At 35.9% G+C, this 60,948-nt stretch overlaps 11 protein-coding genes and 2 long non-coding RNA genes across 18 annotated transcripts; 6 read left to right on the forward strand and 7 right to left on the reverse strand.

Moving 5' to 3' along the window:
• Window positions 1–1,116: 1,116 nt before the first annotated feature.
• Window positions 1,117–2,992, reverse strand: LOC17884016 (single-stranded DNA-binding protein, mitochondrial). Of its 2 annotated transcripts, XM_023781088.1 has the most exons (7): window positions 2,851–2,991; window positions 2,647–2,707; window positions 2,393–2,553; window positions 1,915–2,123; window positions 1,570–1,670; window positions 1,433–1,492; window positions 1,117–1,341 (listed from the first exon to the last, which is right to left on the reverse strand). In XM_023781088.1, exons 2-7 carry the CDS (start codon window positions 2,705–2,707, stop codon window positions 1,325–1,327), a joined length of 609 nt encoding a protein of 202 aa, XP_023636856.1. In that variant the 5' UTR covers window positions 2,851–2,991; the 3' UTR covers window positions 1,117–1,324. The 2 variants fall into 2 exon arrangements, with proteins under 2 accessions (XP_023636856.1, XP_006288685.1); XM_006288623.2 differs by having other exon boundaries at window positions 2,647–2,992.
• Window positions 2,993–10,597: 7,605 nt separating this feature from the next.
• On the forward strand, window positions 10,598–12,227 carry LOC17881850 (probable WRKY transcription factor 41). Its single transcript, XM_006288159.2, has 3 exons — window positions 10,598–11,131; window positions 11,262–11,390; window positions 11,722–12,227. Exons 1-3 carry the CDS (start codon window positions 10,773–10,775, stop codon window positions 12,203–12,205), a joined length of 972 nt encoding a protein of 323 aa, XP_006288221.1. The 5' UTR covers window positions 10,598–10,772; the 3' UTR covers window positions 12,206–12,227.
• Window positions 12,228–12,251: 24 nt separating this feature from the next.
• Window positions 12,252–14,807, reverse strand: LOC17882308 (high mobility group B protein 13). The gene is made up of 8 exons (XM_006287658.2): window positions 14,390–14,807; window positions 13,563–13,969; window positions 13,369–13,474; window positions 13,215–13,280; window positions 12,948–13,118; window positions 12,771–12,862; window positions 12,600–12,684; window positions 12,252–12,517 (listed from the first exon to the last, which is right to left on the reverse strand). Exons 1-8 carry the CDS (start codon window positions 14,723–14,725, stop codon window positions 12,410–12,412), a joined length of 1,371 nt encoding a protein of 456 aa, XP_006287720.1. The 5' UTR covers window positions 14,726–14,807; the 3' UTR covers window positions 12,252–12,409.
• A 266-nt stretch (window positions 14,808–15,073) lies between these two features.
• Window positions 15,074–17,069, reverse strand: LOC17883184 (protein trichome birefringence-like 23). The gene is made up of 3 exons (XM_023781385.1): window positions 16,762–17,069; window positions 16,176–16,468; window positions 15,074–16,080 (listed from the first exon to the last, which is right to left on the reverse strand). Exons 1-3 carry the CDS (start codon window positions 16,985–16,987, stop codon window positions 15,292–15,294), a joined length of 1,308 nt encoding a protein of 435 aa, XP_023637153.1. The 5' UTR covers window positions 16,988–17,069; the 3' UTR covers window positions 15,074–15,291.
• Window positions 17,070–18,977: 1,908 nt separating this feature from the next.
• Window positions 18,978–21,391, reverse strand: LOC17884273. Its single transcript, XR_002833444.1, has 9 exons — window positions 21,331–21,391; window positions 21,151–21,223; window positions 20,799–21,053; window positions 20,248–20,408; window positions 20,051–20,167; window positions 19,651–19,763; window positions 19,417–19,568; window positions 19,284–19,322; window positions 18,978–19,199 (listed from the first exon to the last, which is right to left on the reverse strand). It is a non-coding gene; the product is annotated as an uncharacterized LOC17884273 (long non-coding RNA).
• A 549-nt stretch (window positions 21,392–21,940) lies between these two features.
• On the reverse strand, window positions 21,941–24,252 carry LOC111830115. 3 transcript variants are annotated; one of them, XR_002833446.1, is made up of 9 exons: window positions 23,949–24,252; window positions 23,728–23,828; window positions 23,550–23,622; window positions 23,343–23,453; window positions 22,938–23,051; window positions 22,653–22,849; window positions 22,391–22,522; window positions 22,100–22,265; window positions 21,941–21,981 (listed from the first exon to the last, which is right to left on the reverse strand). It is a non-coding gene; the product is annotated as an uncharacterized LOC111830115 (long non-coding RNA). The 3 variants fall into 3 exon arrangements; XR_002833445.1 differs by having other exon boundaries at window positions 22,100–22,269; window positions 23,949–24,251; XR_002833447.1 differs by having other exon boundaries at window positions 22,100–22,269; window positions 24,191–24,201.
• A 2,364-nt stretch (window positions 24,253–26,616) lies between these two features.
• LOC17882382 lies at window positions 26,617–28,305 on the forward strand. Of its 2 annotated transcripts, none has more exons than XM_006288291.2 (3): window positions 26,617–26,705; window positions 27,070–27,665; window positions 27,764–28,305. In XM_006288291.2, exons 2-3 carry the CDS (start codon window positions 27,110–27,112, stop codon window positions 28,090–28,092), a joined length of 885 nt encoding a protein of 294 aa, XP_006288353.1. In that variant the 5' UTR covers window positions 26,617–26,705; window positions 27,070–27,109; the 3' UTR covers window positions 28,093–28,305. The 2 variants fall into 2 exon arrangements, with proteins under 2 accessions (XP_006288353.1, XP_023637161.1); XM_023781393.1 differs by having other exon boundaries at window positions 26,684–26,705; window positions 27,088–27,665.
• Window positions 28,306–29,201: 896 nt separating this feature from the next.
• Window positions 29,202–34,957, forward strand: LOC17881460 (protein SPA1-RELATED 2). Its single transcript, XM_006286290.2, has 8 exons — window positions 29,202–29,381; window positions 29,775–31,238; window positions 31,747–31,904; window positions 32,277–33,045; window positions 33,146–33,292; window positions 33,465–33,782; window positions 33,873–33,932; window positions 34,273–34,957. The coding sequence occupies exons 2-8, from the start codon at window positions 29,778–29,780 to the stop codon at window positions 34,462–34,464; spliced, it is 3,105 nt and encodes a 1,034-aa protein (XP_006286352.2). The 5' UTR covers window positions 29,202–29,381; window positions 29,775–29,777; the 3' UTR covers window positions 34,465–34,957.
• Window positions 34,958–35,187: 230 nt separating this feature from the next.
• On the forward strand, window positions 35,188–37,655 carry LOC17883329 (elongation factor Ts, mitochondrial). 2 transcript variants are annotated; one of them, XM_023780823.1, is made up of 9 exons: window positions 35,188–35,244; window positions 35,466–35,792; window positions 35,884–36,056; window positions 36,143–36,232; window positions 36,353–36,527; window positions 36,621–36,805; window positions 36,905–37,030; window positions 37,132–37,220; window positions 37,318–37,655. In XM_023780823.1, the coding sequence occupies exons 2-9, from the start codon at window positions 35,489–35,491 to the stop codon at window positions 37,355–37,357; spliced, it is 1,182 nt and encodes a 393-aa protein (XP_023636591.1). In that variant the 5' UTR covers window positions 35,188–35,244; window positions 35,466–35,488; the 3' UTR covers window positions 37,358–37,655. The 2 variants fall into 2 exon arrangements, with proteins under 2 accessions (XP_023636591.1, XP_023636590.1); XM_023780822.1 differs by lacking the exon at window positions 35,188–35,244 and adding an exon at window positions 35,251–35,356.
• Window positions 37,656–38,042: 387 nt separating this feature from the next.
• Window positions 38,043–42,177, forward strand: LOC17882313 (RNA-dependent RNA polymerase 2). Its single transcript, XM_006286871.2, has 4 exons — window positions 38,043–38,659; window positions 38,931–40,840; window positions 40,954–41,104; window positions 41,197–42,177. The coding sequence occupies exons 1-4, from the start codon at window positions 38,108–38,110 to the stop codon at window positions 41,986–41,988; spliced, it is 3,405 nt and encodes a 1,134-aa protein (XP_006286933.2). The 5' UTR covers window positions 38,043–38,107; the 3' UTR covers window positions 41,989–42,177.
• Window positions 42,178–44,596: 2,419 nt separating this feature from the next.
• LOC17884252 (ethylene-responsive transcription factor CRF1) lies at window positions 44,597–46,049 on the reverse strand. The gene has a single exon (XM_006288217.2). It carries the CDS (start codon window positions 45,709–45,711, stop codon window positions 44,788–44,790), a length of 924 nt encoding a protein of 307 aa, XP_006288279.1. The 5' UTR covers window positions 45,712–46,049; the 3' UTR covers window positions 44,597–44,787.
• Window positions 46,050–53,746: 7,697 nt separating this feature from the next.
• Window positions 53,747–55,321, reverse strand: LOC17882493 (UPF0725 protein EMB2204). The gene is made up of 4 exons (XM_006288121.2): window positions 55,095–55,321; window positions 54,643–54,967; window positions 54,424–54,551; window positions 53,747–54,339 (listed from the first exon to the last, which is right to left on the reverse strand). The coding sequence occupies exons 1-4, from the start codon at window positions 55,266–55,268 to the stop codon at window positions 53,977–53,979; spliced, it is 990 nt and encodes a 329-aa protein (XP_006288183.1). The 5' UTR covers window positions 55,269–55,321; the 3' UTR covers window positions 53,747–53,976.
• Window positions 55,322–57,911: 2,590 nt separating this feature from the next.
• LOC17881228 (V-type proton ATPase subunit E1) lies at window positions 57,912–59,841 on the forward strand. Its single transcript, XM_006288524.2, has 6 exons — window positions 57,912–58,127; window positions 58,263–58,363; window positions 58,679–58,835; window positions 59,061–59,257; window positions 59,385–59,484; window positions 59,569–59,841. The coding sequence occupies exons 1-6, from the start codon at window positions 58,026–58,028 to the stop codon at window positions 59,602–59,604; spliced, it is 693 nt and encodes a 230-aa protein (XP_006288586.1). The 5' UTR covers window positions 57,912–58,025; the 3' UTR covers window positions 59,605–59,841.
• Window positions 59,842–60,948: the final 1,107 nt, after the last annotated feature.

Genomic DNA, 60,948 nt, shown 5'->3' on the forward strand with positions numbered 1-60,948 from the left:
AAACACAATACAAACACCGTATATAAGCTAAAAAAACAAACACCAAACAATAAACTATGTTAAAAATTTTATATTCAAATTAAAATAAAATAAGCATAGTCTATATTGTATATAATATTGGATTTCATTTTGACATTACCAAATTCTTTAAGAAGGGAGTTTAGATGTACGCAAGTTATAATACTTTATTAAACATTTTATCATCATTCACATATTTGTTGTCATGTCCCCTCTGAACCAAAAACATGGAAGGGTGGAGTTACGAACTAAAAGTGCACTATTCATTTGCTTTCACAGTTAATTAATAATGTGTGCCAAGAAATTAAATAGACCAAAATTGAGAAAGGATCATTGCAATTGAAATGAACAAACATAGGTGAAGATGTTTGAAGGGATAAATGTCTAAGAACTTGCAAATTTGCTAACTCTTTCTTTGTGCGGGAGAACATATCACATCTCATAGCGTCGAGTCATTTGGTATTTAGTTTCCCACCAATTTTTTCTTCACATTGAGCAGGGAAGTGATTCTCCTTCTCACAAATGATGACCACAAATAGTACACCTAATATCATAGATGTTCAATCTCCTCAGAAAATATATATAAACACGTAATCAAATAAACATCAGACCCGTAAAAAGAAATCATTGAATAAGATAGAGAGAAACAAACCTTTTGGCAACTCTCTTAAGAGGAGACAACAAATTACAGAAAAAAAAAAAAAAAAAAAAAAAATCTCCAGTAATTGTTCAAGAAGGGGTTCAACGAAAACCTATTATTCGTGATAAGTGAGCTACGAATTTAGTCTAAATTAAATGTTAGTGTGGAGAAGAGTATATAGGTATGTTTAATTCAAGCTTAGGTAACGGGTATACTTGCAATCAAGCACCTAGTTTATATCAAGTGATCTTCGATGTACAACTCACTTCAAAAATCGAAACCCAACCCAAGTCCGTTAAGAACATCACTTGGTCACATTGCTTTGGGCCTTCTAGCCCAATTCGTAATGTTAACATTTTCGTTTCTCTCTTTTTTTTTTTTTTTCTTCTCTTTTTTTTTGGTTCTTCTAACTCTGTCTGCCATATAACAAAGAACCGTAGATTTGGTACATCGGAAGATTCAGTAAAACTAAACTAATGCATGGCATGGCTTACTTCATTTTGACCAGAAATTACATAAACACCCCCCAGACATCCATAAAAAGGAACTCAGTCCTCCTCACAAAGTCACAGAACAAACAAAACCAAACTGTTTTGTTGATTTTACTCAGTAAAACTTTGATTCAGTTTGCTCTCCTCTGGCCACCGGAATATTCTTGCTCCGACTCTAAATCAATCCTTCTTCTGCCAAATGTGGAACAAAAGATTAAACACATAACCAAATATCTCTTCTTTATTTGGTAATATTAGGTGAGCGAAAAATGGTATAACTTACTTAGCTCATCGAAAGAGATTTTGCTAATGCTTTCACCATATTTGATCAGCCGGATCTTCCCTGCAAAAACGCAAAAGAGTCGTAACTCAGCAACAAACTAATGGTCCGGTCCGGATCAACAATATGAACATCCATACCATCATGACGAACGCATATCTCAGGGATACTCTTCACTTCACCGCTGATGCTATCATTATACACTCTAGTCTCAATATCACCTTCCACATAAACCGATGAGCTGTGTGTAACAAAGCATCAGACAAAAGTTCAGATAAATACTTACACCTTTCACCTCCTATTTATTAACTAATACCATCATAGATCGAGACTGTCGAAGATATCATTCAACTTGAGAGTCTCTGCAAACGATATCTTAACCCACAAACTAACTAACAGACTTATCACTTAGATAATCTGAAATTAGAACACTTAGACTAATACAAGTCCTTCTTTAAGATACTTAAACATGTAATTAGGCTTACTTTTTAGCGATTTTTTGGACAGCGTAAGAACCAAGCACTTCGTTGTGCACTGCGATTCTATGCCACTGAGCTGGTTTCGGCTGATTAGTGGCTCCAACAAGCCTCTGATCAAACATGCCACCTGTTCCTACTGTGAAGATCGTTACTGTCCGCCCGTTCCTTAAGATCTTCTGTAACGGCGATTGCCCTACCTTCCCACAAATGATCGCCTGCTTGTGAACCAAACAAAATCAACAATGATATGAAACCGCAAGAACACAATCACCCAATCAAAAGAAGTCAACTAAATGAAATGATATTGCATCGAGATAACTCAAGTCAAGAACCATGATTCGAACATACGAAAAAGATAGTTCCTTTTCAACTTGGTTTATGAAACAGATTCAGCAATGGAAGACTTAGATAAGCCTAATCTGATTATAATAAACTTCAGCTACTAATGCTTAACAGTAAGTGTTCAAAGATTCAATCTTTTTACCCTATGGACACCGCGAAATCCCCAACCTTTACGGGGATCAACTCCTTGAGGTTGAAGCTCAGGTCTTTCTGAGATGGTTTCTTGAAAATCTTCTTCCACACCTTCATCAATCGGACCAGTCGAGAACCAAACCCTCGAGCCTCTCTCAATACTACTCATTGCTACATTCGCAAACCCAAATAAGAAACAGATGATTAATCAATACACGTTTCTGAGTCAAAACATTGAAGTGATTTGAAAGATGAGATTTTTACCTAGTGGAGATATTGAAGAGGATCTCAGAACCTTCGAGGCTCTGATGGCGAGTGAGTTCATCTGCGAATTGCAATGATCCTTTGAGATTAGGGTTTATACGTTACGGCGATGGAACAATTTTGAATTCAGACCAATTAAGATTAAATCAAAATTAAGCTGAGAAATGAGAAATCAGGATTTGAGGTAAGAAGGAAATGGCGTACCAGTGAATGTGAGAAGAGAAGGAGAGAACGCAACACAGAGAGGAGAAAGAGGAAGAAGAAGAAGAAGAACAAGAACAAAACGACGAAGAGATCTGATTCGTTAAACCCTGCGGTGAGCCGAGGTTAGAGTTAGAGGACGACGGGAAACTTTAGGTTGTGTTTTGATTTTACCAATTTAACCTTCGTTTTTTTTTTTTTCTGATGAATGAAAATGAGAAGAAATGGGACCACTTTACAAATTACAAGACCATAAAGATTTTAGATTGTCGACAAAAAAAAAAAAAAAAAACAAAAAAAAAAAAATTTTAGATTAGAGAGAAGAGAAGACAAATTACTGAATCTATAATTTAAAAATAAAGAAAATTAAAATAAAATAATATTTTTTTAAACGGCTTGATAATAACTTAATTAATAGAATATAGGGATATTCTGTTTATATTGTTTTATGTATCCCATATTATGTGGAAGATCCTTGTAACTAATTTGGCTATTTATGCCATGTAAATCAATGAATCCGCAAGGGAAAATATTCAGCTTTCATGGTATCAGAGCTCAAGAATCGCTCTTGATATTTTTCTTCCGCTTTCTAAACTCTTCTTCTTCTTCTTCTTCTCAACTCATTTTTTACAATTTTCTTTCATGGCTGCCCCTCCAGCTACATATGAGAGAGCATTTGGTGTCACAAACATCAAATCTCATATCTCTCTCATCCTTGATCTCAATGATCATAACTATGATGCCTGGAGAGAGTTGTTTCTGACACACTGCCTAACGTTTGATGTCCTTGGCCATCTAGATGGCTCTCTTCTCCCCACCGGTGCCAATGATGCTGCTTGGTACAAACGAGATGGATTGGTTAAACTCTGGCTCTATGGAACTCTTGCTCCTCCTCTGTTCCGATCATCCTTTCAAACAGGTGGGACATCAAGAAACATTTGGATACGAATTGAAAATCAATTTCGGAACAACAAAGAAGCCAGAGCCATACAACTCGACAACGAGCTCCGAACTCAAGAAATTGGAGATCGCACGATTCAGGAGTACTGTCAGAAAATCAAATCCCTCGCTGATTTACTCACCAACGTTGATGCTCCAGTCAATGAACGAACCTTGGTGATGTATCTGCTCAATGGTCTCAATGAAAAATTTGATTACATAATCAATGTAATCAAACACAAAGATCCATTTCCCACCTTTGAAGTCGCAAAGTCAATGCTTGAACTCGAGGAAAGTCGTCTCAAGAAGTCACGTCGCGTCACTGCAACTCACACTGATCACTCGTCCTCCACCACGGCATTAACGGCAGCTTCAACATCACCGGAACCTCGCCCTGCTCAACAAACAAATCAGCGACATCAATACAACAAGGGCAACAAACGCAGCAACAACAAATCCAGAGGAGGAGGTCGAAACAATTATCAGTCACAACCACAGTACACAAACTGGCCCTCCCCTCCATTCTGGCAAGGCCCGTTTCCTGCTTGGCCCAACTACTATGGAAATTGGCCCCAAAACTCCTACAGGCCTGCGTTTCCTACGACTCCGACCCAACAGTTCCAGCAAGCTCACCTCATGGAGCTCCAACCTGCAATTCCGATGACGCCGACTCTCACAGACCCAAACGCATATCCATGGGTCATGGATTCAGGATCAACAGCACATCTGGCATCAAATGCATGTATTCTTGACTCTAAAATTAATCATAACATCTCTCAATATGTCATAGTGGGCAATGGTTCCAAAATTCCAGTAACTTGTGTTGGATCTTCATCGGTAAAAAGCCTATCTCGTCCTCTTTCTCTCAAAAATGTCCTTGTCACACCTTAAATTGTCAAAAACTTAATCTCTGTTCGAAAATTTACAACAGACAATTGGTGTACTGTTGAATTTGATCCTTTTGGCTTTTCTGTGAAGGATCTCCAAACTCGGAATCTTCTGCTCCGATGTGATAGTCAGGGTGATTTGTACTCTCTTCCTGCCTCATTCAATAAAGCTCCTGCCACATCCACTGCTCTTTTGGCTTCAACTCCTTCTCTTTGGCATAAACGATTGGCTCATACAAATAATGCTAATCTTCGTTCTGTTTTTTCGAGTTCTTTGGGTTTATGTAATAAAGACAAGCTTCCTCTTTCTTGTGAACCTTGTTATTTGGGAAAGCAAATAAAACTTCCATTCCATTCCTCTCAATCGTTTGTCACAAAAGCTTTTGAACTTGTTCATTCGGATGTTTGGACCTCCCCGGTTCCAAGCATTAGTGGGATAAATTATTATGTGCTGTTTTTGGATGATTATTCTCATTATCTCTGGGTTTATCCACTTCGTAGGAAGAGTGATGTTTTTTCAAAATTTATTCACTTCACCTCAATGATAAAAACTCAGTTCAATAGCCATATTAAAGCTTTCCAATGTGACAATGGTGGTGAATATAAAAACAAACAATTCCATGAGTTCTTTGATACTAATGGAATAACAGTTCGATATTCTTGTCCTCACACCTCCCAACAAAATGGAAAATCAGAAAGAATGATTAGAACCATAAACAACACCATTCGTGCTCTCCTCTTTCAAGCTCGTCTTTCACCAAGTTTTTGGGTAGAAGCCTTAAATGTTGCTGTTCACATTCTAAACATTCTTCCTTCCTCTGCTATTCAAAATCAGATTCCTTCAAGCCTTCTTTTTCAGAAAAACCCAACATATGATCACCTTCGAGTTTTTGGGTGCTTATGTTTTCCAAGCTTAAATCATTCAAATCTTTCTAAACTCTCTCCAAGGACAACGCCTTGTCTGTTTCTTGGGTATCCATCTCAGCACAAAGGATATCGTTGTCTAGACCTCAAAACAAACAAAATAATTATCTCTCGACACGTCAATTTTGTCGAAGATAAATTCCCAGCAGCAGATCATAAACTTGATCAACCCACATCGTACAAATTCCTTGATGCTTATGACGATCCATCACCAGTTTTTAAAGAGATTCTCCAAACCCCAATTTCTCAAAACCAGCCAATGTTATCTCCTCATCATCCAGTCGTAAACACTATCCCAAACGTGCCTTCTATTCCACATCATCCTATGACAACAAGAACAAAATCGGGAGCCCTTAAACCAAAAAAAGTCACTTCCTTTCTCACCACAGCTAAATCTCCTCTCCCTAAAGGTCACAATCAAGCTCTATTGGATCCAAATTGGAATCCAGCTATGACTGATGAGTATGATGCTATGGTTAAAACTAAGAGTTGGAATTTGGTACCTAGACCTCCACATGTCAATATTGTTCGATCTATGTGGCTTTTCAGGCACAAATATGATGAAGAAGGTGTTCTAACACGACATAAAGCAAGACTGGTTGCTAATGGAAAATCTCAAGAACACGGCGTTGACTTTGATGAAACGTTTAGTCCGATCGTCAAAACAGCAACAATCCGAACAGTTCTAGATATTGGAGTCTCCTTGAACTGGCCAATGCATCAACTAGATGTGAAAAATGCGTTTCTACAAGGTGATTTGAATGAAACAGTGTATATGCATCAACCTCCTGGATTTGTCAACAAGGAGTATCCTAATCATGTTTGCAAGCTAAACAAAGCAATTTATGGCTTGAAACAAGCACCAAGGGCTTGGAACTCAAGATTCACAAAGTATTTGCTTCGCATTGGATTTGTGATGAGCAGAGCAGACAACTCCCTCTTTGTCTTCAAGCGTGGTTCACATATGGCATACATACTTCTCTATGTCGATGATATCTTGTTGACAGCTTCAACAACCCCTCTTTTGCAGAAAATAATAGAGCTACTCAAAGCAGAGTTTCCAATGACAGATATGGGAAAGCTTCATCATTTTCTGGGCATTAAGGTGGATTACAATAAGCAAGGCTTATTACTAAGTCAGCGTGTGTACGCCCAAGACATAATTCAAAGGGCTGGAATGGCTGAGTGTAAACCTTGTGCCACGCCGGTTGACCTGAAGTCGAAGTTGTCTCTAAAAGACGGTGAACCATTCCCGGATGCAACAGCTTATCGATCTCTTGCAGGTGCTTTGCAGTACCTCACATTCACTCGTCCGGACATTGCTTATGCGGTACACCAAATCTGCCTATATATGCATAATCCACGGGTACCACACATGAATGCTCTGAAACGAATTATCAGATACTTAAAAGGCACAGTGTCACATGGACTTCAGCTTGTAAGAGGCAACATTTCCACACTCACTGCCTATACTGACGCCGATTGGGCTGGATGTCCTGACACTCGTCGTTCGACTTCTGGATACTGCGTTTTTCTAGGCTCGAATCTAGTCTCGTGGTCTGCAAAACGCCAACCAACTGTTTCACGGTCAAGTTCTGAAGCAGAGTACAAAGGCGTTGCCAATGTAGTGGCTGAGCTCACATGGCTACGGAATCTCCTGTGTGAACTACATCTCCCATTGACGAAAGCGTCATTGGTATATTGTGACAACATCGGTTCAGTCTATTTGGCGACAAACCCGGTACAACATCAAAGAACAAAACACATTGAGCTTGACATCCATTTTGTACGGGAAAAAGTTGCTATAGGTGAAGTAAAGGTGATTCATGTTCCTTACTCGCTTCAATATGCAGACATTTTCACAAAGGGTCTACCAACAAGTCTCTTCAATGAGTTTCGAACCAGCTTAACCATCCGACCTCCAGATGCTTCAGCTGAGGGGGGGTAATAGAATATAGGGATATTCTGTTTATATTGTTTTATGTATCCCATATTATGTAGAAGATCCTTGTAACTAATTTGGCTATTTATGCCATGTAAATCAATGAATCCGCAAGGGAAAATATTCAGCTTTCATTAATAAGGTTTTAGTAAATATTTTAATTGATTTTTGTTTATTATCATGAGATAAATTTGTTATATTTTAAATTTGTTTATTATCATGATTTTTGTCTATTTAAATACATATAATTTTGTTAATTTATCCGTTTTGATATTAGCGATTCATGTAGGCAAAAAAAAATATTAGCGACTCACAAATAAAAGTTATAAAAAGGTGCAAATGATTTTTTATATGTATAAAATACGTAATTATAAAATATTAGCAACTCTAAAAAGATATTGAGAATTTTTGAGAAATGCCCCTTTTGGTGTGCCTCTTTTTAAAAATACCCCTCTTTTCTATCCATTTTCAAAAATATCCTTTTTCAAATATGAAAAATTATAAACTTCTATATGGTTGATAAGGTACATCAAGATCATTATTACTACTGTAAGACTAAATTCAAATATTTATAAGGTTTTAAAAGGTTTTAAACGGTATTTATAAAGTTTTTATAAGATTTTTAAAAGGTTTACACAGTTTTTATAAGGTTTTTAAATGATTTTTAAAAAGTTTTTAAAAGGTATTTATATGGTATTTATGAAATATATATATAAATTTACACACATATAAAGATAATTTTTGTCTATAAATATAAGGTTACACATATGTTTTTGATAAATTTCAAATTTTATAGTGACTTTTTGATAAAATTAGAAAAAGAGATATTTTTAAAAAGTGGTATTGGAAAAGAGATATTTTTAAAATTCCCCCTAAGATATTAACGACTCACAAAATAGGAGTTATAAAATATATATATATATATATATTTCTAAAAAAATAGCAAGAATCGATTTAGTGGGTTTTATTTCTACTTTTGAAAATTCGAAATAACTTTGCAAAATAAAAAGACTTCAATAAATTTAATACTTTAGAAAATGACGTCAATTTGATGACATCATAAAACAAGTGAAGCAAGTAAATAGCAACAATGAAAAAAAAAAGAAAAAAAAAGGGGCAGTTTCCACGCGTAATGAGGTTTGAAAAAGTCTTCGGTCAAATCGCTTGACTCATTCATAATATTATCGCTAATATTTGTTTTGTTTCCCTTCTAATTAAATAATGTATGTATTTAGCTTAGGTTCAAATCACTCATTGGAAAAAAAAAAAAAAATAATAGTGGTTTTAAGTTTATATATTACTCTTAATATTCGTGTTGTTGAATGACATCTGCATTTTGGTTATCCAACAAAGAAGTCACACACCCTCACCCAATAACAACAAACATTAAAAACACCTTAAGTGATTAAAAAATAAATCATGTTTTTGTTTTGTTCTGATTTTGGATTCTCTAATAACAATTTGGTACACATTTTGTATTGATTAGAACCAATGATCTTCATACTCTAACTTCATTAACGAGTTAATCAACATAGATACTATAACAACGTCAAATCAATATATTTATGTTAAGGTTAAACCTGAACTTATGAACATCGGCCATTACATAATAGATAAAAGTTAATGTAATTTTTTCTTTGTGTGTTTGCAAGTCCTTTGATGTAAGTATCCAACTATATAATATTTGTTTTGAAAAAAACTTAATATAATATTTTGATTACTAATAAGTAATAACAATGTTATCTCTATATTATTACAAAATAGTTAAACATGCATGTGTTCTAGACTTCTAGCCATATACTATAAGTTAACTCTTAAGTAAGTAGACTTTGACTCAAAATAAGTGTTCATGCAACACAAAGCAACAATAATTAATTAAACTTTACACAACACGTAAGTGGTGGACTTAGTTATTGTGGAAACGAATATTTTTCGATATGTTCTAAGTAAAATAATATTTTCAAATACATAGAAACAAAAATAAGTTAAATGGAAATAAAGTAAACATATCAATCATGAGATATGGAATCTTGAAGTTGGAAAACTTCTCTTTAATTTGAGAAGTGCTTTAACGATGGACTTGGTCAGCAGAAACCTTTTTCTACGTTCTTTTTCTTTTTTTCTACGTTCTTTCATTCTATGTATCAAAACTATACATGTTATAAGGATGAAACTTACATGTTAGTTCACAAATTTTAAAAGCACTATGAAATTTCCTCTACGTCCTTAAATGTTAGAAATTAGTATGGGTGAGACGTACGGTTTTACAGAAAATTAAGACGATTCGGTTTTTATGGTTTTTTTTGTTTACTGTTTGTTTTTTACGATTAAACTTATTATTAAATGTTTAATCAGCTTTGTTAAAAATATACGAAAAGAATAAGATAAGACTGTATGTAATGTATGACTGAAATTTGGTATAAAAAAATAAAAGTTTGTGCAATTGTGCTAATTGCTATACTTCATATTTAAATCGGTAGAACAGATAAAGAAGTTGCATACAAACAAAACAAATATAAATACAATACAAAAAAAAACTGTTGTTGTCTAAAATAAATAACCAAAATGGTTATACGTACAAGAAAATGGTTGTTCCTACAAAAATAGATATCAAATAATAATTTGTTTTTTTTTTTGTAAATAAATTATCTAAAACAAAAAAAAAAATTAATTACATCCACAAAAAGTTTGAAAAGGTCACACTGAAAAATACATTTTCTATGATTATATATGATATATATACTACTTATCAATAGTTATTAATTTAAACCACTGGATTTAAGTAATTAATAAATCTTAGTTAAACTAAAACAAATCCAATTTGAATTGGTCAGCATTTGACCTTCAGTAAACACCACCAGTTAATATATACACTCAAAAACTATATTCTTAATTAAAATTGAAGACCAAAGACTTTTCTCAACTTTGAATCTTATATCATCTTTATATATTAGTTTGGTCACTTGGTCAAATTTTCATACACATCCTTCTTCACTCAAATCATACTTTTTAAAGTCTTTTAAAAATTCCAAAACAACACGCTTTGTTTTAAAACAAAACCCCCACACAACCAAAACATTCTCTATCTTCAAACACCTTTCTCTTAAAACTCTCTCAGTCATATGTTTTTAATCTCATGTCCTACTAAACCTTACAAGCTCTTCCGATCACCGGGGAAACCGGAGTTTAAACCCGCGACCGGGACATTAAAAGTGAGGTAAACTACTACTAAGATGGCAATGATGAGTTGGGAACAGAGGGGTTTGCTAAACGAGCTTATTCATGGACTAAAAGCTGCAAAGCAACTCCAAGCTTCACCGTCGCCTTCGCCATCGCCATCGCCATCGTCATCTTCTTCTTCGTGTTTGACAAGAGAGATGAAGGATACCCTCTTGCATCAGGTGGTTTCTTCTTACGAGAACGCTATTATGATGCTAAACGGAACACACAATCCAACGACAGAGAGGGCAACGTATCCGATGGCTAACTCGGGTAAGGTTCCGGAATCTCCAGTGTCGATTACCGGAAGTCCGAAAAGCGAAGAGTTTCTTGATGATGGATCCAAAGATTACACCTTAAGTTCTAAAAAGAGGTAAACATATGTTTTAACTTTTGTTGGCAATTTTAACCTGTAAACAAGAAATATATTAAAACATTTTCTTTTAAATGAAATATATCAGATTTTTCAATTAGGGAACTGAAAAATAATGAAAATTTTGTAGGAAGATGTTGCCAAAGTGGACAGAGCAAGTGAGGATTAGTCCAGAGAGAGGCTTAGAAGGACCTCATGATGATCTCTATAGCTGGAGAAAATATGGCCAAAAAGACATTTTGGGCGCCAAATACCCAAGGTAATCATCATACATCATCATCATCATCGTCATCATCATCATATGATCATCATCAATATATCATCATCACCATCAGTTCATTTGTAACATATAATCTAAAATAGATCAAATGATATAGATATTTAGATATATCAAAGATAATTCGCGACACATGACACTATTCAAAAATACTATTCGAGTTCGTTATAAATAATGTGAAAATTATATATTTTGATATTTCGAATAACTTAGGGAATTATAAAATAATTTAAAAAATAGTTTTTCAAAATTTTACTTAATTATATGTTATGCAAAGGTCTAATTATGTTTTAATAAAATTTGGTCTATGCAGGAGTTATTACAGATGCACATTTCGTAACACACAACACTGTTGGGCAACGAAACAAGTTCAAAGATCGGACGGTGATCCAACGATCTTCGAAGTAACATACAGAGGAACACACACTTGCTCACAACAGGGGAACACACCTCAACTGAAACGAGAAACCAAACCAAATAACCCAATCATAAAAACAATAAATTACCAAACTACCCTCCTCGACAGTCTCAGGACCAATCTCACCGTACGTACCAACGGACTCGAAGGCGAAGCTTTCTCCTTCCCCGTTACTCCGCCGCCTTTTTACTCTCTCGACTCCATCCACGGTGGAGGAACGTTTCGCCACGTGGGAAACTCTTGTCCGTCGGATTTCACCGGGTTGATCTCTACTAATACCTCCACAGGAAGTTCTCCAATCTTCGACGTTGATTTTCATTTTGATCCTACGGCTGAGATAGACGCAGGCTTCCCCACGTTTTTACACGATTCTATTTAATTATTTATTCTTGAGATTAATTATATAGTCAGAGATACTCAGCATCTTAAACTAGTTTACTTTAAACAAACCTTAATTAAAAATCCTAAATGTTTTTAAACAGTCCTTTTTTGCATAGTAATGAGAGAGATGAGATGTTCAATATGAGCAAACTTGAACATTCTCAATTTTTTTATTTTCATACTGCTGAGTTAGTTTCTTCCTCTAGGACACAGTCTTGTTCTTGTTGTACTCTTCCACTTCTTTCTTGTAAGCTACCATTAACTCAGCAGCTTTTTGATTATAAACTTGTTTCTCCTCTTCACCAAGTTCCTACACAACAAGATGTTCTCAATCAGTTTCTTGACTAATGATTATAAAACAACACTCAGATTCGGATTTTGTAAATTTGTACCTTCCATTTCAATGAAATGTGGGCAGTAAGAGTTGAGTTGTTGATCCCAGGATGCTCTTCTGCTACACTCTTCCTTGCATCTTTGCTGTAGAAACAATGTTTACAAAACAGTTACAAAAGATATGAGATTGGATCTGATTCTTTTGTGGATTAAGGGATTTTGAAGTATACCAAAAGAGAAAGTATGAAGAAGCAGGCTTTTTTGGTTTGTTAGGATCGACAGTCTCGGTCTTCTTCTTGTTCTTGGTCGATTCTTTGGTCTTCTGCAAGAAGAAACATTTGTTCTGTTAGTGACCGTGTTCTAGCTCAAAAGAGCTAAATGCATTGTGTGATTAAGCTTAAGTTAACCTTTATGATATTGTCGGTTTTCTCCTTCTTCTTGAGAAGTTGGAGAGCTTCTTGTTTATGGAGTTTCATGAGTTCCTCTTCTTCTTTCTTCTGGCTCATGGCTTCTTCTTCCTTTGTTCTTTTATATCCTTCCATTTCTTGAAGATATACCTCCTTGTTTTTCTTTGCAATCTGTTACAATTGTTCCACAATATGCACACATACGTTAAAAAATTTCACTTATTAAACTTCACTTCTTAACACAGCAATGTCAATGATGAACTATACCTGATCGTAGGGAGCCTTTTGTTCTTCCGACAAGCTCTTCCACTCCTCTCCGGTCATCTTAGCGATCTATAATCACCATTCATTCACACAACTTAGCTTCAATAGTTTCAGATGACAAAATAGAGAAAAGACAAACTCCTGATTCTTTACTTACCTCCACAACGCTTTGGTTTTCTCCTTTTAAAGCAGCTCTCCTCTCGTTTGCATAGATCAGGTAAGCAGATACGGGTTGCTTTGGCTTCAGAGGATCCTTTATCTTCCTACAAAACGACAAATGTAGTCAGTTTCCTCACATATAATTCATATCAAATCAGTTCTTGATTGATACAGTGTAATCAGTATAATTACTTGGCCTTTTTCTTGTTGTCCTGTTCAGCTTCCTGAACAAAGTTGAGATATTGATCAAGCAATTCCATTGCAGTTCTCTGCTTCTGCTCATCATCAAGAAGCTTCATGGCTTCTTTTTCTCGCTTCTCCTTAGCAATAACCTGAAGGTAAGCTTCCTTATCCGCTTGGAACTTCTCCTCGTAAGGCTTCTTCTCTTCTGCACTCAGAGTCTTCCACTTAGCACCCATAACATTCGAAGTCTCCTTGAAATCAGCTTCTGGATTCTGCTTCTTGACTTCGTTCCAATTCTCCTTACACCACAAAATGTACGCTGTCAATGGTCTCTTTGTTTCAGCACAATCCTTCTTCTTCTTCTTTCCCTTCTTCTCCTCTTCAGTTTGTGCCAATGATTGACTGAATGCAAATGTCTGTCGAAGCACAACGCAAAAATCCCCAAATCAATCACCAATTAAACACAATCGTAGAACATCGAATCTCAAATCTCATACAGATTCATCAAACTGTAACACATACGATTTTACCAATCTCATACCATCAACGAGCTCTATAACACATACAATTTTACCAGATTCTCTGAATTTTTATCACAAAGATTATTGAACCAGAGCTAGATCTAGAGATCGTAACGGAGGATTCAAAGAACCAATCATATATCTAATTTTGTACTAATCTAACATCAGAGCCAGATCTAAACTGAAACTTCTATAAAGCAATTAGGACCAAGCGATTCAACCATCAACGAGCTCTATAACATATACGATTTTACCAGATTTTCTGAATTTTAATCACAAAGATTATTGAACCAGAGCTAGATCTAGAGATCGTACCATGTTAGGTTTGAATTCCTTCATCTTCTGAAGTTTCTTCAACTCCGTCTTTAGCTTCTCCTGTTCAACGTCCCTCGTCTCAAGTTCCTCTTCCTTCTTTCTCAGGATCTCGTCCTTCTCCTTCAGCAGATCCTCCGTCTTCTCCTTCTCGATCTTCATCTTCTCCAACATCGCTTGCATCTCCATCAGATCTTTCTCAAAAGATTTCGCCTCTTTCCCCTTGGCTGCTGAGACCGGTGACAACAACGGCGCCTCGACAATCTCGTTCTTCTGCTTCAACGCCTTTCTACTGTTTCTCGATTTCTTAGCCGGAGCAGGATCTGAAACTGTCGCCATAGTCACAAGAGAGATTTAAGCGAGAGCGTTGTGTAGAACGGTTAGAGAAGAAGAGAAATAGAGATTTTGGGATTTAGGGTTTCAGATTTTAGTGGAGCGTCTGGGTTTTATATAGAAAGAAGGCTGAACGGTCATAATTTTGAAATTCAAAACTGTTCCTTTTGTGGATATTAAGATACGTTCGGCGTCTTTTCGAATTTCTTAAATTTGACCGTTTCAAATTGCTCACCAAACCAACTTGTTAAACCGGTTTCTTTTAACAAAACCGGTTAAATGGTTTAGACTAAGCATTCGAGTTTTCGACTAAAGAAACCAAAATCAAGAACAGTAAACATTTGTAACGGAATCTAGAACTGCTTTACATAAATTTATATTCATAAGAATTGCTTTGATGAACCGAACCGGTTTACAATTCAGCTAAGGGGATCTATTTCCGGTTTCATCGGAATTTTTTGCTGTTAACCAAGTCTCTTCAGCTTTACCAATATACATGCCTATACCAAAACCTGTGTTTTTCAATTCAAGCCATTTGACTAAAGATACAATCATCGATCGGTTATGATCGGTTATTTACCGGTTCGACCATCCAATATGATCTCCAATATGACATCGTTCAAGTGATCAATTGGACCAGGCAAGCACCAATGCAGACAATCGTTCTGTACCTTTGCGTTCTTGTCCTTATCAAACGGCCTGAACTCTCGGTATGGACCTGGATGTCCATCGGGTCGAGTCAGCAACATTCCAGCAAAATCCAGAAGCTTGAAGTTCCCACTTTCCTGACCCATCTCTGCAACCACTCTCTCGAATTGATTGATCTCCACGTCTCTCAGTATCTTGTTCAGGACCTTCATCTCGACCTCCTCCTCGCTCACTGGTTCTGTTTTCTTACAGGTTCCTCCGTTATGCCATTCTCCATTTTCAAAGTGATCTGGTATCGAAGTGCGGAAGAAGACCATGCCTTTAGTGTTAGATTTTGCTATGAAGTCCATAACATGGCGCAACGATGTGTTGTAAGCGTAGTCAAATCCTAAATCCGTCATGTTTGAACTTTCTGGACAGCCATGACATCCAACGAGATTTGCATTCTCATGGTAGACTGCAGTTTTGAGGAACCACTCCCCGGAAGAGATGATTGCATAGTCAAGGCTTGGAAATAGATCGGTCCATGTCTTGTCGAGTTTGTCAAGGTGAAGCTGTACCGCAGCTGATGAGACACCGTTGGAGTCTTCAAAGATGGCGGCTTGTACAAGAAAAGGTGACCAGATGTTTGATACTGTGAAGTTATATGAAGGGAAATTCCAACGCTTTGATCTATAGTTCTCATCGTGATACACTTCTACCGGCTTTTCAATCTGAAACATGGAAACAAAACCAACACTTTCCAATTACAAATCTTACTTCTTCAAAAGTCTGCAAACAGATAGCAAGCAACAGTTAAAAACCTTACTGTAGATAGCATACAAAGCAAAGACTCGACATGATTACGAGCAATGGAGTCACCAATTATAGCCCAAGATTTATTCCTCATAAGTTGAAGAAATCTCTGAGCATCGAAACGAGGCAAAGAGCAGTCGTTAGGCTTCCATTTCCAGTAGAGATAACCCGAGTCAGGCCGACCATTGGTGATGCAGTTCTGGTGACTATCTACAACAATACCACATGACCCGTTTGTGTAGATTGGTCCCAAAGGATCTTTGATCCATTTCCCACTAAATAGATCACACTTCTCCACCTCAATATCTGATACATACAACAAAGCAAAAAAATATCTCTTAGCACACACCTAAAGGGTCTCACTTACAAGTAAGAACACAGCTATTCTCATCAGTAACTAAACCCATAAACACCAACACAGATAAGAGAATCATTAACTATTGATTAAACAATTTCACTAAAAAGCTCATGAATTATAAACTCAAAGCTGTAAACTTTCTTATAAATCCCTAGATCTCAGAACTTCCGGCAAATACAAAAGATTAGCAAAAAAATCACAGCGAAATCGTAATGTTCTTAAGCTAGAATATGAATCTTACCACCAGGGATTTGATCCTCGTTATCCGATAAGATAACCGACGGCGGAGGCGGAGGCGGAATCTGAGAATTTGAGTTTCCGTTCACCGACACATGAACTGGATAAAATTGGCCGAATTGGAAGACGAAGAAACGAAAAGCGAGAAAAGTGATGAGAGTAGCAGAGACGAGTTTTACGAGAAATGTGTTTTGCTTAACGTTAGAGATTGATTCCCATTTTAGCTTCATCTTCTTCTTCTTTAATCTCTCTGTGGGGGATTTGAAGAAGTAGAGAGATGGGTGATGATGTTACGGTTTATTTTTATTTTATTTTTTTTGGTCAAGAATTTGTAATGTTGACTACGTGGTTAATAAAGGAATAAAACTAATATTTTTTTAGTAAATAATAAAGTCCAAAAATGATTAAGAGAGAATTTAAGGCTTCTTTATTGCTTGCGCCTTGTGGCGTAGACGCTGCTACACATTTACTTTTTTTGCTTTGTATTTTTTTTTGGTAGGATACAAATTTGTACTACTTTGTAGTAGTGAGAGTTATTGAAATACACACTTAACCATGCGAGCTCGGTTAAATTGTAACCGAATCGAGCTTGGTTAAATTGTAACCGAATCAAGCTTGATTTGGTTTATTTTGGTTTCTTGGTTAAATTGAACTAGTTAGGCTGGAATGTATATCTTTGAAGAGAAAGAAACAGAAGACTATATGCCATCTTATTCCACTCCATGGCTCATGCCACTAGTTAAGTTAAATGGCTACGTTTTACATTTTGAAGTTTTTGGAGTTGAACAATACTTAGACCATTAATATTAAACAAATCTTAGACCATCATTATCATCTCTCAGTCATGGTCTAAGTATTGTCATGGAAACATCTTCTTCACAAAAACTAGGCTGTTACTTCGATCCGCGTAGTTTTCAAGGGAAATGTAAGAGGAAGCCTTCCAAGAGCTGGTTAGTAGCAGTTCTTCCTCGTTTGGGCCTGTGGCCTTTTAGGCCCGTTTTCAAGCCCTTGTATCTTTTTCAACTTTCTTTTCAATCTTTTTTTTTCTTTTTTTTTTCTTTTTATCGCCATGTTGACCGTTTTGGTATTGTAATCGGCATTTTCTACTTGGTATTGCTATAAAAGTTTTTTTTTTTTTTTAATGTAAGATTAACTCCAATTTTTTTCTAGTGTTATTTCCACTATGGATCTCTCTGTTTCGTTGTAACGGTGTCCAAAAACGAGCGGTTAGAATAACAGCAAAACAGAGCGTCTAGATTCTCTCTAATTGAATGAATCAATTTGGTTTTGGTAGTTTTAGAAAACGACAGATTTTTAATATACCATTTTTGGTGTATATTAGTATTGTTCAAGCTATTTTTAAAAAACATATCATATAATGATAAATTTTAGTTATAATTTACTTAAAATAGTATTTATAAAAAAAACTTTGAAGTGTATAATACGATACGCGAAAACATGTTGAACTTTTACACCAAACTTACGGACCACAAAGGGACTGGATGCTAGGTCCGGTTTATTTTCGACGTATTTAATTTAACACTTAGATACAACAAAATAATTATAAAAAAACATTTTGGTTAACTTAAAATTTAAAACTATTTACTTGAAAAATATTTGGTAAAAAGTAAAAACTTTGATATTTAGTTTTAAATCATAAAAATCAGAAGTGAAAAAAAAAATATAAAAACTTTTTTACTTTTTGTATATTTTAAAATCAAAATCATTATCCTTAATTAAAAGAAAAAAAAAAGAGGGTAAGAAAGTAACCTGCAAAGCTGTGATGTCTTGAGCATCATGAGGGAGCAAACTACCTATTTGTTACACATAATACAAAACAAACCCATGAGAGAATCAGAGATATCATCTCTATGCATAATACCACTCGAATTCAATTCTCAAAACCAAATTAAAAGATGACAACGAGTATCACAAACCTGCTTATGAGGATATGAATGTTCTTCTTTTCCGGTTCTGGCTCTCTTCCTCCTCCCAGCTTCTCGAGGACACGTTTCATGAGGAGCAACATCTACTAGCTTGTGATCCAAGCAACATATTCGTTGTAGCACTCAGGTTTGTGACTCAAGCAATTTGATGGATGCAAATGAACCCAGAATTTTCAACCATGAGATGAAACACAAGAGAATAATGTTTAAATGGAAACAACAATATAAACTGAATTTGTCTTGACATACGTGATAATAACTTGTCTTTGCGTTCTAAGTGAGCCACTTGCATGAAATATCCGGCAAGCATGGTTGATAATAGTAGTTAAAATGAGTGCTGCACATCTTCAGGTTGTTTAAGAAAGAGAAGCACCATGACGAGGACCAAGTTGTGCAAGCTAGTGAACCGGTCTTTAAAAATGGGGTTCCTCTTGTTAGGTCTCTCGTTGTTGAGCTTTGGCAGATACTTGGAGTATTCCAAATACTTTGACATTTCCTGAGAAAACAGATCACAAAGATTGAAGTATTTTATGTAATTGGAAATGATTTGAGGATTAGAAAGATAAGGGCTTGAGTTTACGGTAGGGATCTTGATATAACCACTTGGAGCAATATGATCCTGCAGAGTCATTAGAGTTGTTGTTAATGATGGGTATTTAGTAAAGCTTAAAGTTTCTGAATCTTGATCAGAGAAGAAGAGAGAGGAAGTGTACTTGAATGTAGTCAGTGTACACCTCTGCTTTCAGCAACTTGCAAAGTGAAGACTTTTAAAACAGAGAACCACATTGTTGTTGTTATCTATCTGGAAGAGCTGCTGTCTAACATTGTCTGCATATTTTTCAGAGGCACCAATTGGGATCTTCATCTGTGAGAATTTTTACATTAACCAAGTTAGTTACCGTAAATTGTAATTGACAAAAGAGGAAGAGAAAGGGATGATCACTTACTGTTTTTGCTTAAAAGCGTGGTAGACGCTTCAACAACAATGTTAGATGATCTCCATCAATGTGTCCAAATCTAAGTTTAGCTTCATCTGATGCTTTTTGAGATCCTCTATAGGCTGAATAAAGCAGAGAAAGAATTGGTATTTATAACAGAAGAGTTCCATGGAAAAGGTCACAGATGCATAAAAGGCAATGAGACTAATACCATTTGCTTCATGAGAGAGAATAACTGAGAAACTGCAACTAGTATCTGCATCATCACTTAGGATATGCAGAACCTAAACTAGAGACTGCTAATGATAACCTAACTCTAATACCTGATTCTAAATGACAATCACTACATACTTAACCAAACAAAACTAGCAAGAATCTTTTCAAGAAAACGAAAGTAAAGGGGTGGTACCTGAGAGCATGGCTGAAACCGAGAGAATCTCACTTGAGAAGTTGAATACAGGATGATCCAAGGGGAACTTACTGATCATTATCTAACCTGTCTTTGTCAAGTTACCTTCATCATCCACTGCTCCCAAGTAACACATAATTAGCCACAAAAGTACATAAGATTATAAAGAATTGAAGCTAAAGAGAGACAGAGCTTACTTTTATTTTTGGGACAAAGACAGAGATTACTTAAGCGTCCTTAAGCGTTCTAGTGTCCTTAAAACGAACGATGTAACTAAATTCAACAACACACAAGACACATACATGGCTGCATGTCCTGTGTGCATCCACCAACCAATGTATAACGAAGTATAGGATTTCTACAGATAAACAGATTTTCGAATTAGCAATTCATTCTCTAAGATACTAAATCATCATCATGATCTCTAATTAAATCATTCCTAAGTTTAGCTTCATCTGATGCTTTTTGAGATCCTCTATAGGCTGAATAAAGCAGAGAAAGAATTTGTGTTTATAACAAAAGAGTTCCATGGAAGAGGTCAGCAGATGCATAAAAGGCAATGAGACTAATACCATTTGCTTCATGAGAGAGAATAGCTAAGAAACTGCAACTAGTATTTGCATGAACACTTACTAAAGATTGCTGAGGATAACCTAACTCTAATACTTGATTCTAAATGATAATCACTACATACCTAACCAAAGCTAGCAAGAATCTTTTCAAGAAAACGAAAGTAAAGAGGTGGTACCTGAGAGCATGGCTGAAACCCGAGAGAATCTCATTTGAGAAGTTGAATACAGGATCTGTGGATCCAAGGGGAACTCAGTGATCATTATCTCACCTGTCTTTGTCAAGTTACCTTCATCATCCATTGCTCCCAAGTAATTCAAAACATGATTCTTCGTGGGTTGGCAAAACCATCTATAGTTAGGGAAGTCTCAGCAATGTTTGTCGAGAAGACCAAAGAGCACATCTGTGGCTAGTGCCTAGAGTTCTTTCATCACTTTGAGGAGCGTCCCATCAGTGAAGTAACACATAATTAGCCACAAGTACATAAGGTTATAAAGAAGAGAAGCTAAAGAGAGACATAGCTTACTTACTTAAGCACGGTTCTGGTTTCCTCAAAACGAACGATGTAACCAACTTCAGCATCACGACGAGACACATACATGGCTGCAAATTTTAGAATAAGCAATTCATTCTCTAAGATACGAAATCATCATCATGATCTCTAAATAAATCAAATAGAAATCAAGAAGACGAGGGCTTTTTACAAATACCTCGCTCGATTCCTCTCTTCACTGGTGAAAGCTTCTCCGTAGCAAGACTCAGTATCCGGTGAAAAAACATGTAAAGATAAGCTCTTTTTAAAAAAATATTTACTTAATACAATTTACCAAATAATATTTATACAATTTACTTAGTAAAAAAGAATGTAATTTTTTACTTAGTAAAAAAGATGTAATTTTTTACCAAATAAAAGCTCTTTATAAAAAACATTTATATAATGATAAGTTTTAGTTTAAAAAATCAATACAATTTACTTAAAATAATATTTATAATAAAAAAAACTTTGAAGCGTCTAAGCGTTAAATTTACAATACGCGAAATTATGTTGAACTTTTACACCAAACTTACGGAACACAAAGGGACTGGATGCTAGGTCCGGTTTTATCTCAATGTATTTAAATTTAACACTTAGATACAACAAAAAAAATTTAAAACTATTTACTTGAAAATTATTTGGTAAAAAGTAAAAACTTTGATATTTAGTTTTAAATCATAAAAATCAGAATTGAAGAAAACATAAAATCTTTTATACTTTTAAAAAAAAATATATATTTTAAAATCAAAATCATTATTCTTAATTAAAAAAAAAAGGTAAGAAAGTATACCTGCAAAGCTCTAATGTCTTGAGCATCCTGAGCTACCTGTTTGTTACACATAATACAAAATAAACCCATGAGAATCAGAGATGTCATCTTTATTCATAATACCACACACATTCTATTCTGCAAACCAAATTAAAAGATGACGACTGTTACGAACCTGCTTGATACCTTGATTCACTATATAATCCTCCTCTTATGGATTCTCTTGTCCAAGTAGAATTAAACGTTGACATATGAGGATAATGAATTTTCTTCTTTTCCAGTTATTGCTCTCTTCCTCCTTCCAGCTTCTCGAGGACACGTTTCATGAGGAGCAACATCTACTAGCTTGTGATCCAAGCAATTTGATGGATGCAAATGAACCCAGAATTTTCAACCATGAGATGAAACACAAGAGAATAATGTTTAAATGGAAACAACAATATAAACTGAATTTGTCTTGACATACGTGATAATAACTTGTCTTTGGCTGTCAGCCTGTCAAGTGCGTTCTAAGTGACATTATCTCTCCAGAGTAGCTGCTGTCTAACATTGTCTGCAGATTTTATCGCTCTATCTTCATCTGTGATCCAAGCAACATCTACAACATATTGGTTGTAAATTACCAACTCAGGTTTGTGATCCCAGCAATTTGATGGATGCAAATGAACAAACCAAGAGAATAATGTTTAAATGGAAACAACAATACAATTGAATTTGTCTTCACTTACTTGGTTGTCTTTGGCTGTCAAGTAAATGGCCAGTGCGTTCTAAGCGAGCCACTTGGATGAATAAGCGGCATGCATGGTTGAGAATAGTATTAAAATGAGTGCTGCACATCTTGGGGTTGCTGAACCATGACATTATCTATCCGGACTAGCTGCTGTCTAACATTGTCTGCATATTTTTCAGAGGCACCAATTGGGATCTTCATCTGTGAGAATTTTTATATTAACCAAGTTAGTTACCGTAAATTGTAAATGACAAAAGAGGAAGAGAAAGGGATGATCACTTACTGTTTTTGCTTAAAAGCATGGTAGACGCTTCAACAACAATGTTAGATGATCTCCATCAATGTGTCCAAATCTAGCTTTAGCTTCTTCATCTGCTGCTTTTTGATCCTTTACAGGCTGAATAAAGCAGAGAAAGAATTGGTATTTATAAAAGAAGAGGTCCATGGAAGAAGTCAACAGATGCATAAAGGCAATGAGACTAACTGAGAGAGAATAACTGAGAAACTGCAACTAGTATCTGCATCAGCACTTACTTGGGATACCCCTAACCATGGGTTTGCAGAACCTAAGACTAGAGACTGCTGATGATAACCTAACTCTAATACTTGATTATAACTGATAATCACTACATACCTAACCAAAACTAGCAAGAATCTTTTCAAGAAAACGAAAGTAAAGGGGTGGTACCTGAGAGCATGGCTGAAACCCGAGAGAATCTCATTTGAGAAGTTGAATACAGGATCTTTGGATCCAAGGGGAACTCACTGATCATTATCTTACCTGTCTTTGTCAAGTTACCTTCATCATCCAGTGTTCCCAAGTTACACGTAATTAGCCACAAAAGTACATAAGATTATAAAGAAGAGAAGCTAAAGAGAGACAGAGCTTACTTACTTAAGCACGGTTCTGGTTTCCTCAAAACGAACGATGTAATCAACTTCAGCATCACGACGAGACATATACATGGCTGCAAATTTTAGAATAAGCAATTCATTTTCTAAGATACGAAATCATCATGATCTCTAATTAAATCATTCCTAATCTCAAATATAAATCAAGCTTTTGCAAATACCTCGCTTGATTCCTCACTTCACTTTTGAGTTCCGTCGTAGTGGTGAAAGCTTCTCCGTGGCAAGATTCAGTATCCGGTGAAAATCAATACTGAAATATAGACTGAAGAAGAAGAAGAAGAAGAAGAAGAAGAACAGAGGAGATCGATCTGATCTTATCATTCAAATTCAATCAATGAAACGAAACGAAACGATGATATAAAAGTAATTTTTACAATCTTACCCTTACGGATCATCATCATCATCGCCTCGATCGGGTTCTACTTGGATGGATCATCATCGGCAAAATTTACAGAGACCTATTACGCATACCCCTCGCTTGATTCCTCTCTTCACTTTTTAATTCCGTCGTAGTCTCTGGTGAAACCGATACTGATTTAGAATTAAGAAGAAGACAGAGCGATCGATCTATCATTCAATCAATGAAACGAAACGATGATATATAAATACTTATCCAATCTTTACCCTTACGGATCTTTATCGTTTTAGGGCTTAGAAGAGGAAGAAGAAGAAGAACAAGAAGAAGAAGACGAAGAAGAAGAGAGAGTTTTGAATTGTCTCTCAAGGATGAATGATGAAGAAGAAGCGTTGAGTTGTTAGAGAGAGTATTTGGATAAACATATTAAGGATTAATAAGTTCAAAAGAAAAAGGAAATTGATATTAATAACGGTCAGATTTGATTATTTTTAGGAAATTAAGAGATTTCGTTTTTGATATTTCCTTTTTTTCTTCATCCTAACGGTAACAAAATATTATTACTAGGTAGTGTTTAAATTTTCAAATTTCAATACTAAAATATGCAATTCATATATGTATCATGACAATATATACACAACCGTTAAGACTTAAGAGTAACGTATGATAATGATTTGAACAGAAACAAACATATACAAAATTACGGGTTGGGTCGGGTTTAATACCGGTAATACAATAAAATTTAGTAAGCGAAAAAATCAAAACATAGCAAATTTTTTCCAATGGAGCAACAACCCTAAAACTTAGAGGTCACGGCGATACCGATACACATGGGAAGCTCAATCTCATTCTCCAAAATCGTCGTCTCTTTCTTTTTGATTCCACAACCAACCTTAAGAACACGCTGCAAAAGCCTCAATGTTTCAATTATCCTCGAAAAATCTCAGCTTTTCGTCACATGGATCAATGACGACGAAAACGAAGAAGAAGTCTAAGGCAAAGAAGAGATTGTTGCTCGATGGTGAATCCACTGTAAATTTTAAAGCTTTAGACGATCATATCGAGGTTAGACTTGTTCTTTTACTCCCTCTAGTCTCAGACTTCAATTTGGCGATTGATTCTAGTGAAAAGGCGGCGTCTTTGAGGATGGGTTATGATCTCAGAACTCTGTCTTCAATGGGAGGAGTTCATATTTACTTTAGAAATTGCTCAGCTAGGTTAACAAAGAAGGAACTTTTCGATTTCTCTGAAATGGTTGTCGTCTATTAGTTGGCGAGAATCTGCTGATCATTGGTTTGGTACTTGTTGTTGTTCGTTTGGTGGGATTAGTGAGAAGATGGTTATTAAGTACACGAATTCGTATACTTGCTCTAGTGGGTTATGTTTACTTAGTGCTACTAATGTTTTCGCTTAGCAAGGATGATCTTGTAGAATGTTGTATCTTTGTCTGATGGAATTGAAAACCAAATTGGATCAAATTTAGCTCTGAGTTTTTATCTTGGTGGAGGTGAACCGGGTTCTGGAAGTAGTGAAGACATTTCTGATGTGAGCCATGAGGATGGAGGTGAGAGTGTATGTGGTAAAGTCGATGACTTGAAGCAGCCTTGTTTAGGTAATGCATCAATGTCTAGGTGTTGTGTACATTACTCGCATGATTCTAATGAATATTTTCAGTTGGAGTAGCTTCTTACACTTTCAGTTCGCTTGCCCTGAGTGTTCATCTCCTCTTGGAGCCTATCCGTCTGGCGTTGGGAGCAACGACAAAGCCATAGACAGTGGAGTTAGACTCTTCAAATGTTATATTTCTTTATCATCGACGTCCGGTGGATCCTCTGATGTTTTCAGGAAATACACGTTGGAAAGTATGTTTATCAATCAACTAGTGGAATGCGCCAAAGAAGAGTTATCATTTCATGTGTTAGTCAAAGATCTGACAACCAAATCCCCTCTATTCAACATCGTTATCTTGAATCCAAATGTATTTTCCTCGACTAGTCTTTGCTCGAGCCGAGATGAACCAGGTTCCACATTAGAGCTAAACCATATTGTGAAGGTTCTGTTTTTAGATTGCAACAGCTCAGTGGTGACGATTGACAAGTTTATGTGTCTCATGTCTTTTTTGTTGAAATAAAAGTTTAAATTCAATCGCTTTGAGAGATACTCAGACTTTGCAATATGAGGTGTAGTTAACTGCAAGATGGACGTATATTGTTTTTTTTGGTTAGCTTTGTTCATCCTGTTATGGAAGTAAGTTTGACAAGTTTTTTTTTAATCTCGAACTTTCATTTAAGTCGTTGATATTGTTTTTGTCTTTTGTGGTTTGTATTTCCACGATATTAATTTTTTTTCTTTAATTTAGGGTTTCAAATATTTTTTATTGTCATAATTTAAATTTTTACTTCTCATTTTTGAGTTTTTAAGATTCTAGAGATATTGAGTGTTTCCGCCGTTGTATGTAATCTAACCATAGATTTTAATTTGTAATTTAAATAAAATATGAAAAAAAATAATTAAATTTAACAATATTAGTTAAATATAAACATTATCTAATCCCCTAACAGTGTAATCTAAACCATACATGATACCTCTTAATTTGCAATATTAAATGGAAACAAATCCTAAAAAAAAACAAAAAAATAATTAATTTGAATAATATTAGTTTAATACAAAACATTATCTAATCTCTCCAATTACAGGGGAATCAACTAACGTTATTAGGTGGAGGCTTTCTCTTCTTCTTCTTCTTCTTCTTCTTCCTGCTCTCTTCAGGTTCTTCAAGTTTCCGTAAGTATTTTCTCTTTCTATCTGTTTGATTCTGTATATACATTCTTGTAATGGTTGAAAGAATCTGCCTTTTGCTTGATAGAAGAATCTGGGTTTTAAGTTTTAACCACACTCTCTTCGTTCATCTCTGAATCTTCCGGAGACCCATTTCGGTTTGGTTTCCAAAATCTGAGCTGGTTTGAGCTTTAAGCATTGTCTTTTAAACCTCTTCGTCTTCATAATCTTTTCGTTGATCGATAAAAATCGAACCTTTCGCCACGAAGGAAGAAAAAAACCAGAGCTTTGGGGGTTTTAGGTTTTTTTTTTTTTTTTTATGTTTGTAGAGTTTTTGATTAGAGTTTATGCTTTGTTGATGTTGTTTCAGGGTTTTGGTTTTGGACAGTTTTTGAGAAAGAGAAGAAAACATGTTCGGTCAAGAGAAAACAATGTCACTGGAGCATGAGATCTTGAAGGAGAATCACGAGGCTCTGATGAAAGACTATGAGTGTCTTCAGGAAAGTTTCAAGCACACTGAGCAGACTTATGAGGCTATTAAGTTGCATCTTCAGAAACAAGCTAAGGAGTTTGAGGAGAGTAACAGACGCTTGCGTGAGGAATGTGCGAGAGAGAGAAGTGAGAAGGAGGAGATTAAGAAGATGTTTGAGGAGATTAGGAAGGTAAGGGATAGTGCCCAAGATGCTATCGTTGAGAAACTGGTGAAGCAAAAGAAGGAGCTTTTGTTGGCGAGGATGAAGGATGAAGAAGAGCTGGTGAAAATTGAGAACAAGTATGTGGACTTAGCTGAGAAGTTTGTTGTTGTTGAAGCTGAATGTGCATATTTGAACTCGCTCTATGATGCTGAAGTGGCAGCTTCCGTTAATCAAAGTGCTGTAGTGTCAGGGAATGAAGAGACTGAGACTGATAATCTCGTTGGTCAAGGCGAGAACGAGGTGAATCATAATGCTAACAATGCTGGAAAAGGTATGTATATATACTTGTGCCCAAGTGTTTTTTTGGTTTAAGCTTTGCAAAAGCTTGATGTTAATGCGAGATCTTGTTTATAATCTCTTTGTGTGCAGATGCAATAATGCTAACTGATGACAGTGATGCTGAACATGACAAGCCTCCAACTCCAAGAAAGAGTAACATAAGCTCTCCTCAGCCTGTTGATACAAGCAAAGAGGAACAAGGCAGGAACAGAGAAAACTCACCCAAAGAGAACCGAGCTTCGGGAGAAACCGTCATCCCCAGACCTATTAGTAATTCACCACCTATCACTCCTTCATCATCAGCATCGTTATCCTCTTCATCATCCTCCGACGACTATGAAGTTATTGTAAAGCTTCCGCATAACTGGCCCGAGTGGGCAACCCCTAAAGGTCCAAGTAGCGGTTCCAACAAGTCTTAGAAGAACATTTCAGATGCAGAGAACTAAGAGCCAGAAGAAATGAATCTGAAGCTGCAGTTTTAAGTTAACCTAGTTATGGCAATCTTCTTACATATGTAGACATCTTATTGCTTTTTCTTCGTCTATGAGTTTATATCGAAACTACAGTCAAATCCCTTCCAAATCAGTACTAATCTTTCATGAGTTATATAATATATAACAGCTTCTGTTCTATCTTACAATAGTTTTAACCATACCTCAAATTGCATTGACATATGAATCCTTAAGATATATACCATTAGCATTGTATGAGTATCTAGTTTAGTTTTACTACATCATTCATAAAATCCATTGTAAACTCAAGATCATACAATACTGTCTCTTCTTCGATTTATTCGGCACGCCATGGATACGTGCACCAGCTTGATCTCCTCTATGCACACCAGCTTCCAAAACCAGTCTTCTGCAGCTCATTTCTCCACGTCAAGCATGAAGCTTCGGACACCAAGAACTAGATCTGTCATGAAGCTTTTAGAGCATGCCAAAATGAAAGATAATCCTGAAATTTTTTGGATAATCATATATCCATATGTGACTCTACAACATCTATAGCCACCATTTCAGTTAAGTTTCTGAGTCAATTAATTAAACTCAACATAACAGTAAGTAAATTTCCTCATTTATATGTTCCTTGCGAGTAGGTTACTAAGGATAAAGTAGATTGTAAAATTCACATAAATGTGGCAATAAATACGAATTAGAATATAATTGATTATGAAGTTATTACACATCTTAAATACAAAAATTAAGCGTTTTAAAACAAAAATGCTCACATGTGAAATTTCTTTATTTCTTTATGCCACGTTTTTTATTTTGTAATCTCAAAAGTATTGGTACATATATGTAAACATTGATAAACTAAAGGGACTAAGTTGTAAAAACAATTAATTTAATTCTCTAGAGAGTTTATCATTCTCTGTCTATCGTGTTCGAATGCTCTGTCGCTTACTTAAAAACAGTCAATTTATTTTCTGCCTTAGAAAAGATTTTTTTTTTTTTTTTTTTATCGAAGCGACGTTTTTTTTTTTTAAACTCAATTTATCGTCGTTTTGCTTTTTTGGCCTTAAAGATTTCTTCTTCTCTCTTCTTCAACCGCACCGCCTTGTTTACTTATCTTCTTCTTCCTCCTCCTTCGAGTCGGTCGGTGGATCTTTGTTCTCTGTGTTGTTTTTCATTTGGTAGATTTCGTCAATGATTGGCTTCTCGCGATTCGTTTTTCGCGGCTGGTGTTCTTAATCATCTCTTTTGAGGTAGAGGAGACACTGTTTTAGAAGGTTTTTGTTTGCCTAATTTGGGTTGATGAATAGTCCCTTATGATTCTGGGATTTTGGATATAAATTTCAATTTCTGGGAGGTCTTTACGAATTTCGAAATTGGATTGTGTGTCTGTGTTTGAATGTTATTAGTGTTGTTTTTGTTTCCGGAATTAAGACCTAGACGATTCTTGAATTATATAGCTGGGGATCTAATTTTGTTTCTGTTGATTTGCTTTGTTGAAGGGGTTTAGTGTTATGTTCTTTGTTAAATCAATGTTTCTATTAGTGTGGTGTGTAACATCTTGGATGAGTTTTAGCTGTTGCTTGTTTGATGCTATGAATTTATTTTTGTTTTAATGTAACTTGGTGTAATATTTGATGATACAGGGAATGATGGAGGAAGGATCAGTAGGGGATGTGAGTAGGATTGATGAAGATGATGTTGCTCACCTCCAATTTAAGAATGTTGACCAATCGTTTAAACCGGAAAACTGTGAAATCAGGGAAATCAAAGAAGTGCAGGTTGAGAGAGATGCGGGATCTCCTGATTGTTCGTATGGTGTAATAGCAGATTTTTTGAATGGTAAGAATGGTGATCCTTTGGACCGAATAGAAAATACACCATGTTCTTCTAGCCGGCTGAATACAAATGATGCGGGCGACGTTGTTGAGGAGTTGACTGTTAAAACTTGTGAAGGATTGAGCATGGACATAGTTGGTATACCAAGTAGTAGGGCTAGATTAGAGATGAATCGCAGTCAGTTTATGCAACGCTTTCCTCTAGATGGTGGTTTCCCTGGTAGCAGTTCTATGAGTAAGAAGGAAATTGACAGGGGAACACCAAGCATCTGGAGAGTTGCAGGCAAAATGACTTTGCCAGAGAATTCGACTGGTCAACTGGCCATTGCTGTTAATGGTGAAGCTAATGAACATTTGACAAATGTTGAACGAAATCCTGTACCAGTAGAGGCATTGTTCCACGAAGGCATCAAGACAAAGAGTATATCGCAGTCAGGGTTTTCTCAGTTTTTTGTTAGGAAAACATTGAAAGGCAAGGGAATCACAGTCAGAGGCCCGCCACACAATAAATCAAAAGCTACCAATGTGGATCCGCAAACTCTAGCTAGTTCTGGCCCTTCAGTAATATCAAATACTTCAGCAAATGTTTCTAGCAGCATCCCTTTGGCGGCTTATGATAGTTTGCCGCGCTTGCCTTCCAATTCTAGTAAACCATCTTCTTGTGCTAACCCTTCAGATATACATAACGGTTGTGGAGGTGAAGGTTTAAGTCTGAGAGAATGGTTGAGGTTGGAGCGGCAGGAAGTTAATAAAGCAGAATGTATGTATATCTTTAGGCAGATTGTGGATCTTGTGGATTGCTTTCATTCTCAAGGAGTTGTTTTATGTGACCTACGCCCATCTTTATTCAAAATTTTCAAAGAAAATGCAGTCAAGTATGTCGGTTCAGGTTCTCAACAAGAGTCTTTTGACAGAAACATGAACAAAGAGACTGTAAGTCAACTCGAAAACCCTCTGGTTAGAAGGCGGTCAGGAGATTGTACTATTCCCTGTATCCCTGCAAAGAAGCAGAAATCAGGTGGACCAAGCTCGAGAAAGTGGCCTATGTTTCAACGAGCTGGTGGCGTAAATATCCAAACTGAAAATGGTGACGGTACAATACATGAGTTTCATTCCAAATCTAGCCAACCTCATTGTAGTACAGCTACCCGTCCTTCTACTTCTATGAGTGATCAGTTGGAAGAGAAATGGTATGCGAGTCCCGAGGAGCTCAGGGGTGAAACTCGCTCAGCCTCTTCAAACATCTATAGTTTGGGTATTCTTCTTTATGAGGTATGGAGTAACTTTTATTACTTGCACTTGTTTGTATGACATCTTTGTTGTAGCTTTTTGCCTGCATTTGTAGATATGTATATCCATGAGTTGAGATATGAAACCGCATAGCCTTTACCGCAGACATACAACTAGATGTTTTCCCATGGGATAATGTATCTAAACAATGTAGCTTTGTAAACTGGGTCATAGCATGGGTGGGTCATGTTTGGCTTCTCTGGTCTTACACTAACATATCAATCATAAAATTTTAGTATACGATTCATCGCTCTTGCATTTGACGTATGTTGATAGGCAATGTGGTCTGAATAGCAATTGCATAAACAGGCATCATCGTATAGATTTAGATATTGTGGCATGTTCGTTAATGTTATGCTAACAGTAAATTTTCGTATTGACAGTACAGTTGGCTGCATAGCTCTTACGTTAATGTAATTTGTGATTCGGCTGTTCCTTGCTTAAAACATACTATTCTCATTGATATTCTAATTTTGGGTTTCTACTTCAGTTGCTTAGTCAATTTCAATGTGAAAGAGCTCGCGAGGCTGCAATGTCTGACATCCGACAGCGAATTCTTCCTCCCAAATTTCTCTCAGAGAATCCAAAGGAAGCTGGGTTTTGTCTTTGGTTACTTCATCCAGAATCTTCATCCCGACCATCAACCAGGCAATGCAAACTCTTTAGCTACAATGATCTTCAAATGACAGAAAGCACGTTATCAAACTTTTATACACTTATTTATGTTGCCGGTTTAGGCTATAAATCTCTAATGAGGATATTGGAAGAGAATTTTGTTGTATATCACACATGAAATGTACATTTGCACCTAATGTGAGGTTGTTCTCCTAGATGTAAACTAGGAAATATTGTCTCGCAAACAGTTTTTGATAGGATAATTTGGTTCTATTCTGTAAAATATAGTCTTTGTAGTAACTGAGCGCCCCTTATGTATTGATAGTCTCCTTCCTGTCATGATTTATTTGTCGAGATTGTGAGTTGGCTTTATTTCTAAATAAATTTGATGTTGTTCTTTATCAGGGACATCTTACAATCTGAAGTGGTCAATGGAATCCCGGATTTATATGCTGAAGGCTTATCGTTATCCATTGAACAAGAGGACACAGAGTCTGAACTGCTGCAGCATTTCCTTTTTATATCCCAAGATAAGAGGCAGAAGCATGCTGGGAAGTTAATGGAAGAAATTGGGTCCTTAGAAGCAGATATTGAAGAAATTGTCAAGAGACGCTGTGCCCTACGGCCTCTGTCTCTGCAAGAAGCTTCTAGCTTATCTCCTGCTTCTAGTGTACCTGAAATGAGACTGATCAGGAACATTAATCAGCTTGAAAGCGCTTATTTCGCATCAAGGATAGATGCCCATCTCCCTGAAGCACGCTACAGGTTACGCCCGGATAGAGAACTGCTAAGAAATTGCGATAATACTGTAGCAGAAGTAGAAAACAGCGAGACTTGGAGCTCAGATGATCGTGTAGGAGCGTTCTTTGATGGATTATGCAAATATGCTCGATATAGTAAGTTTGAAACTCGCGCTGTGCTGAGGACCAGCGAGTTGAACAACACTTCAAATGTGATTTGTTCTCTGGGATTTGATCGGGACGAGGATTATTTTGCTACGGCTGGTGTGTCTAAGAAAATTAAGATATTTGAGTTCAATTCCCTATTCAACGAATCTGTCGACATTCATTATCCAGCTGTAGAAATGCCAAATAGATCAAAGCTTAGCGGCGTTTGCTGGAACAACTACATCAGGAACTACCTAGCTTCCTCTGATTATGATGGTATTGTCAAGGTATATGAACCTTTGAAGATATATATGAATTGATTATCACTTGATGGCCCCCTTTATTTCCTTGCTTCTAATGTATACAAATGTATTATGATGGATCCAGTTATGGGATGTGACAACAGGACAGGCCATTTCACATTTCATAGAGCACGAGAAGAGGGCTTGGTCTGTTGACTTCTCTGAAGCTTGTCCGACAAAATTAGCCAGTGGTAGCGATGATTGTTCTGTGAAGCTATGGAACATCAATGAGGCATGCTTTTCTATATCTTTACATGCTTAAGAACTGGATTCTGTTGTCTAATAACTAATCTGACTGAGATATATACACATGAATTCATAGCAGTTTGGATTATATTGTTATGTTGTTATGCTTGTATTTCAGCCCTGTTGCTAATATACACTCTTCTTGCATGACTGTGCAGAGGAACTGCTTAGGAACAATTAGGAACATTGCAAACGTGTGTTGTGTGCAATTTTCTCCACAGTCATCTCATTTGCTAGCCTTTGGATCATCAGATTTCAGAACGTACTGCTATGATCTACGAAATTTAAGAACTCCTTGGTGTATACTGTCAGGACACAACAAAGCAGTTAGCTACGCAAAATTTTTGGATAATGAAACCCTTGTCACTGCATCGACTGATAACACGCTAAAGCTTTGGGATCTTAAGAAAACCACTCACGGTGGCCTCTCAACAAATGCTTGCAGCTTAACTTTTGGTGGCCATACAAATGAGAAGGTAGCTAATGCTGAAACTCAAGTATACTTTATACCTGGTAATGTTTCTCTTTTTCGTCGTGGTTGATTTGTCTTTTCTTACCTTTTCCAGAACTTTGTTGGCTTGTCTACTTCGGATGGATATATAGCTTGCGGCTCTGAGACAAACGAGGTATGCTCCTACACACTTGGGAACATATTGATATTCGTTTAGTACTTTGTGCGCTCAATTCCCCTTAACAAGCATTGCCACTGATTGAAAGTTTGATCCCTAACTTGTATAGCAGCTCCAAAGTTGCTTCTTCTTGATGCACAAATTAACAGTTCCGTAATTATGACTATTTCTACGCAAAGGAGGAACTAATCCTTTGCTACCAAAAAAATTACCATATAATTAGCAAGTCATAAGGGCCGATGATAGAAAAACCTTGGTGAAAAAATAATTTCGTATTTTGTTCTGTGATCATCTCTCTGATTGTGATAAATGGTGTTCCTTTTTTTCCTTTGCTCAGGTTTATGCCTACCATCGGTCTCTTCCAATGCCCATTACCTCGTACAAATTTGGTTCTATTGATCCTATATCAGGTAAGGAGATTGAAGAGGACAACAACCTATTCGTTTCAAGTGTTTGCTGGAGAAAACGATCGAACATGGTTGTTTCAGCTAGCTCAAATGGATCTATCAAAGTTCTACAGTTAGTCTGAATCATATATACATACAGAAGAAGCTTCAGTATATCAACCCAAGTCCCTAGTACGATGTTGAGTACCCAAGAGATATGATCAAGTCTTCAATCTAACGTACAGTGTTGGGATTATTATAAGATAGTTATCTATGTTTCTGCTGGAGTTTGACCTCAAAAGAGGTAATGTGAATGAGAGAGAGGAGCTATACTTGCGATGGTTGGTCTTTTGATCAGTGGTTAGGGTTGATACCGCTGATTGGGTAATGGGTATACGTAGTAAGGTTAAAAGACCTTTCTTTTGGTGTTGTTCTAAGGTTTTTTTTGTTGGCTCCTAAAATAAGATTTCACTTTGTGATGTAAATTTGCTGCTCCTATAGTTTCTAAAGGTAAAAGACCATATCCTGATGTATATATATAGTGATATGAGCTTTAGTCCTACTCCTACAGATGAATCTCCTCCAAGAAAAAGGTTTTTCTTTTTCTCAGATATATATTTTTTGGATTTTGTAATTGTTTAACATTTTTTTGGTTCCGCAAACTTTTACACATGAGTTCAGTTCAACAAGTTTCTCGTTTACGAGCGAATTAACTCAATTTTGTGACCAAAAAAAGAAAAAAAGAAAAAAAAACTCAATTTTGTGAACTCTTTAAATCCATTATTGGGCCATTAATAGGCCGAAAATGGGCCATTAATAGGTCGACAATGAGCTACTAATGGGCCGATACTCGTTAACTTAAACCCCTTTCACAAAACCATTGCCGTCGTAATCCCACTCACCAAACAACTCTTCATCGCCGGGTAAGCGAACTTCCATTTCTAAGCTATTTCGATCTCGCTTCACGTCGATCTATATTCTATTTCTAGTCAAGTTACTCTCTTCTTTTAAGGTTTTGTGGGTCGAGAAGAATCAGTTAAGACTTGCGTTTGATTCTCTAAAGTTCACTTTTTTCTTAATGATAATCTCTAAAGGAAGGATTTTTATACTAATCAAATTGAGGGTTTTTGTTTTTTTGATGCAGACAAGTGATTGACATATTCAGAAATGGCGTTTGCTAGGGCAGTGAGAAGACCAATTGGAGTATTTTATTATAGTGCTAGTGGTAGGTTTAGTTCTGGAAATGAGTATTCTACTGTGGCAAGCAAATTGGAAAATTTGTCTCAGTGCAAGAGCTCTGTGTTGTCTGGATACACAAACCCTGTTCGTGGTTTTGGGAACTTCTTAAGGAGTTTTAGTTCGACACCTGCTGTATCTGACCAGATGAGTCTTATTAAGCAACTGAGGCAAAGAACTAGTGCTCCTATTAAAGATGTCAAGGCTTCTTTAGTTGAATGTAATTGGGACCTTGGTAAGAATTGAGTTGAGATCTTTTTTATATTTTTGCTGCAGGTTCTTTTTATTTTGTGTGTTTAAAGTGGGAGTTATTGGATTTGATACAGAGGCTGCTCAGAAGGATTTGAGAAAGAGAGGGAAAGTATTGGCTTCGAAGAAATCGTCACGGACAGCTGCTGAAGGAATGCTTGCGGTTGCCCAAAATGAGGGGAAAGTTGCTGTTATTGAGCTTAACTGTGAGACAGACTTTGTTGCTAGGAATGAGATTTTTCAGTACTTGGTTAGTGCTACAAGTGTTTTTAAAACGGGTTGCTTTAATGTTGCTGAATAATGAGTGTTTCACAGCAAGGTTCTGGTGTCTTGTAGGCTTTAGCTATGGCAAAACATGCTTTGCTGGTTGAGAGCGGTTCACAGCAAGGTTCCGGTGTCTTCCCCTTCGGGCCTGAGCTTTTCGAGGTGAGTTATATCATGTACTAACTGGTTTCCTTTTGTGTCCTTAAACATTGTGGATCTATGTTGTTTTTCGTTTGTACCATCAATATCTAGTTTTCATTTACTCTAATTGATGCTGTTCAGGAGTTTAAGCTCAATCTCGATCATCCAAAAGTGAATGGTGAAACAACTGTTTCAAACGCTGTTACTGAAGTAGCTGCGATAATGGGAGAGAACGTGAGATTTAGGAGAGGTTTCTTGCTGTCTAAATCTTCAGCAGGCGTCCTTTCTGCATATCTTCACACTAGTCCTCAACCAGGTACAAATTGTTCAATATAGCTCCCTTGTCTCTGATCTCGTTTTTGTGATAAATTTTCATGCATTTTTAACTTTTCTTGTATTATGCGAATAGGGTTGGGTCGTATAGCTGGGATTGTATCTCTCGAAGTAGAAGGTGAAAATACTCAACTAGAGGCTATTCAGCGTGTAGGCTCAGAACTGGCTATGCATGTTGTAGCAGCAAAGCCTTTATTTTTAAGCAAAGACCTAGTTTCTTCAGAAGCAATAGCAAATGAACGCGAGATTCTGAAGTCTCAGGTCAATGTCACACCTCATTGTTATGAAACTGAGCTGTAATTTGTAAACAGACATAGCTTAATTTGGAAAATTTTGCTTATCAAATGTTGTATATGACAGGCAGAAAGTACAGGCAAGTCTCAGATGGCTATAGAGAAGATTGTGGAAGGACGTCTCCGTAAATATTTTGAAGAAGTTGCTCTAATGGAGCAAAAGTTTATTGTGAACGATGCTATAAACGTTAAGGTATGTGGATTTAAGCTATAACGCCGAGTTTGGCATATGATTTTCTCTGCATTGCTTGTCCTCGCTTGTTTAATGTAACTCTTGAGATTCCTATTCAACAGACACTGGTGGATAATTTGTCCAAGGAGGTGGGTTCACCTGTTAAGGTTTCCAATTTTCTGAGAGTCGAGGTTGGGGAAGGAATCGAAAGGTAAATATAACAGTGACCCATATATGTCCAGTACGATTAATCGTTGTTGTAAGATAAGTAGCTTATGAACGTGTATATTTATGTTGTGTTTTTGAAGGCTTGAAGCATCTGATGAACCTGTTGCTCAAACTGCTTGAAGATGATATAGATCAAAGACATGGTGTTAGATTTACAGACCACTCTTTCTCCTTGGGTCCTTTAGAATTTATTGCTTCAATTCCATCTTGAGATTACAAAAATCTCTCCCATAATTTTGTTGTTATAACTGTTTTGCCACACAATATGGCAATAAGATCAATCTTGTGATTGTACCTTAGGAAACTATGACAGTAATCTTGTTTTGTGTTCTCCTACTAAGATCATTACACCTTGTGGATTGTATCTGTTTCGAAGGATAAAGATTAAAAGTAGTGAATCTAGTTCGGTCTTGAACCATTCTTGTTGCTTAAGTCTTCAACTGTATAAACAAGTTTATAGCTTACCATACATATCAATCATGCAAGTATTTGTAGTCTTATTAGATGGCTCTTCAATCGTTTCACAAAAAAAAGATGCTTCTTCGATAAATCCCCAAAGAGAGAGATTTCTCCGGTTACCAACGGTCGAAATTAACGGTTTACTAAATTTAAGACAAAACCGGTTAGCTTTACCGACTATCCATAATCAACGATCATGATCAACGAGAGATAATCGTATGGTTCATATCATAAGTATGTACTTAGTTACAGTACACCAAAAATCACTTCATAGAAACCCAATTCTCTTCTTCAACCTTTTGATTTTCGAAAAAAGCAAAACTTTCGAAAAAGCAAAACTTTCTGATTCTCTCGAGATCATCATCACTCTTCACTCTCTCTCGCTCTGCACTCGTTCTCTTGGGTTCAGTCATGGTGACAGAGACGACGACGACCCGACCAACGGTTAAAGTCTCTAATCTTCCTCAAACCATAGTCGCCGACGAACTCCTCCGCTTCCTTGAGCTCCACCTCGGCGAAGACACAGTATTCGCTATCGAAATCCCAACAACTCGCGAAAATTGGAAACCACGAGACTTCGCTCGAGTACAATTCACTACCCTCGAAGTAAAATCTCGAGCCCAGCTTCTCTCTTCACAAAGCAAGCTCCTTTTCAAAACCCATAACCTAAGACTCTCTGAAGCTTACGACGATATCATCCCTCGCCCTGTAGATCCAAGGAAAAGGCTAGACGACGTCGTTTTGACTGTTGGGTTTCCTGAGTCAAGTGAAGAGAGGTTTTGTGCCCTAGAAAAGTGGGAAGGTGTGAGGTGTTGGATTTTGGAAGAGAAGAGGAGAGTTGAGTTTTGGGTTTGGGAAAGTGGTGATTGTTATAGGATTGAAGTTAGGTTTGAGGATATTGTTGAAACTCTTGGCTGTTGTGTTAATGGTGATGCTTTTGAGATTAATGCATTTCTTCTCAAGGTAAAAATACCTTTTTTTGTAATGTGTTTTTGTAACTATGTGAGTCTGTGTTGAGTTTATTTAGGAGTTCAGGATCTGTGATGATGATTGAAGATTGAATTTTTGGTGACATTTTTAGAAAATTTGGTTACTCATATGTGTTATGGAGGTTGTTGTTTGAAGTTTTAGCTTAAATTTCACTCATAGATGTATGATTGGTTCTTTGAATCTTTCTTTGACAGCTTTATGGTCTCTTCTGATTTGTTTTGTTTACCTGTTGTCTTGTTTCCAGCTGAAATATGGACCGAAGGTATTTAAAAGAGTAACAGGACCACACATAGCAACAAAGTTTAAACCTAATCGGTATTGTTTCTGCAAGGAGGATTTTGATTTCATGTGGATTCGCACGACTGATTTCTCTGGTTCAAAGTCAATCGGTATATCAACTTGCTTTTGTTTGGAGGTCGACAATGGCTCAGAGATGTTAGACATTTTCTCGTGCTTCCCTTACTACAGAAAAGACACTTTGAGTCTAACCATTGTGGATGGGAATGCGTTTGCCTCTGCTTGTCAAATTGTACCCCTCTTGAATGCTGGCAGTCTGGGGTTAGAGTTCCCATATGAGATCCTTTTCCAACTCAATTCGCTGGTTCACGCGCAGAAAATCAGTCTTTTTGCTGCGTCAAATAAGGAACTGATCAATATGTTTCGTGGTTTGAGCTTGGACACCGCATTGGTGATCCTCAAGAAACTTCATCAGCAATGCTCTATATGTTATGATCCTGTCTCCTTTGTCAAGAGTCAGATGCAATCCCCGATTAAGAAGATGAAGCATTCTCCTGCATCAGCCCATAAAAGATTGACCGAGCAGAACATCATGAGTTGTCAGAGAGCCTACGTTACACCCTCAAAGATTTATCTGTTGGGTCCAGAGCTTGAGAAAGCTAATTATGTTGTGAAGAACTTTGCAGAGCATGTCACGGATTTCATGAGAATTACTTTTGTGGAAGAGGATTGGAGCAAGCTTTCAGCAAATGCTCTTTCTGTGAACTCCAAGGATGGCTATTTTGTGAAGCCCTTTAGGACCAACATTTATAACAGGGTGTTGTCGATTCTTGGAGAAGGGATCACTGTTGGGCCTAAGAGGTTTGAGTTCTTGGCTTTTTCAGCCAGCCAACTGCGAGGAAATTCAGTCTGGATGTTTGCGTCTAACAAGAAAGTTAAAGCAGAAGATATAAGAGAATGGATGGGTTGTTTCCGTAAAATCCGAAGCATTTCCAAATGTGCTGCTAGGATGGGTCAGTTGTTCAGTGCTTCGCGGCAGACACTTAATGTCCGTGCACAAGATGTGGAGCAGATTCCTGACATTGAAGTGACTACTGATGGTGCTGACTACTGCTTCTCAGATGGCATCGGGAAAATTTCATTGGCATTTGCTAAGCAAGTTGCTCAAAAGTGTGGACTGGATTATGTCCCTTCTGCATTTCAAATTCGATACGGTGGGTACAAAGGTGTGATCGCCGTAGACCGCAGTTCCTTCAGAAAGATGTCTCTGCGTGATAGTATGCTAAAGTTTGATTCGAACAACAGAATGCTTAATGTAACCAGGTGGACAGAGTCGATGCCTTGCTTCTTAAACCGGGAGATCATTTGCCTTTTGTCGACTCTTGGAATAGAAGATGCAGTGTTTGAGGCGATGCAAGCGATGCATTTATCTATGCTGGGGAATATGCTTGAAGACCGCAATGCAGCTCTTAATGTGCTGCAGAAATTGAGTGGAGAAAATTCCAAGAATCTGCTAGTTGACATGCTGCTACATGGATATGCACCGAGTTCAGAACCATACCTCTCAATGATGCTTCGTGTACACCATGAGAGCCAACTTTCTGAACTAAAGAGTAGGTGTAGGATACTTGTACCAAAAGGGCGGATCTTGATCGGTTGCATGGATGAAATGGGTATTCTGGAGTATGGCCAAGTGTATGTTCGGGTAACCCTGACTAAAGCTGAACTGAAATCTCGTGAACAGAGCTACTTCAAGAAGATTGATGAGGAAACATCTGTGGTGATTGGGAAAGTGGTTGTGACGAAAAACCCATGTCTTCACCCGGGAGATATCAGAGTACTTGACGCTATATATGAGGTCAATTTCGAAGAAAAGGGATTTCTCGACTGCATCATCTTTCCTCAGAAGGGAGAAAGGTATGATTAAAATCCTTTAAAGCTATGCACCAAACCAGAAAACATATGCTTTTGGTTCTTAGTCTCAGCTTAGTTGATAATATATTTCTCCTTGGTTTTTGTGGACTCTACAGGCCACATCCAAATGAATGTTCTGGTGGAGATCTCGACGGAGACCAGTTTTTTGTCAGTTGGGATGAGAAGCTTATACCAAGCCAAATGGACCCTCCGATGGACTACGCCGCAAGCAGACCTCGTATAATGGATCATGATGTCACCTTAGAGGTTAGTTTCTTGAAAAGACTATGATGATGTTTCCTAAATTCCTAATCTTTGGAACAATTAGCTGATCTCGTTCTATTCACTCTGCTTTGTAGGAAATCCACAAATTTTTTGTGGATTATATGATAAGCGACACGCTTGGGATGATCTCAACTGCACATTTGATTCATGCAGACCGTGACCCAGAAAAAGCCCGGAGCCAGAAGTGTCTAGAGTTGGCGAATCTTCACTCTAGGGCTGTTGATTTTGCGAAAACTGGAGCTCCAGCTGAAATGCCTTATGCCTTAAAGCCGAGAGAGTTCCCTGATTTCCTGGAACGTTTCGAGAAACCAACATACATCTCTGAGTCTGTGTTCGGGAAACTATACCGTGCTGTGAAAAGCTCGTTAGCACAGAAAAAGCCAGAAGCTGAGACCGAGGACACGACGGCTTATGATTCGACACTTGAAGAAGCTGGCTTTGAGAGCTTTATAGAGACAGCTAAAATCCACAGAGACATGTATGCCGAGAAACTAACCTCGTTGATGACATATTACGGAGCTGTTAACGAAGAAGAGATCCTCACAGGCATTTTGAAAACCAAGGAGATGTATCTGGCGAGAGATAACCGGAGATATGGTGATATGAAGGATAGAATCACGTTGTCTGTGAAGGAACTGCAGAAAGAAGCCATGGAATGGTTCAGTAAAAGCTGCAATGAGGAACAACAGAAGAAGAAGCTAGCTTCGGCTTGGTACTACGTAACATACAACCCGAGCCAGGTCGATGAGAAGTTGAACTTCTTGAGTTTCCCGTGGATCGTCGGTGACATTTTGCTGAAGATTAAGGCTGAAAATGCACAGAGACAGAGCGTTGAAGAGCAAACAAGTGGACTTGTATCCATGTGATTCACCCCAACCCTATCTATCACTCGTTGGTGTAGTAGTATAATAATTGCTAGATAAAGGCAATTGAGACCAGCAGCATAACATCGCTTGTACATGCGTCACTCAAAAGACTAATGACTACTAATTATATTATGTGTCATTTTGTTATTTCGAATGTGAAGTTGCCCAAATGAGAGATGCAATTTGATACATTACCATGATTTATTGACATGAGCCTTTAAGACTATAGTAAACTAATAACACTTGCAATTTTAGGCTAAGCTAATAACATTCATTAACCATGTACGTGGTCTTTAACCTTTTTAAAGCCAGACAATCCAATCCAACCAAAGTTAAAATGTCATAGAGACTCATAGTGTTAATATGAGAGAATGTGTTATTGAAGGATCATCTTAAGAAATTAAAGAAGTGAGCTACTACATCTTACTTGCTAGTTTCCAATTTCTTATTTGCGGCTATCTTTTTCTTTGATCACTTTTTTTACAAGAGGTCAAATCATCAGGCAAATCGAGTGATGGTTGGTGGCACCAAATTTATTGAGTCACGGAGTCGATAAGAAGCTGACTGTTCTTTACACTTTACACACTTTACAAAATCTTAAAAATTGTGTATGCATGTTTGTTTAAAATTTCTCTAAAATTAAAGATCAGTCAGTATAGCAGCAAACATATAGTGATTAGCAATATTAAATGTCATTTTAACCTAAAGATGATATATATACACCCCTATTTAGATCTTCCACAAAACTTATATCTAGTATATATAAACATATTAAAGAGATTAAATACATATATAGATCATGTGGTGTGTGACATATGTTTCTTGTAAGGCCATGCATAATGATTTAGGACAGCCTAAGGATCGAAATATGGTTGTAACATCGTTTTACCTTTTTTTACATAACATGGAGATAATAAGAAGTCAACACATACCAAAAACTAGACTAAACTTTTATATTTGGTATTTTCTCAACTATAAACCTAGACTAAACGGTCCTAGCTAGTCCACATCACTACCACCAACATGGCAACACAATCCCATAAAAACGAATGTCGTGCTTTCTTATGGACCTTACCATTTTGTGTGGGTTTCGCAGCTCTCAAAATCACACTTGAAAGAGACACTCAACTTCAAATATTTTCCCTTTTTTGAAATTAACACTGACAATGATCGAAATCCCAATAACTTATCCAATATCTAAATGCATATATCACAATGATACGATGAGATTTTTTGGTTGCGGCTTTTAGGAAAACATACAATAGTGTGATTAATGTTGCAAGGTTACTAAAACCCCAAAACTATGTAAGGTTAAAATTTAAAGACAAGGACTTAACATTCATACCAAAAAGTTCAAATATAAATGGAGACAAAGAAAACTATTGAAGTGCATGGGAATGACACGAGAAGTGTACGTGAAGAGTGAAAACGTTCAATAAATTTGTAAGTGTGATAGGATGATATATATAAGATTCTTCTATCTATCTAGGAGTTTATTTATTAAGAACTGCAACATTTCATGAGACCTTTATTATCCTAGTCATCACATTTCACAGTATACATCTCTTGTTTACCATTTCAAACATTTATGAATATTTGATATTTCTAGTTCTATACCTTATCATTAGTAATAAATCAGACTATTGCGGTGGTCAAAATAGGTCCACGGACTTGAACGCTTCGATCTTGATTTGGCCTACTTTGTTTATATCATTTCACTCGACTCTATTGACTTGTGCATTAGTTATGCATAGCTCTACGAGTTCGACTAACTGATACCAAAACAAATCGGTTTTTTACGATTTTTCAAAATTTTTGGTTTCAAAGAAATTTACCAAAATTACTCGAATAAATAACAAATTTGAATTTCTTATTTATTTTTTATAACCAAACCGTAAACCAAATATGTTTCAAAATCTTGTCGAAATGAACCGATTTTTAATTAAAAACCAAGAAAAGTGATTTCTAATCGATTACAATAAACCGCAGGCCTAATTGGTTTTTAAAGTTATAGTTATTCTATTCATAAATTTTACTTTTCAATTCTTTATGATAAAATCAAAAGCTGTCAATGCAAAAAAAAAAGTTACTCTTAAACTCTATACGACATTTTCACATGTATATAGACTAAAACGGAAACAAATCAAAAGCGACGTAGAGCTAAAGAAGAAGCAAGTGTAGTGTTATTTTATTTTTAGAAGGTTTTTTTCCCACACATGTAGAACTTAGTATATAGTATAAGACTTTCGTAAAAAAGTTCAAGAACACATGGTATGAATCAAATTCACTTCTTTCTTTTATATAGACACTTGCCCAAAGATTCGATTCTTCCTCACGTGTAATTCTATATCCCCAAATGTAGAACAATATTATGAATTTTCTATTTGCCATATTAACAACACATTGTATAATCATAATATAATTTAACGTTAATATAAGTAACAAAAAAATTAACCGAAGCTTTTCATTGATTCCTCGTCACGTGAGACAACACGTGATTCATCAAAAAAAGACCAAAAGAAGAAAAGTAAAAGCGTGAGATTTGCTCAGAGACAAAAAAAAAATAATAATAACTCAAGCGTGCGTGCGTTAACTAACAGACGTTTATTAGTGCACACCAAAATTCACCATTAATTAAGTTAAAATTTTGAATATATAATTATATATAACAAATTATTCATAATAATTATTTAAAAAATCGCCGATAATTTTAATATCTCCGCCGGTAACAAAACTTCACCTAACGCCGTTGAATAACGACCGGTGTTTTTTTTCTTCTTTTAACGTCGCCTTTTAGTTTTAAACAGCTAAGAGAGGATCCGACCCGAATAAATCCCCAAGATCTTGAAAATGGTCCTCCACGTGCCAGCTAGAGAATCCAGACCCAGACCCAAACCCAAACCCGGATCCGAAACTCATATCCGTGAAAAGATCCTCTCCGAACAAATCTCCGCCGAAACAATCAGTCATCGACGTCGGAAAACCAAAAAACTCGTCGACTGAGAACAAAGACTCCGAAAAATCCGTATACGTACCCGAAACAGTACTCAAAGGCTCTTCCTTCACTTCAACCATTGCCGATACACCGGGAAACTCAAACTCCTCCTTAACCGCCGTAGACTCGCCGGAGAACGGAGACTGTAAAACTGAAACCGGAGAAGCAAGACATCCTCCGCCGCCGCTACTGATAAAATCTGACGTTTCTTCAGCTTCTTCTTCAACCGGAGGAGGAGGAGGAGGAGGGAAGTTGAGAAGCGCGTTAGGACCACGTAGCTGAATAGCGGCGTTATCATAAACAACGGCGGCTTCCTCCGCCGTGTCATAAGTACCTAACCAAACACGAACACGTCTTGTCGGATCTCTAATCTCCGCCGCCCATTTCCCCCACGGTCTTTGTCTCACACCACGAAACTTCCTCGACGTCGCCGATGTAACAACCACCGGAGGAGTAGCAACACTCTGCCTTCTCCTCTTCTTCGTCATCTTCATCGCCTTGTCATCTTTATCATCACACACCGATTCAAGAACCACTTCGTTCACGTACCTCTTGACACGGCGTCGTTTTCTAGATATCGCTTCAAAACCTTGTTCTTCGTCGCTTGATGAATCTGTAGCGTAAGGATCAGTCATAGAGATTCGTAAGATTCTTGGTTGTGTTGTGACTATGTTCTTGATTCTTTGCTCTCTCTGTCTCTGTAATGAAACTTTCTTCTCTGTCTCCATTTTCAAAACTCTCTCTGTTGTAATATTAACTTATGTGTTTCTTTCTTTCTTCGTTCGTGTGTTTTGTTTATATATATAAACAAAAAGTTAGGAAAAGTAAAAGAGAAACAAAAAAAGATTGATGCTTTTTTAAACAAGAGAGAAGATTTTCCCGGGAAAGTTGAAAGAAAAAAAGAAGAGAGCTTTGATATATGCTTAAGGAATCAGAGTTTGGTGAGTTAAGCAAAGGAAAGGGGAAAAAAAGAGAGAGATGCTTTTATCTTGTTTAGGAATGAATGGATTTTTTAAAAGAAATATTCCTGGGAAAAAATTTTATGCAGAGAAAAGAAAAAGTTAATGTTGTGAGAGAGTGAGTGAGAGTGACAAAAAAGATGAAGAAGAAGAAGGCAGAGAGCAGAGAACAGAGCAGAGCACATGGAAGTGAAAATATAAAAGAGAGAGACTCTGAAGAGAACAGAGTCTTTTATAGGATCTTGAAACGGCGGTTGCGGCGTTTTTACACATTTTTGTATTTTTTTTGTCATTAGGAAGGAAAAAATAAAAGTTATTAGTATTTTTATGTAAAAGTTAGGAAAATAAATTTAATAACGTGAAAGACGGTTTTGGTCTTATCTTTGACCATTAGGAATTTAATATCTTGTAATCAAGGGTGGTTTAATTGCTGTAATTAAAATTCTTGTACATAAGGGTATTTTGGTCATTTTATAACAAAGTGAAGTAAAACAAAATTAGACCGTTGCGGTGAAGTTTTTTAATTTTTAGCAGTCTCGAGTCTTTTTCTACTGCAGGTTTTCTGACGTGGCAGAGAGACAGAGACGACAACATAGGACGTTACGTCAAAAAAACAAATCTCCTTTTTATATTTCACTTTTTTTTTGTTTTTTTTTTTGTATTTTATTAATTGAATTTCTCTTGTTTTCTTTGACATGGATATTAATTAAAAAAATTTGGTTTTTTTAAAGTTTATATTTGTCCTTTTTTAAAAACACTTTTTTGTAGTAGGAAAAAAAAAGAACTCCTTTTTTCACTGCATATTTTCACATGAGTTGTTAAAAACCAGAGAAAACAAAGTGCCTTTAATATTGTTTGGTTCTTTTAACGTGGACCGTGTTTGGCTTTTTCAAGTAAATATGTAGTTAAAAAAAAAGAATTATACAAGTAAAATAAATTTCTGAAATAGAGAACTTTAGGAAGATATATTTTAAGAATTACTATAGTTATAAAAATAAAATAAAAATTGTGAAAACTTCAAGCCACCATTATAGTTTAGTATCAAAACTACTATACAACAAAAAAGAATATGAAAAATTAAATTCCTACAAAATTAATTTGCAAACATTTGGTGGTTATAAAATCTGTATACAAATCAAAAAACCCAAAATTAAATAAAATTATTGAACTACAAAGCTTTATTTTTTTGGTTATATACTAATTTGTTTAGTTATTAGTATTAGAGAAGTGCTTGTTTTATGAGAATGGAGAATATTATGTAAAATGTGTTAATTATTGATTTAACTAAAAATGTTACTACTAATTAGATTTTTTTTAAATTTATTGTGTTTTGTTAAGTTATGATTGGTTTACAAATATGAATCATCCCCTTTTATAGAAATTGTTTAAAATCAATGAAAAATTATCTTACTATATACAACCTATAAAGTATTACAACTATGTTGAGTCGGCAAAAGCTAAAATCTCCACCTTCGCGAAATCTTATAATTCACGTAAGAACTTAAACACCGATATCCACATGTGTCATTTATGCTTTGATTTAAACATGTGTGTTTTGCTTTCTTTTTTCTAAATATGGGTTTAGTATTTCTCGACTAGATGAAGTTTTTTCCTGTTCGAGCTTTTGAATTTGGTTGGTGAGTAGTGTCACACAAATAAAACATTAGTTACATATATGATACATGTTTAGCATACGAGTTTTTAATCAGGTTGAACAAACAAAAACACAACAATTAGAATTTACATTTGATCATTTTTTTGGTCCCTTGCACCCTATGAAAAAAAAAGAATAGCATCTAAAAATATTGCTTTGTTGTTATTGATATGATTTGATATGATCTTACAAAATTAGTGTTTTAGGGTTTTTTCATACAAATTAAAAAGAACAAGCTATAATTTTATAATATTTTATTAGTTTAGTAATCCACTTTATTCTATTTTTTATTTGTTACAAACAAAAGTTATAATAGTGCTAATATACAAAACATCAATCTTTGTGAAAAAGGTAAAAACAAAACCGTCAAAAACCTTCTTTTACTAACAGAGTGAGTTGTTAACTAGTTAAGGTTATTAAATGGTTACAAAATGCTAATTCTCTAAAAGATTTTAGAACATTCGACAAAATAATCATAAGATAAGTAGGAGACCCAAAAATGGATAGGTACACATGTTGATATATATATATATATATATATATAGCTCTCCAATAATTCAACCTAGTAAATAATTTGTCCCGAAGGTAAAAAGATCAGGCCATGACACCACACCATTGTGTCGATGTGACCAGTATATATATTACTAGAGTTAGAATCACCTTCACGAAACCAACATATTCGTGAATCGTGATTTCTTAGTTTAGGAATGGTTCTTCTGTTTACGTAAAAAGAAGTCGAAATAAATATTTTTTTCTGAAAAACACATTTTATTAGTCAACCATACACAATAGGAAATCGAAACACTTGCTTTGAATTTGTTAAGATTTTTGTAAATATAATAAGTATGATTACAAGACTGTTAAAAACTATGTAAGACAGGTCAAATAAACATCAAACCCAATACACCCCGTAAAAAAAAAAAAAAACAAGTTGAGCCACACAATTTTTTATGAATCCAATAAAAATAGGTTTCTTTCAAACAAATCAAACTTCGTTAGAAAGAGAATATTTAGTAGTATATGAAACATAGAGTGTAATGATTAGCCATTGGTTCATGTAATATCATCATCACACAATCATAAGAGTAAGTTTTTTCTAGTAACGGTACATTTCACATACATTTCACATACGTAATACTTTCACATAATTAATTAAAAACTCCCAAGCACATTGGTAACACATTGGGACTTGGGAGACTATATAATTTGATGTAACATTAGTTAGTGTTCAGCGAAAAGTGTAAATTATTAAATGCTAATAGGATAAAGATTTTTAGCAAAAACTTAGAAGACACTATTCAAATAGTGTTTAGGACAAAACTATATAACATGTTCTGGTCTCAGGGTGAAAATAATATATAGGTTTCGGCTCATAACCTCTTTGATTATTCAAAAGAAAAAAGTTTAAACCAAAAATTCCCAATCAAATAGTAAATATATTGGGACATGGGAGACTATATAATTTGATGTAACATTAGTTGGTGTTTAGTGAAAAGTTTAAATTAAGAAGAGACCGTACGGATCAATGTTGAAGAACATAAGGACAAGACTTGGACGTAGGAGGGAGTCCCACTTGACCGCTCTCACCGTTGTAGTTCCGCAAACGGCGCCGTTCTCTCATTTCGAGTACACATCACTTGGTTAGTTTTTTGTATTCATGTGACTTCGTCGTCTCGAGGCAAAGAAAAAGAAAAAGAACTCTTGACTCTTCTCTTTCGCTTGTTACCCATTTGTCTGCCAACATCTCTTTTAATTTGGCAATATATATGTTCATGTTACTTCAAATTTATGTTTCTTTTTCCTTGCATATATAGTTCATGAACTTGAGAAGAGAAAAGAGTCTTTCGCGTTTGGCTTATATGTCACTTTGTGGTATAAATCATTTGTACGTAACGTAACGTAACGTAAGCTATGTGAAATAATATTGACATAAAACACTTATACTAGTATTATATAAACAACGGTTCATAGTTAATGAAAATATGATATGAAAATTCAGACATATTAATAAGAGTTTGGTGACTTTGGTCCTTGCAAAGTGACCTCTTCATTAATTATTACATTGGTTCAGGTGCTTAGGAAAATGTACAACAAAAAAAAAGATAAACTAGTGAAGTAAAATAAAGGAGAGTGTTGATTTGTTTTAGGCGGTCGATGAGTATATGAATATGACATTGATGATAAAGGTTTTTTATATAACAAAAATATAAGAAAATTTATCATTCATCGATTTGGAGTTATCTTAATTTATAAAGCTAATTACAATTTATATAATTTTTTTTCTTAATTCATCGTGAAAAGGAAACGCAGTAACTTGTTTTCTTACATGTGCACTTAGTGAAATCGAAACTCAATTTTATCGTCTTTATTATTAGAATTAAGAACATAATGAGACTCTTGTTTAATATCGTTTCGACAAAGTGAACAAAAGTATATAAAAAAATGTATATTGGTAGAACAAAGCGAACCATTAAAAGTTTTCCAATAATGAACCAATTAGGCCAAATTATAATCTATAATGGTGTGTACTTGAAAAGTGCTTCAAACCATGCTGAAATTATGGGCATGGTTAAGAAACTTATGTTATGGATTTTTTTTTTCTTGGTCTGCCAAAATGGTTTTCCTTTTAAATTCATGAAATTAAAAATGTTAAAATGTTCACAATATATAGTTTAAGAAAGCAATATCCAATATTAGACTCCTATATTATACTACTATTAGTCATGTATTCATCAAGTAACACACTATTTCTAAGTTACAACTTATTGAGCTAATCAAAGCTTTACCATTTTAAATTTGGGAACATGCATGCAACCCACATAATATAATGTCTATTGAAAGTGAGTTTATATATGTTGTCCATGGTTTAGATAGAGGAATGATCGCACTTAAGAATGTTAATCAATTAAAACCTGATGATTATCAAAATCATTGATTTCAAGTTCGTATATTAGACCCCTAAATTAATTTGAACTTTAAACTCAAAAAAGTTTGTAATTATATATATGTGGCGACCCGACAAGGTCCACACCAATGAACGAAACCCACACATGACATATATGGTGCTCGTACACTCACGAATCATATACTAAACAGTACTTTAAGACATGACCATTAAAATATGACACTAGCTATATATGTTATGTGTAAACAAAACAAAACCATATATCACAATAGGGATAGAAATATCTAACATATCTGATTTAGATGACACATTCCACATTTTACCAACATTTTTTCTTAAGCTAAAATGTATACTTCTTTCTTCTTCTTTTTTGTTTTAAGCTAAAATGTATATTTTGCGATGGAAAATACAAAGAGTTTTCTATAAAGTAATTTTCTGATAAATTATTTTGACGATTTAGTTTTGTCCGAATAATTTGTTTCCTACAAAATTTGGACTAATATGATAGTTAAATCTGCTATGATTTATTTGTAGAGTATATAATAAACATTTGATAACATGAGTTGTGATATATTCCATTTGGTTTAAGTAATTTTTAAAGTGGGGTGGACGTGTGGGATGGTGAGCCAGCAGGAGATTGTCACTCGTTGTCATGTAGTGAGACAAATCTCATTAAGTATCCATTTTTTAGATTAATCAAATATAATTAGGGGATGCTTAATTTTAGGGTCCTTTCCAACACTTTCTCACGACCTTATTGCCTGTTGATCTTTAATTTGATTGAATAATACACATCACTTTTGATTTACACGTGCATTAAACTGTATAAAGTTGTACTTAAGATACTAATTTAAACTTTAGTTTAACTTAAACAATGTTTGAAAAATGTACTTGTGGTAATAGTTTATTTTAAAACTGAGATGTCTTTGTTTTGATATGCTTTCTAAAAGGTAAGTACTAACAAACTTACAACTATGTCATAAAAGAAGATGGAGATATGGGCTCGTATAATACATATTATTTTCTTGCATCTAAAATCCAACTTTTCTAATTGACAATTTAAATTATATGTTGATTCTGATTTCATTTTTCGGCAAATTTTGATTACCAATAAAACAAAAAAATTTACAGTAATTATTTACTTGAAAATATATAAATTAATTTGTACAAAAATATTGAATCGCTAGGTTTTAACTCGCGGGATGATTTTATTTTTTATAAAAAAATTATATTTTAATTTAATTCATCAAAAATTTTAAATATAGACAACAAGTAAGAAAAATATAAACATATTTACGTAAACTCAAACCCGTTCAATCATATTTATGTACAATATTAATATATTTTAATTTTTTACAGTTAAAGTATTAATAGTACTTTAATTTTTTTGTAGAGTTTAAATATTCAATAAAGCTTAAATTAAATAGTATAATATTTCAAGCTTTTAAAAGTATTAACATTTTAGAGAATTTGTTAAGAATAACCTTCTCTGGATAACCCTTTAAAAAAATGAAATTCGTTGTTGTAATTATACTTGATTAATAAATGAAATTTTTTGATTCATGAATATAATCTAATATTTTTATATTTCTTTTGTATTCAATTTTCATGGTTCGCGTTTTGGTACTATGGATAACGGGTGTCTTATTTGGATTTGGGCGTTTTGGTTGGGCCGTAAGAACATGCCTTTGTGAATTTAAAAAATCGAAGCATATTATACCAAGGGATGTGTAAAAAATCGCTTACCCAGCTTTTGATTGGTTATTGGTTATTGTATGTGGAACTTTCAGATGTGTGTTTTTCATATGATTCACTACTTGAGAATGTCTTATAGGTGTATGTAAACACTTCCCCTGATATACAATTGGAAGTTTTATGGGTTAGTTGATCGTTGATTAGACTCCAGTTTGAAGTTTTTGATATAAAATGTAATTAACATAACGTCCTCGTTCCCGTTTAAACAATTTATCTTGTTACAACGCATACTCTAGCATATTATGTTTGTTCTGTCAACCAAACCAAGAAAACAAAACGCTGTAACATCCGTGTTCGGAAATGGGTGGTGTTAATCGACACCAGTACTTTTTGGGTAAGTCCGGTTCGATTTTTCAATTTTTGATCTATACACAAAATATTTTATTATGAAATAAAACAAGTTAAACGGAAAATGTTTTCCAATATCATTTCATTATTTTACATATTATACATATCTAATTAAGTTAATTAAATAATAATTATTAAAAATAAAAATAAATTGGCATACGGTATTCTGCGGGTTAAATCCTAAACTTAACAATCAAAATACAGTTTTATACAATCTTAAACATTAAACAAAACAAACAAATAAATTTAAATTTAAATATAAAAATTCTAGTCAAAGAATCGTCCCACGGTAGACCGCACGTTAAAATCTAGTTGCAATCACTTATTCGTCTCCTTCTCTTTGGGTAGGCCTGACCGAGGTTACGATTATCACTGTTACGTTTATTAACCACCTGTTATGATTATAAATTTTCTTTAACCATAACCTTAATCTTTATATATACGGTTACAACGGTTACGGTTATATACGGTTATGGTTAATTTTGGTTACGGTTAAATACGGTTACGGTTAGTTAATAATTATGATATAAATAATATTATACACAAAATTTTAAATTTTCTTACCATATCAATAATGTTTATTTACAGTATGAAATATATGTAATTATATGATTCAAATATTTATAGTATATTAGTTAAAGAAATGATTTTTGTTTAATCAAACACAAATACAAATATATAAATTAATGGTTATGAACCTACAAATATTTAATTTAATTATTTTTGATTTGATTAATAGAAATGAGTAGTTGAGTGTATTAGAGTTACTAGTTTACATATTTAATCATTTAAAATATTGTTTTAGTGAAATAATTTTTATTAAAGGTTTAACCTTACGGTTAATTATATAGTTAACCAACGGTTTTATACGATTACGGTTAAAAAAAATTTATAACCAAACTGAATTATTTTTACGGTTATTTTAACCGTTTTATAGGGTTACCGTTGAAAAAACGGTCCTTGTTAAGGTTAAAAATACGGTTAAAGTAAGAATTTGGTTGGGAAGTTATTCTCACACGCTCAATCACTTCTTCTTCAAGTAATCTCCGGAAAAGTTCACTCCCGAGTCTTCACTTCATCCTCTCTGTTACCCTAATTGACAGAATCAGAAACGTCAAAAGCAAAGTTTCGACTCTACGAAGTAATCATCAATACGTATGTTCATTCTCAATCCCTAGACTCATCGATCTCTTAACTTTCGTTGTTGGGTCGTCGTCGTCGTCTTCTTTCAATCAATGGTGGTGTTTCTTCAACGAGAGCAAAAGAAAAGTTGATTTGGATGTGTACAGTTTTGAGATTGTGATCAAAAGGTTGTTGTTAAGCAGGTGAGATTGAGAAAAGCTTTGATCAAAAAAAAAAAAAAAAAAACTTATTAGTCAACTATCGAGCCAGCTTCCAGGGCGTTTGATGGTTTTGTGGTTTGTGAGCTCTGAGTTTGACCGACGATTCTAAAATATCCTGAGTGCACATTCAAGATTCTTCTGACCATAGCAACGCGATGAACATCCTTACCAACTCGAGCCTTGCAAATGTCCTTGTATCTAATGTAGAAAATTGCATCATAGGCATCAAGTCCCATATTATAGGGCTCCAGGTTTCGTGTAATCTCCATAGCCACTTTCAGAATCGTCAAATCGGTCATACCATGTGTGATATCGTTCCTGAAAGATGTGGCAACTGCAAGTTCCAAATACAGACGAATCCAGTCATTCTCTTGAACCTCTGATTCCTTCAGCTGCCAACAAATAAAAAACATTGTTGATCATAAGAAGCAAAAAAGATCTAAAAAAACAGACTGGATTTTAAAAATCAAGATTACCACGTAAAATCGGCCTGTGTCGTCGTTGAAAGGATCCTCTGACGGTAACTCAGGCATGAATTGTCTGAGAACCTTGTTATTCAACACGTTTGTTGTTTTGTATCCACCATCGTTAACTCTGGTTTCCCCTACACAAAATATTAGTTATAAATTCGGCAAATTTAAAGAGAGACAGTGATGATGACATATATATTACCAAAACCAATAATTTATTTTTACCTAGAGGCATAGCAACACTGCATAACAAAATGAATTGGCCATAATCCAATTCACAAACTCGAGCCCGAAAAGTTATAAATTGAAGCAAACCAGAACTGGAACTGGCCTTTAGGTCCAAGGCCTGAAAGGTTATGCAGTAAGTGGAAGCAGCAGAACCAGTGGACTTGGTGTATTTCTCTACGCTACTGATCTTCAAGTCTTTGCCTTTGAGTAAATTGTAACGATGAAGTCCCAACTTAGCATAAAGGGGAACTAAGGCAAGACGAGGAGCGTACGTATCAGTGGACATCGAATAATTCAAACCACGGTGGACTTTGAAGAGATCCTTAAGACATGCACGTTTGTAAATTTGTTATTAGCAAAAAAGATGAGTATAGTCAAAACTAAGAAACTGCGATACAGAATCAAATTAAACAAACAACAAAGTTATATCAAACAAGTATCATTATTACATCGTCTATCGTTTGCTTCACGACCTTGGCACTGTCACGCTCATCCTTCTCACGATCCTCTTCTGATCTCGACAACGGCGGCGTTTTCATCTGACTTTCCTCTTCTGATCTCGATAACGACGGCAACTTCATACCAATTTCGCCTACTGAGCTCGATAACGACGGCGCCTCCATCTTCTCTTCGGCGGCTGATGGATGTGTGGATGCTTTTTTGTTTTTTTTTTCTTTCTTGGTCGATTTAGGTTTTCTTCACTCCGCGACATTTAGGCATGTCAATTAGGGCTAAAGCCCGCGGGCTAGTTTGGCCCGGCCCTGAAAAACATCGGGGTCGGGCTTAAATATATATATCCAGAAAAAACCGGGCCTTTTGGGCTAATGCCATTCGGGCTAAAGGGTTTTTTGGGCTTAGCCCGGTCGGGCTCGGGCCGGCCCGAAAAGCCATTATACAAATATATTTTGAATTTTTTGAATATTTTAGTTTGATTAAAAGATTTGATTAATGTTATAGTTTTCATATTTACTTACTAGTCTTACTTATTACTTTTAAAATCTTTATACAAAGCTAAAACTAAATATATATAAGTATCATGATTTTGAAATCATCAAAATATCTATTAAATTTTGACTCTATCTTATACTTTAAAGTATTTTAGTTCTATGTTTTATTGGGTTAAAGTGTAAATAATTTATTTGGCTTTTATTTTTTTCTCATAAATTAAGTTAGTTTTATTGAATATTGATAAGTTATTTAAAATTTGATGCATTATTTTTATAGTAGACCTTTAAATATAGTTTTTAAAGAACTATTATGAACTTAGAAATTGATTTTTTTATCGGTAAATAAAGCCCAAAAAAGCCCGAAAAGCCCTGTAGCCCTGTTAGGGCCGGGGCGGGCTTTGAAATATAGGCTCGGAAACTTTTCGGGCCGGGCCGGGCCGGGCTCACATATATGAGGGTTTTACGGGTTTTGTGCCGGGCCGGGCCGGGCTAGCCCGATTGACATGCATAGCGACATTTATTTACCTCACTTCTGGGCCTTAATTGGGCTTCCCCAACACATTTAATATCAACTCTTCCCAGCCTGTCAGCTTTTGGGAAGATTCTAACCTCTATCTGTATGGATTCATTTATTTTATTTTATTTTTCTGTCGTCAACTTTTCATTAAGTCTGAATAAGAAGATTACATAAGGAAACAGAAAACACAGTAGGTCTAGAGGGGAGTACGTGTAAGAACACGTGTATGCATGATGGAAGTGGAAAGGCACAATCATCGAACATGGCATCTCCACCGAACTAACCACCGATCATTTTTCCGATCACCACGGATGAAATTTCGTTTTCCACCCCGAACAAACACTTTTTCTGCTCAAGGATTTTACGGGGTTTTCAGCAACAAACTCCAATCACCTTAAAAAACTACCTTTTGCTAAATATTTTCGAGCAAAGAAACAGAGATTCGTAAGTCATCAGATTCATAAAGTACAAAAGACGTGATAAGTGAGAGGGCAGATCAGTCGCAAAACACGCTCTTCTAAACTGTTCTACACTAGTCAAAGAGATCCACTCAACACGATTTGCAGTCTTAAGGTGATACCTTCATCCAACGCCGATTTATGGCTCTAGTTGGGTATGAAGGATTTATTCTTCTTGCGAATGAAATCGAGCAGCCAATGATCCTCGAAACTCTGAAATAGTTAGCCGGCTTTTAAATCTTCTATGTAAGAAGATATTTAGACCTCTGCAAAAGGAAGCAAAACAAAAAAAAAAACTAAAACTAAAACTAAAACTAAAAGAAGATAGCCACAATGGCTAAGATAAAACTCGCACTTAGACGAGAGGATATACAAATCCAGCCATAGCTGGAACAAAAAAAAACTGACGTCGTCGATAAAACAACTACGATGAGCTTTTCTCTCTAAAAGATGTATGGATTCATTGTATACGTCAAATTTCAACCTGAATAATTTCAAAAGTGTATTTTCATACTTTAACTTTGTTATCGTGTGAATTTCAACCTAAACTAAATATTTTTTCGAATTAACAACATGCAAAAATCAACATTGACCAGATTATGTTGGTTAACTACGATGAGTCAGATGCCATGTAGACAGATTTTGCTGAGTCATATGTCACATGTACAAATTTTGCTTAGTCACTTGCCATGTGTCAAATAATGTGGTTTAACTAAAATCGATTAAGTGACAGTAATTAATGCCAATGACATTCTTTGTAAATACTATTGAATTCCAGAAATTATTTTAAAAACTGGTGCAAAAATGTTAATATAGGTTAATCGTCTACGTTTAATAAAATTAGTAAAACCATACTTAATTTCAATCTTGTTACAAGCCAAAGACCAATACGAACAAACCTTTTATGTGCTTCGGTGTCGCTCGCTCAGCATAAGGCAACAACGATAAGCAATCTTTCAACCCGGAAAGAGCCACCTTCAGATTGGTTTTATCTTGCACATATAAATGGTTAAGTATCTGAATAATGATAGCACCAAGTAGTAGCATTCTTGCAAGTATAAAAGGCTTTTTGTTACAACACGAAAAAAGTTGGAACTAACCTTTTGAGGATACATGGAAAATGAAGGTGGGTAGTAGTCCACAACAAGGTGTCAAAACTCCAAAGCCATCAAACGGTATTAAAATGGGTCTTAGGCCCATGAAGAGGCCCAGAAATAAACTCGTTTTTTATTATTTAGACGCCTTGTCGTTTTGTATTATCCTCTAAGAAACTGTGTCCCGTTTTTGTTTTTGTCATAGTCTAGAAACAGACAACTTCAAATTACTCATCACCACGTTGCGAACATCCGATCTACGTCCTTTCTCTCTCTCTCTCCCAATCTCTCTACGCCACAGAATCCTCGATTTTACGAAATATCTCCGATCGTTAACGGCGACCGCCAATTTTTCCGGTAAAAGATGAATGACGGAGATGTATCGAGGCAGATCCAGCAGATGGTGAGATTCATCCGCCAAGAAGCGGAGGAGAAGGCAAACGAGATCTCTGTTTCTGCTGAAGAAGTATGTGTCTTCTTCACTTGTTTCTCTTTCCAATTCTCAGATCTTCTGATTTCGAATTGTAATACTCGTTTCTCGATTTCAATCTCGGAAGTGGTTTTTTCTGATCTGGTGTGTTTGGATGATTTTTTTTTGTAGGAGTTCAACATTGAGAAACTGCAGCTAGTTGAGGCGGAGAAGAAGAAGATCAGGCAAGATTATGAGAAGAAGGAGAAGCAAGCTGACGTGCGTAAGAAGATGTGAGTTCAATTTTGGATTTATTAACCGATCGTTTTTTAGTTTTACTGATTTGATCTAAGTTGGATTCGCCTTTTGAACTGGATTACAATGTCTTTGAGGTTTAGTTTACTGATTTGATCTTAAGTTTGATTCGCCTTGTGTTCTGGATTAACAATGTCTTTGACCTTTGAACTTTAGAAATGTATGATTCATGGTTTACTACTAGGTTGAGATCTCTAATTATCTGTGAAACTGGTCTTGCTCATTACTGTGTTAGTGTGTATTACTTTGGCAGGAAATAGCTTTGTCATAGATGTTTTTGTTTTGTTTTTCAGTGATTACTCTATGCAGCTAAATGCCTCGAGGATCAAAGTTCTTCAAGCGCAGGACGATATTGTCAACGCCATGAAAGACCAAGCAGCTAAGGATCTACTCAACGTGAGTCGCGATGAGAATGCCTATAAAAAGCTTCTCAAGGATCTGATTGTTCAGGTTGGTACTTTAAAAGTGATACATTCAATTAATTTTTGGTATTGGAACTTTTATTTTGTGTATCCTTGTGGTTTATTTTAAGCATCTGATTATGTAATTGCTTTCTTTTGTTGGATGGCAATTAATTCTTTTGTGGTCTGACCTCTTCTTCTTATCTACGCTGATAACATTTTTCATTTCTTATACTTTTTGGTCTGTTAAAGATTCTCTCCTGTATTGTTGCAGTGTTTGCTTCGATTGAAAGAACCTGGTGTGTTGTTGCGTTGTCGTGAAGAGGACTTGAGTTTAGTTGAAGCTGTGCTTGATGATGCAAAGGAGGAATATGCTGGTAAAGCAAAGGTTCATGCCCCAGAGGTTGCTGTGGACACAAAAATATTCCTTCCACCTCCTCCTAAATCAAGTGACCCTCATGGTCTCCACTGGTAAAATTCATGTTTCTCATCATTACTTTATATTGCAGTCATGTAGTAATTATTTTTAGATTTGTAGAAAAAAGACATTATCGGTATTTAGATCCGGCTTTGATATGCATTTTGGAACTTGTTATAGCTCTGGAGGTGTTGTGCTAGCATCTCGTGATGGGAAAATCGTGTGCGAGAACACTCTCGATGCACGTCTGGATGTGGCATTCCGCATGAAACTCCCAGTGGTATGGAAACAAATTCTTAGATTGTTTTCTGTGATCCATCAGTAACTGTCTAGTCTGACTTTGGTTCTCTGATCTTTTTCGCAGATCCGTAAGTCGTTGTTCGGCGAAGTAACGGCCTAATGAAAGAAAGAGAGATTGAGAGAGATGATACAAACCGGTTTGTGTTTGGTTACTACCCATCTTGGGAGAGATTCCTCTTTGTTGTGATTCTTTGTATTTTACAAACTTTTTTACGTTGATGCCAAACTCATCGAACTCTTCGTTTTTTGCATTTCTTTTATTTTTCCTCATTTCTCGAGTGTGTGTTATCATGGCTATAAAGATAAATAAAATGAAAGACATTTTTTTCGTTCGTAACATGATCTTCTTCTACAACATTCCTCAAACTATGTTCAGCCTCTTAGTGAAAGTTATTCAAACAACTGAGCCAGGTGCGATTATGTCAGAACCAAAATCAACTGGAGCTGAACCAGTTTCGGTCAGCCTCGAGAACAATGTGTCCGCCAATATAGCGAGCACGAACGATTTCAAACCAGCCGCAATTGCTGGTTCTGATTTATGGGTGAACCTTATCAAAGGATCAGGCAAGCCGCTTAAGAAGTCAGGAGAGGCTTTTACGCTTGAGTCTGGAGAAGCATGTGTGCGAATTCCAAACTCTATCATTGAGAGAAACAAGAAATCTTGGGACTTCTTTGTCTTGGGTCAGTTCTATTTCGATCCCCCTGCTCAAGGAACCATTCACAACATTGTTAATGGAATTTGGAGCAAATATTATCGTGAGATTGCTGTATCAAAAATGGAAGGAAATGCTTTCCTATTTCGGATCCCCAATGCCGCTACGCGTTCTCGTGTCCTTAACCAATGTCTTTGGCAAATAGATGGAAAAACAATGTTTGTTGCAAAATGGGAGCCCGGAGTCACCCCTGCAAAACCTGAGCTCACGTCAGCTCCTATATGGCTTGAACTAAGGAACGTCCCACTCCAATTCTTTCATGAAGAAGGGCTTCAGCGTATTGCAAGTCTTGTTGGTGACCCAAAGGCCTTGCATCCCTCAACACATAATAAAACAAACTTGGAAGTGGCAAAAGTCTTCACCCTCATCGATCCTAGGAAGCCTCTTCCTGAAGCGGTAAATGTCCAATTTGACTCAGGACAAATTCAAAGGGTTCTAGTGTCCAGTCCATGGATGCCGCCGGTATGCGTTTACTGTAAAGGTATAGGCCATAGTTTGAGGCATTGCAATATTGCCCCAGTTTCTTGTGTGGCTTGCAATTCCTCCTCTCACTTACCAGAGAAGTGTCCAAAGCTTAAGCATGCGGGTCCGAAGAAGCCTAGAAGCAATCAGAAGGAAAAGGAAAGCTCTCATGGGTCTGGTTCTCAAGCAAAGAGGGATTCAGGGACGGTATGGGCAGTGAAGCCCACTACTGCTGGTCCCGCACCTCCCAAACCCAAATCTGCCCCTCT

Source organism: Capsella rubella, unplaced genomic scaffold (assembly GCF_000375325.1).
Source record: "Capsella rubella cultivar Monte Gargano unplaced genomic scaffold, Caprub1_0 scaffold_6, whole genome shotgun sequence".
Classification (NCBI taxonomy): Eukaryota; Viridiplantae; Streptophyta; class Magnoliopsida; order Brassicales; family Brassicaceae; genus Capsella; species Capsella rubella.

What these genes read in the sequence shown, in the direction of transcription:
- LOC17884016 (XM_006288623.2), bottom strand. Translation starts at nt 2,707, where the DNA reads ATGAACTCACTCGCCATCAGAGCCTCGAAGGTTCTGAGATCCTCTTCA. An exon ending in GATTTCGCGGTGTCCATAGG is followed by an intron (nt 2,124 to 2,392) that starts GTAAAAAGATTG and finishes GTTCACAAGCAG; the next exon opens with GCGATCATTTGTGGGAAGGT. An exon ending in GTCCAAAAAATCGCTAAAAA is followed by an intron (nt 1,671 to 1,914) that starts GTAAGCCTAATT and finishes TGTTACACACAG; the next exon opens with CTCATCGGTTTATGTGGAAG.
- LOC17881850 (XM_006288159.2), top strand. Translation starts at nt 10,773, where the DNA reads ATGGCAATGATGAGTTGGGAACAGAGGGGTTTGCTAAACGAGCTTATT. An exon ending in ACCTTAAGTTCTAAAAAGAG is followed by an intron (nt 11,132 to 11,261) that starts GTAAACATATGT and finishes AAAATTTTGTAG; the next exon opens with GAAGATGTTGCCAAAGTGGA. An exon ending in TTGGGCGCCAAATACCCAAG is followed by an intron (nt 11,391 to 11,721) that starts GTAATCATCATA and finishes TGGTCTATGCAG; the next exon opens with GAGTTATTACAGATGCACAT.
- LOC17882308 (XM_006287658.2), bottom strand. Translation starts at nt 14,725, where the DNA reads ATGGCGACAGTTTCAGATCCTGCTCCGGCTAAGAAATCGAGAAACAGT. An exon ending in GACAACAAGAAAAAGGCCAA is followed by an intron (nt 13,475 to 13,562) that starts GTAATTATACTG and finishes GTCGTTTTGTAG; the next exon opens with GAAGATAAAGGATCCTCTGA. An exon ending in AAACCGACAATATCATAAAG is followed by an intron (nt 12,863 to 12,947) that starts GTTAACTTAAGC and finishes TTCTTCTTGCAG; the next exon opens with AAGACCAAAGAATCGACCAA.
- LOC17883184 (XM_023781385.1), bottom strand. Translation starts at nt 16,987, where the DNA reads ATGAAGCTAAAATGGGAATCAATCTCTAACGTTAAGCAAAACACATTT. An exon ending in CGAGGATCAAATCCCTGGTG is followed by an intron (nt 16,469 to 16,761) that starts GTAAGATTCATA and finishes TGTATGTATCAG; the next exon opens with ATATTGAGGTGGAGAAGTGT. An exon ending in TGCTTTGTATGCTATCTACA is followed by an intron (nt 16,081 to 16,175) that starts GTAAGGTTTTTA and finishes TCCATGTTTCAG; the next exon opens with ATTGAAAAGCCGGTAGAAGT.
- LOC17882382 (XM_006288291.2), top strand. Translation starts at nt 27,110, where the DNA reads ATGTTCGGTCAAGAGAAAACAATGTCACTGGAGCATGAGATCTTGAAG. An exon ending in TGCTAACAATGCTGGAAAAG is followed by an intron (nt 27,666 to 27,763) that starts GTATGTATATAT and finishes CTTTGTGTGCAG; the next exon opens with ATGCAATAATGCTAACTGAT.
- LOC17881460 (XM_006286290.2), top strand. Translation starts at nt 29,778, where the DNA reads ATGATGGAGGAAGGATCAGTAGGGGATGTGAGTAGGATTGATGAAGAT. An exon ending in GTGGCCATACAAATGAGAAG is followed by an intron (nt 33,783 to 33,872) that starts GTAGCTAATGCT and finishes TACCTTTTCCAG; the next exon opens with AACTTTGTTGGCTTGTCTAC. An exon ending in GCGGCTCTGAGACAAACGAG is followed by an intron (nt 33,933 to 34,272) that starts GTATGCTCCTAC and finishes TCCTTTGCTCAG; the next exon opens with GTTTATGCCTACCATCGGTC.
- LOC17883329 (XM_023780823.1), top strand. Translation starts at nt 35,489, where the DNA reads ATGGCGTTTGCTAGGGCAGTGAGAAGACCAATTGGAGTATTTTATTAT. An exon ending in TGAATGTAATTGGGACCTTG is followed by an intron (nt 35,793 to 35,883) that starts GTAAGAATTGAG and finishes GATTTGATACAG; the next exon opens with AGGCTGCTCAGAAGGATTTG. An exon ending in ATGAGATTTTTCAGTACTTG is followed by an intron (nt 36,057 to 36,142) that starts GTTAGTGCTACA and finishes GGTGTCTTGTAG; the next exon opens with GCTTTAGCTATGGCAAAACA.
- LOC17882313 (XM_006286871.2), top strand. Translation starts at nt 38,108, where the DNA reads ATGGTGACAGAGACGACGACGACCCGACCAACGGTTAAAGTCTCTAAT. An exon ending in TTAATGCATTTCTTCTCAAG is followed by an intron (nt 38,660 to 38,930) that starts GTAAAAATACCT and finishes TCTTGTTTCCAG; the next exon opens with CTGAAATATGGACCGAAGGT. An exon ending in TTTCCTCAGAAGGGAGAAAG is followed by an intron (nt 40,841 to 40,953) that starts GTATGATTAAAA and finishes TGGACTCTACAG; the next exon opens with GCCACATCCAAATGAATGTT.
- LOC17884252 (XM_006288217.2), bottom strand. Translation starts at nt 45,711, where the DNA reads ATGGAGACAGAGAAGAAAGTTTCATTACAGAGACAGAGAGAGCAAAGA.
- LOC17882493 (XM_006288121.2), bottom strand. Translation starts at nt 55,268, where the DNA reads ATGGAGGCGCCGTCGTTATCGAGCTCAGTAGGCGAAATTGGTATGAAG. An exon ending in CAGTGTTGCTATGCCTCTAG is followed by an intron (nt 54,552 to 54,642) that starts GTAAAAATAAAT and finishes TATTTTGTGTAG; the next exon opens with GGGAAACCAGAGTTAACGAT. An exon ending in ACACAGGCCGATTTTACGTG is followed by an intron (nt 54,340 to 54,423) that starts GTAATCTTGATT and finishes ATTTGTTGGCAG; the next exon opens with CTGAAGGAATCAGAGGTTCA.
- LOC17881228 (XM_006288524.2), top strand. Translation starts at nt 58,026, where the DNA reads ATGAATGACGGAGATGTATCGAGGCAGATCCAGCAGATGGTGAGATTC. An exon ending in TCAAGGATCTGATTGTTCAG is followed by an intron (nt 58,836 to 59,060) that starts GTTGGTACTTTA and finishes GTATTGTTGCAG; the next exon opens with TGTTTGCTTCGATTGAAAGA. An exon ending in TCCGCATGAAACTCCCAGTG is followed by an intron (nt 59,485 to 59,568) that starts GTATGGAAACAA and finishes TCTTTTTCGCAG; the next exon opens with ATCCGTAAGTCGTTGTTCGG.